This window comes from Somniosus microcephalus, chromosome 28, assembly GCF_052327205.1.
Source record: "Somniosus microcephalus isolate GS21.2 chromosome 28, FLI_Smic_1.0, whole genome shotgun sequence".
In the NCBI taxonomy this organism is placed as follows: domain Eukaryota; kingdom Metazoa; phylum Chordata; class Chondrichthyes; order Squaliformes; family Somniosidae; genus Somniosus; species Somniosus microcephalus.
Genome location: NC_141014.1, coordinates 13716034 through 13787549, shown reverse-complemented (window position 1 = coordinate 13787549; position 71516 = coordinate 13716034). Strand labels below are relative to the sequence as shown.

Here is a 71516-nt window from a genome sequence, read left to right as displayed (position 1 = left end):
ATCAGTCATGATCTTATTGAACAGCGGAGCAGGCTCGAAGGGCTGTATGGTCGACTCCTGCTCCTACTTCTTATGTTCTTATGGTGATGGACATTGAAGTCCACCTGATGGCATGAGAGTTCATGGGGTCAGGAGTCAGCGTTGAGGACTCCCAGGGCCACTCCCTCCTGTCTGTGTACCACTGGGCCGCCACCTCTGGTGGGTCTGTCCTGCTTGTGGGACGGGACATACCCAGGGATGGTGATGGAGGAGTCTGGCACCTCCGCTGATAGGTATGATCCTGTGTGGTTGCATTCTAGCCCAAGCTACAAGTTTAAAGTTACCTGGGCCCACAGCCCAACTGCCTCTTTGTTTACATCAGTCAGCCCTGGAAATTTCCACAGAAATACCTCCAGCATACCTCTTGGTCACTCAGATAAGCAGATATTAGGGCAGGAGTCCCAAACCTTGGTCAATGAGGTAGGATTTAAGGAGCATCTGAATGGAGGAGAGAGAAACTTTAGGACAGAGATGAGGAGGAATTTCTTCACCCAGAGTGGTGAACCTGTGGAATTCTCTACCAGAGAAGGCAGTAGAGGCCAATTCATTAAATATATTCAAGAAGGAGTTAGATATATTTCTTAAGGCTAATGGGATCAAGGGATATGGGGAGAAACCAGGGACAGGGTACTGAATTTGGATGATCAGCCATGATCTCATTGAATGGTGTAGCAGGCTCGAGGGGCCGAATGTCCTACTCCTGCTCCTATCTTCTATGTATCTATGTATCTATGAGAGAGGTAGTGAGGCGGAGATGTTTAGGGAGATATCGTGCCCACTGTTCATTCCCCGACCCTGCCGTCACTTTGGTTTCATCAGTGAGCCCTGGAACTTTGCTCAAATTTGATTCCCAATTCCTGGCCTTCTCTGCCATCAATACTACACTACTCCACTGGACTCCACTGGAATACACTGTAAGACTCAGCTGCTGTGACTCTGATCTTCTATTCAGTTGCTGCAGTTTGAAGGTAACTTTGTCCAGTTTACAGCCCATCCCCCATCACTGCTGTTACCTGCTGAGTCTGTGACTGTCCCACTGGTTTATTTTGCTGCTGTCTGGGTCCTGACCAGTAATTCCCTCTCCTGGGCCGACGTCCATTTCTCCACCGTTTCCGCATCTTATGGTGGCCTCCAACTTCACCAGTGCTTTCTGCCCCACGACAATTCTCCACATTTCCCGCTGTGATTATTTGCACGAACACGTTTGTGGCCTTCTGCGCACATGCGCCGTAGACCGGAGCCGTGCATGTGTGCCCGATCTCCGTCTGCGCAGGTGCGCTGTATCCCGGAGCCTCACCTGTGCAGCACCCAACGGTTGTGGCCTGCACCGTGGGCCCGGCGTCCCTCGGCTCCGTGCGGAGAAGACCACTCAGGGGGGCCGCTGGTGGCCGGGGAAGAGGGGGGTGGGGAAAATCGAGGATCCAAAGGGGAGAGAGAGCATCAACGGGGGGAGAGAGAGATGGGGTGGAGGGGCAAAGTGAGAGAGGATGGAAGGGGGAAGAGAGAGAAGAGATTGGAGAAGAAAGAGAGAGAGAAGGGAGGAGAGAGAGAGGGGAGATCGGATGGGGAAAGAGAGGAGAGGGAGAGAGGGAGAGGGGGCTGGAAAGAGAGAGAGATCAGAGAGAGAGAGGGGAGAAGAGAGGAGATTGGGGAGAGAGAGGAGATCAAATGGGGAAAGAAAGGAGGGGGAGAGAGAGAATGGGGAGTGAGAGAGAGGAGATTGGAGGGGGGAGAGAGGAGATCGGAAAGAGAGAAAGGAGGAGGAGATAGAGAGGAGAAGAGAGAGAGATCGGAGAGAGAGAGGAGATCAGATGGGGAAAGAGAGGAGGGGGAGAGAGAGAATGGGGAGTGAGAGAGAGGAGATTGGAGGGGGGAGAGAGGAGATCGGAGAGAGGGAGAGATCAGAGAGAGAGGAGGAGGAGAGAGAGGAGATCAGATGGGGAAAGAGAGGAGGGGGAGAGAGAGGACGGGGAGTGAGAGAGAGGAGATTGGAGGGGGGAGAGAGGAGATCGGAGAGAGGGAGAGATCAGAGAGAGAGGAGGAGGAGAGAGAGGACGGGGAGTGAGAGAGAAGAGATTGGAGGGGGGAGAGAGGAGATTGGAGAGAGGGAGAGATCAGAGAGAGAGGAGGAGGAGAGAGAGAGGAGATCAGATGAGGAAAGAGAGGAGGGGGAGAGAGCAGGGGGAGTGAGAGAGAGGAGGGGAGAGCAAGGAGATCGGTGGGGGAGAGAGAGGAGGGGAGAGAGAGAGGAGGGGGAGAGAGAGAGGAGATCGGAGGGGGGAGAGAGGAGGGGGAGAGAGAGAGGAGTTCGGAGGGAGAATGGGGAGGAGCTCAGAGGGGGAAGGAAGAGAGGAGATTGGAGGGGAGAGAGAGGAGATCGGAGGGGGGAGAGAGGAGATCGGAGGGAGGAGAGTGGGAGATCGGAGGGGGAGAGAGGAGATCGGAGGGGGGAGAGAGGAGATTGGAGGGGGAGAGAGGGAGATCGGAAGGGGAGAGGAGATCGGAGGGGGAGAGAGGTGATTGGAGTGGGGAGAGAGGGAGATCGGAAGGGGAGAGGAGATCGGAGGGGGAGTGAGGAGATTGGAGCGGGGAGAGAGGGAGATCGGAAGGGGAGAGGAGATCGGAGGGGGAGTGAGGAGATTGGAGCGGGGAGAGAGGGAGATCGGAAGGGGAGAGGAGATCGGAGGGGGAGTGAGGAGATTGGAGCGGGGAGAGAGGGAGATCGGAAGGGGAGAGGAGATCGGAGGGGGAGTGAGGAGATTGGAGGGGGGAGAGAGGAGATTGGAGGGGGGAGAGAGGGAGATCGGAAGGGGAGAGGAGATCGGAGGGGGAGTGAGGAGATTGGAGCGGGGAGAGAGGGAGAACGGAAGGGGAGAGGAGATCGGAGGGGGAGTGAGGAGATTGGAGCGGGGAGAGAGGGAGATCGGAAGGGGAGAGGAGATCGGAGGGGGAGTGAGGAGATTGGAGGGGGGAGAGAGGGAGATCGGAAGGTGAGAGGAGATCGGAGGGGGAGAGAGGAGCTTGGAGGGGGGAGAGAGGGAGATCGGAAGGGGAGAGGAGAGCGGAGGGGGAGTGAGGAGATTGGAGCGGGGAGAGAGGGAGATCGGAAGGGGAGAGGAGATCGGAGGGGGGAGTGAGGAGATTGGAGCGGGGAGAGAGGGAGATCGGAAGGGGAGAGGATCTAACGGGGGGAGAGAAGGTCAGGAACTCGGAGGGGGGTAAAGAGCATGGAGAGCACAGTGGGGATGGGGGAGGAACGTGATCCCGGTCTAAATCCGGAAGTCATGACACTGTCATTCCCTGAAATGAATATTTATTTGTACTGATACACAAATTAGCATTGATCCATTTGTTCTTTGTAACTTACCTCAAACTTTACTCTGGCTGTGCACAGTTTGGGTTTGATTGATTATCGACTGTGCTGTTCGGGCCACATGGGGAGAATGGGGTGAATCGATTCAGTCCCCACCCAACAATGTGCATTTTAAATCCTAATCAAAGATTTTCTGTCTGCGTTGGGAATAGTTTGCCAGGTAAATGTAAATGCCACGACTGGAGAATTTTAGCTGTGAGGAAAGATTGGATCGGCTGGGGTTGTTTCCTTTGGAACAGAGGAGGCTGAGGGGAGATTTAATTGAGGTGTATAAAATTATGAGGGGCCTAGATAGAGTGGATAGGAAGGATCTATTTCCCTTAGCAGAGAGGTCAATAACCAGGGGTCATAGATTTAAAGTAATTGGTAGAGGGGATTAGAGGAGATCTGAGGGGAAATGTCTTCACCCAGAGGGTGGTGGGGTCTGGAACTCACTGTCTGAAAGGGTGGTAGAGGCAGAAACCCTCATCACATTTAAAAAGTACTTGGATGTACACTTGAAGTGCCGTAACCTACAGGGCTACGGACCAAGAGCTGGAAAGTGGGATTAGGCTGGATAGCTCTTTGTTGGCCGGCGCGGACACGATGGGCCAAAATGGCCTCCTTCTTTGCTTTAAATTTCTATGATTCTAAATAATGATTTGGACGTCACAAAATGGCCCTTAAGTCTCACGATTTTCAGCAAGTTAATTGTAGCCCCAGTGGCCTAATGGATAAGGCATTGGCTTCCTAAATCAGGGATTGTGTGTTTGAATCCCATCTGGGGTGATGTGTTTTTAAAGATTGCCAGGGGCGAAAGGTGCAGCCAGGGGGGATTTTATCGGCACCTGTCAGCCAAGTTTCGGTCAATATCATAATATCAGTGTAATCGTCCAGAATAAGCTCGTAGATGGTAAGAGCCTAGTTTGCAAGTTGATGGGCGTTCCAAAGTGAGTGAGGATTTGGGAGGGCAGAGCAACCCAGAGTTACGCTGGAGCTATTACTGTGGAAATGTGGAGAATTGCCGTGGGGCAAGAAAGCACTGGTGAAGTTGGAGGCCACCATAAGACCCAGAAACAGTGGAGAAATGGATGTCGGCCCAGGAGAGTGAATTTCTGGCCAGGGCCCAGACAGCAGCAAAATAAACCAGTGGGACAGTCACAGACTCAGCAGGTAACAGCAGCGATGGGGGATGGGCTGTGAACTGGACAAAGTTACCTTCAAACTGCAGCAACTGAATAGAAGATCAGAGTCACAGCAGCTGAGTCTTACAGTGGAGTACTGATGGTGGAGAAGGACATGAATTGTGAATCAAATTTGAGCAAAGTTCCAGAGCTCACTGATGAAAACAAAGAGCGGGCAGGGTCGGGGAATGGGCAGTGGGCACGGTATCTCCCTAAACATCTCCGCCTCGCTACCTCTCTCTCCTTTAAATGTTCCTTAAAACCTACCCCTTTGACCAAGGTTTAGGACACCTGTCCTAATATCTCCTTATGTGGCTCGGTGTCAAATTCTGTTTGATAATCGCTCCTGTGAAGCACCTTGGGACATTTTACTATGTTAACGGTGCTATAGGTACTTGAGGGAAATAAACTTGCAGGGCTATGGGAATAGAGCGGAGGAATGGGACTGACTGGATTGCTCTAAAGAGAGCTGGCATTGACTCGATGGGCCGAATGGCCTCCCTCTGTGCCGTTATGACTCTATGACTCTACGATTCTATTCATGAAGCCCAGGATCCCGTAAGCTTTTTTAACTGCTTTCTCAAGCTGACCTGCCACCTTCAATGATTTGTGCACATACACCCCTCGTTCTGTCTGTTCATGCACCCCCTTTAGGATTGTACCCTTTAGTTTATATTTCCTCTCTTCATTCCTTCTACCAAAATGTATCAGTTTTCTGCGTTAAATTTCATCTGCCATGTGTCCGCCCATTCCACCAGCCTGTTTATGTCCTCTTGAAGTCTATCGCTATCCTCCTCACTGTTCACTGCACTTCCATGTTTTGTGTCATCTGCAAATTTTGAAATTGTGTCCTGTACAAACTTTACTCTGGCTGTGCAGTTTGGGTTTGATTGATTACCTACCGTAGTATTCGGGCCACATGGGGAGAATGGGGTGAATCGATTCATTAGCCACCCAACAATGTGCATTTTAAATCCTAATCAAAGATTTTCAGTCTGCAGTGAGAATAATTTGCCCTGTAAATAATGATTTGGCAGTCACAAACTGACCCTTAAGACTCATGATTTTCAGCATTTTCTGTACAGCCCCAGTGGCCTAATGGATAAGGCACTGGCTTCCTAAGCCAGGGATTGTGGGTTCAAATCCCATCTGGGGTGATGTGTTTTTAAAGATTGGCACTACGGTATAGCCGTCAAGGCCCAGAATGTCAATGCAACCATCCAGAATAAATTCGCAGTTGGTCAGGGCAGTGTTCGGAAGTTGTTGGGCATTCTAACGGGAGTGGATTCGGGAGAGCTGGAGGTCTGTCTGTGGAAATGCTGCAGAATTGCCGTGGGGCAGAAAGCACTGGTGAGGTTGGAGGCCACTGTAAAGTCTGTGTGTTATATGGCGAATTAATACACAGACTACAAGAGTAACTTTAACAGGACTTTACTATTCGAAGGTCAGGGCAAATCTGCCCAATAAATCCTTACACAGCACTTATATACCGGTGTGGTCACCACCGGTATTACAGTATACAGTAGCCAAGATAAAGTAGTGCAACCCTTAAAATAGTTCTCTTAAAGGTGGAACGTTACATACACTACAATCCTCCCTTTTTAGGTTAACAGTATATATATATTCCCATTAATATAACATCATAACATATATACAACTTTATGTAAAACAGTTCACAGATTCAGTCTCTCTGGAGGCTTCCTGACTCTGTCCGGATAACGCCTTGGTGGTGTAGTAGTTTTCGGTGGTGTAGTAGGTTCTTCTGGCAAGGTCGATTCTGCTTGAAGGACAGTGTCAGGTTCATCTGATTCCAGTATTACCGGATCGGAGGTAGATGCTCTGGGTATCTCTGCTTCAACATTAGGCGTATAGAGTTGTGGAGTAGGTTGGCCCTTTGTGGATGACTCTATGATCTGGTCAACATGGCGCCTTATTATGCTTTCACCAATGTCCACGGTATACATCAGCGGTCCTAGCCTTTTTCCAATAGTTCCAGGCTGCCATTTCTCGGTACGATAGTCCCGGGCCAAAACTTGTTGACCTATCTGGAAGGTTCTAGTTGGCCTTTCATTCATGCCTTGAAATTGCCAGTTCTCTACATCCCTTCTGACGTTTGGCTTAATCAAATCCAGCTGGCATCTTAGTCTTCTATTGAAAAACATCATGGCGGGAGTTTGGTTTGTGACCGCATGTGTTGCATTCCTGTACGCCAACAAGAAGTTATCTACCTTATGTTGTAGATTTATGTCTTCATTACCCATGGCCTTTATGTCCTTCTTGAAGGTCTGGACAAACCTTTCAGCTAATCCATTGGTGGCGGGATGGTATGGGGCGGACGTGTAGTGCTTAACCCCATTGCTTTTTAAGAACTTCCTGAATTCTTCGGACACAAATTGCAGTCCATTATCAGAACAGATCTGTTCCGGCAGCCCATTCCTGGCAAATATGGTCCTTAATACTGTGATGGTTTTTTCCGTGGTGGTGGAGGACATCTTTATTACCTCCGGCCACTTGGAGTGTGCATCCACCGCGATTAAAAACATTGAGTCCATAAATGGACCAGCAAAGTCGATATGTACCCTTTGCCATGGAGATGAGGGCCACTCCCATGGATGCAGAGGAGCTTGTGGTGGGGCGTTTTGGACCTTCTGGCATCCTAGACAGCTCTTGGTTATTTCTTCGATGTCTCCATCAATACCTGGCCACCACACAAACGCTCTGGCTAGGTTCTTCATTTTCACTCCACCCAGATGCCCCTCATGAAGCTCCTTTAGCACTTTATGCTGGAGTTTGGGTGGAATCACCACTCTAGATCCACACATCAAGGTTCCTCGGCACACTGACAGCTGTTCTCTTCTTTGCGAAAATGCTGGCAACATTGGTTCGCCATGTGCTGGCCATCCCTCCACCGTTAAATCGTAGACTCGTGAGAGAGTCGGGTCATTTCTTGTTTCCTTTTCGATCATAGAATTTGTTACTGGTAGACATTCCACTATGGTTGAGTGGAACATCTCCACTGGGTCCACTGTAGTCGCCTCTTAGAAACATAGAAACATAGAGATAGGAACAGGAGTAGGCCATTCGGCCCTTCGAGCCTGCTCCGCCATTCAATGAGATCATGGCTGATCTTCGTCTGAGATCATAGCTGATCTTACCAGTTCAGTACCCCGTCCCCGCCTTTTCTCCGTAACCCTTAATCCCCTTAGCCTTCAGAAATATATCCAATTCTCTCTTGAAAATATTTATTGAATTAGCCTTCGCAGCCCTCTGTGGCAGGGAATTCCACAGGCTCACCACTCTTTGAGTGAAGAAATTCTTCCTCATCTCTGTTTTAAATGATTTGCCCGCTATTTTTAGACTGTGGCCCCTGGTTCTGTGCTCCCCGGCCATTGGAAACATTCTCTCTGAATTCAGCCTGTCCAGGCCTGCCATAATTTTATATGTTTCGATGAGATCCCCTCTCAATCTTCTAAACTCCAGTGAGTACAAGCCCAAACTATTTAATCTCTCTTCGTAGGTCATTCCCACCATTCCAGGTATCAGCCTGGTGAATCGCCGTTGCACTCTTTCCATGGCAAGAACATCCTTCCGCAGATGGGGCGACCAAAACTGTACACAATATTCCAGATGCGGTCTCACCAGCACCTTGTACAGCTGTAGTAAGGTATCCCTATTCCTATACTCGAACCCCCTTGACATGAAGGCCAACATACCATTTGCCTTCTTAATCGCCTGTTGCACCTGCATGCTCTCCTTCAGTGACTGGTGCACAAGAACACCCAGGTCCCTCTGCACTTCCCCATCTCCCAATCTATTGCCATTTAGATAATAATCTACCCTCCTGTTTTTACCCCCAAAGTGGATAACCTCGCATTTATCCACATTATAGTGCATCTGCCACATATCCGCCCATTCCCCCAACCTGTCCAAATCGCACTGTAGCCTCCTGACATCCTCATCAGAGCCCACCCCTCCTCCTAGTTTAGTGTCGTCAGCGAATTTGGAAATATTGCATCCAATTCCCTGATCCAGATCATTTATATATATTGTGAACAGCTGGGGTCCCAGGACAGATCCTTGCGGCACCCCGCTGGTCACTGCCTGCCACTCCGAAAACGAGCCGTTTATTCCAACTCTCTGTTTTCTATCCGCCAGCCAGTTCTCTATCCACGTTAATACTTTGCCCCCAATCCCATGAGCCTTAATTTTGCATGATAATCTTTTGTGTGGAACCTTATCGAAGGCTTTCTGGAAGTCAAGGTACACCACATCCACTGGCTCTCCCCCATCTATTTTACCAGTTACTTCCTCAAAAAATTCCAGCAGATTAGTCAAACACGATTTACCCTTTGTAAATCCATGTTGACTCTGTCCGATCCTTTCCCCATTTGTCAAGTGCTCCGCTATTTTATCCTTAATAATGGACTCTAGCATTCTGCCCACAACCGATGTAAGGCTTACTGGTCTATAATTCCCTGCTTTCTCTCTACCCCCCTTTTTAAATATTGGGGTAACATTAGCTACCCTCCAATCCACGGGTACTGTTCCCGAGTCAATGGAGTTCCGGAAGATGATCCTTAGAGCATCTGCTATCTCCAGGGCCACCTCCTTAAGTACCCTAGGATGTAGTTTATCAGGCCCCGGGGATTTGTCGGCCTTCAGTCCCCTCAACTTACCCAGCACCATATCCCTAGATATACTAATTTCTGTCAGCTCCTCCCTCTCATTAGTCCCTATGTTTGCCGATATTCCTGGGAGGTTATTCGTGTCCTCCTTTGTGAATACAGAACCAAAGTATGAGTTTAATTGGTCTGCCATTTCCTTATTCTCCATTATATGTTCTCCTGAATCAGACTGCAAGGGACCGACTTGGGATTTTACCAGTCTTTTCCTCCTGATATACCGATAAAAGCTTTTGCAGTCTGTCTTTATGTTTGCTGCAAGTTTACTTTCGTATTCTATTTTCCCCTTCCTGATTAATCCCTTTGTCCTCTTTTGCTGTATCTTGTACTGCCCCCAATCTTCCGGTCTGGTGCTTTTTTTTGCCAGTTGATAGGCCCTTTTTTTTGATTTTATGCTGTCCCTAATTTCCCTCGTTATCCACGGTTGAGTCACCTTTTTAGGTTTATTTTTGTGCCAAACCGGTATAAACATGTTCTGGAATTCTTCCATTCTATCTTTGAATGCTTGCCATTGTCTATCCACTGTCAATCCCCCCAGAAACACCACCCAATCAATCTTACCCAATTCCCGTCTCATACCCTCGTAATTCCCTTTATTTAAGTTCTGGACCTTAGTCTCTGATTCAATTTCCTCACTCTCCATCTCGACTGAGAGCTCGATCATATTATGATCGCTCTGACCCAAGGGGCCTCGTACAAGAAGATTGCTGATAAGTCCCTTCTCATTGCACAATACCCAGTCTAAAATGGCCTGATCTCGAGTCGGCTCCTCGACATATTGGTCCAGATAACCGTCCCGAAAACATTCTACCACTGGCAACGGTAAGCGCGATAACCCATCAGCATTTCCATGCTGTTTGGACCTTTTGTATTCGATGTCATATTGGTGTGCCCCTAGTAACACGGACCACCTCTGTAGCCTTTGCGCTGTCATAGTGGAAACGGCCTTGTTAGGGTTGAATATGGATACCAACGGCTGGTGGTCTGTCAGCAATGTAAACTTCTTGCCCTGCAGGTAATGATTGAATTTCTTTACTCCCCACACAAGGCTGAGAACCTCCCTATCTATTTGAGCATAATTGCACTCAGCGGAGGTCAATGATCGGGATGCAAATGCGACTGGCCTTTCCGAGCCATTTGGCAACTTGTGTGAGAGTACTGCTCCAATACCATAAGGGGAAGCATCACAAGCTAGACGAAGAGGTAGCGTTGGATTGAAGTGAGCCAACACTTCCTCAGAGGTGATCAATGCCTTGCTTTTGCGAAAGGCCTTCTTACAGTCCTCGCTCCACTTCCATGGTACTTCTTTCCGCAACAGAGCATTCAGCGGGTGCAGCACCGTGGATAGATTTGGCAGAAACTTATGGTAATAGTTAATCAACCCCAGAAACGACTTCAACTGTGATACATTTTCCGGAGCGGGGGCCTTCACGACAGCTTCGATCTTTTCAGGTGACTTGTGCAGGCCCTCTTGGTCAATGACATGACCACAGTACGAGATCCGTTTCTGGAAGAACTCACATTTCTGGCGGTTAGCTCGAAGGCCATATTCCTTCAACCTGGTGAGCACCAGTTTCAAATTTGTGAGGTGTTCCTCCTCGTCCTCTCCCGTAATCAGGATATCGTCCAAGTAACACTGAGTGCTTGGAATACCCTGTAAGACCTGCTCCATGGCCCTCTGCCAAATTGCTGGAGCCGAAGCCACTCCAAAAACCAGTCTATTATATCGATACAAGCCTCTGTGCGTGTTGATTGTGAGATACTGGCGCGACTCTTCCTCGACTTCCATCTGTAAGTATGCTTGCGCCAGGTCTATCTTGGTGAAGTGTTTCCCACCAGACAATGAAGCAAAGATATCCTCAATCCGCGGAAGCGGGTATTGTACCGTGTGAAGCACCGGATTAACTGTGAGCTTGAAGTCTCCGCAGATGCGGACCTTTCCCGGTCCCCCTGGCTTGTTACTCGACGAAGGCTTCATGACGGGAACAATGGGCGTGGCCCACTCACTCCAGTCCACCTTAGACAGTACCCCTGAACGTTCAAGCTCTTCCAGTTCTGCCTCCACAGCAGGTCGTATCGCGTAAGGTACCGATCTAGCTTTGAAAAATTTTGGGCTTGCATGTTCTGCAATCTTGATTTTTGCCTTAATTCCTCTCAGTATTCCCAGTCCCTGCTGGAATACCTCTTTAGCCTCGTCCAATATTCTGGACAATCGTTCAGGTTTGACATCTTTCTTTCTGGAATCTACCGTCATTGTGTTTAGGGAGTGCCAGTCTACCTTTATTTTCCTGATCCACTCCCGCCCCAGAAGTGGTGGACCTCCCTCGGGTAGTACATATATGTCCATTCCTTGGTGTTCTTTGCCCTTGTGTCTCACCTTGACTTTTATCTTTCCGATGGGGTATACTTTATGCCCCGTGTATGTCTGCAATACTATCTCCGTATCCCGTAGGGGAATATGTTTGAATAACTTTTTGTAATCTTGCTTATTCATGACCGTCAACGCCGATCCAGTGTCCACTTCCATCTTCACTTGGACTTTGCAATCTGTAGTGTGACCCAGATAGTTTGTCGGTCAGTTTCCTTACTCACATTGTGAATTCTCAGACTACCCAGTTCCTTGCTGTTGGAGTCTGAATCCGAATTCTGTTCATCTGAACTCTTCACAGTCACCTTATGTACCTTTCTGTACTTCTTCTGCGGTGACTTATCGTTGCTGGTCTTCTTTCCTGACCGGCATACTTTAGCTATGTGACCAAGCTTGCCACATTTTCTACATTCCTGGTTTTTAAACCAGCATTGGTTCTGGTCGTGTGTTGTCTTCCCACAACGATAACATTTTGTTGTACCCGAAGTCATTTGATCCACGCTGAGTACCGCTGTCTTCAGCTGCATCTCCGCCGTGCCTCTCGCTGCGGCTTCGTGCGATGCTGCAATAAGGACAGCCTGATCAAATGTAAGATCGTTCTCGTCGAGCAGTCGCTTTTGTGTTCCTTCCTTCGACATCCCACACACGAACTTGTCTCTCAGTGCCTCTGTCAGATTTTCCCCAAACTGACAGTATTTTGCTAGCCTACGCAGTTCAACCAAGTACTCCGCGTTGCTTCCCTCTTTTAGTTGCGTTCTCACGTAAAATTTAGATCGTTCCGCTAACATCAGCGGTGTGGGGTTCAAATGATCCTTCAGGACAGCAACAATATTAGCGAAAGACTGATCCGCCGGTTTAGCTGGTGATAGAAGATGCTTCAATAGCCCGTATGTCTTCGCACCCATTGAGTTTAGTAAGGTTAGAGCTTTATCATAATTTGCTATCTTATTGACCTTACAATATATCTTGATGCGTTCTACATACGTGGCCCAATCTTCCACATCGGAATCGAAATCGTTGATGTTACCACACTCAGGCATCTTCACAATCTTTCTGAGAACAACAACAAAATTTTTCTTTACTTTTTAACATTTTTTTTTTCAAAAATGGCGGTTTCCCGCGCTTATCTTCTTCCCCGCCTCCGAGGATGGCGGTTTCCCGCGCTTGTCTTCCTCTGGCGGGGGGTAAGCTTTGCCATCGGGCGACGACCGCTGGCTTTCGGGTTTCGCAGCCTGTGCGCCGGCTTCAGTTTATTCTGAAGCTCTCCCGCTCGCTCGGGCTCTGTCTCTCCCTCAGCGGCTTTCAATCGCGCCTCCCCATCCCTCTCGCAGTCCGGTCCTTTCCTCCCCCGGCTGCGGCTGAGCTCTCCGCGGTTTTATTTATTTATTTCTTCCCGCGCCTTACGATCCTGGTCGCAGCGCCTCGCGGCCTCGGTAGCTGCCCGGCCTTTTTCGCCGGTCGCGGTCGAGCTGTCTCCCGACGCCGTTACGTCTCCCAGCCTGCTTGTAGCGCGGTCTCTCACAACGGCTGCGTTCCCACTTGTAGCCCGGTCTCTCACACCGGCTGCGTTCCCGCTTGTACCGCGGCTTCCGTGCCCTACGCTGCCCCAGTCTCAGCGTCACTGGCCCCGACTTCTGTCCGGCTCCTTTCCCCCGACCGTGGTCGAGTTCACCGCCCTTATCCTCCGTTTCTTTTTATTTCCCCCCTACTCACAGTCAACGTGGCCGACTTGCTTCTCGTGGCTGATCGGCTCACTCACCACCGTGACAGAAGGGACGATCACTGCCTGTTGCTGATGGAAGGCTACGTGTCTGAATTCTTCCTTCTTCCTTGCTCTGCAGACTCGAGTCTTCTCTCAGCAGAACGACGAGGGCGGATGCCTCTTCTCGACGCTCGTTAACTGCTTCGGATGTATCGCTGCCGCAGGGTAAGATCGAACTCGTCGCCACTGTAAAGTCTGTGTGTTATATGGCGAATTAATACACAGACTACAAGAGTAACTTTAACAGGACTTTACTATTCGAAGGTCAGGGCGAATCTGCCCAATAAATCCATACACAGCACTTTTATACCGGTGTGGTCACCACCGGTATTACAGTATACAGTAGCCAAGATAAAGTAGTGCAACCCTTAAAATAGTTCTCTTAAAGGTGGAACATTACATACACTACAGCCACCATAAGATCTGGAAACAGCCGAGAAATGGATGTCGGCCCAGGAGAGGGAATTTCTGGTCAGAACCCAGACAGCAGCAAAATAAACCAGTGGGACAGTCACAGACTCAGCAGGTAACAGCAGTGATGGGGGATGGGCTGTAAACTGGACAAAGTTACCTTCAAACTGCAGCAACTGAATAGAAGATCAGAGTCACAGCAGCTGAGTCTTACAGTGTATTCCAGTGGAGTCCAGTGGAGTAGTGTAGTATTGATGGCAGAGAAGGCCAGGAATTGGGAATCAAATTTGAGCAAAGTTCCAGGGCTCACTGATGAAAACAAAGAGCGGGCAGGGTCGGGGAATGGACAGTGGGCATGGTATCTCCCTAAACATCTCCGCCTCGCTGCCTCTCTCTCCTCCTTTAAATGTTCCTTAAAACCTACCTCTTTGACCAAGGTTTAGGACTCCTGTCCTAATATCTCCTTATGTGGCTCGGTGTCAAATTCTGTTTGATAATCGCTCCTGTGAAGCACCTTGGGATATTTTACTATGTTAACGGCGCTATATAAATGCAAGTTTTTGTTGTAGATGGCTCTGGTACGGCGCGAGCAGTGACAGATATGATGGGTGAAAATAGCTTCCATCTCTGCTGAACCTTCAAAGACTCTGAAAATGTGAGGCAGATGTCAAATTTCGGAGCGGTCAATTGTCCTCAGGCAGGTTACATTGTGTATTCAGCCCCAGTGGCCTAATGGCTAAAGCGCTGGCTTTCTAAACCAGGGAGTGTGGGTTTGAGTCCCATCTGAGGTGATGTGTTTTTAATGATTGACACAACGGCAGTTTAGGTGGGGCAAGTGGTGGAAGGTGCTGCCAGGCGGGGAGGCTGCATTAAGGAGGATTGTATTATCACCTGTAGCCAAGATTCCATCAAGGCCGTAAGGTCAATGCAATCATCCACAATAAGGAGGGAGAGAGAAGACAGGCCAGTTAGCCTGACATCAGTCATCGGGAAAATGTTGGAATCCATTATTGAGGAAGTGGTAACAATGCACTTAGAAAATCATATCATTCGGTTTTTGTGAAAGGGAAATTGTGTTTAACAAATTTATTGGAGTATTTTGAGGATGTAACTAGCAGGGTAGATAAATGGGAACCAGTGGATGTTGTATATTTGGATTTCCAAAAGGCATTCAATAAGGTGCCACGTAAAAGGTTTTATTTTTATTTGTTCCTCGGATGTGGGCGTCGCTGGCAAGGCCAGCATTTATTGCCCATCCCTAATTGCCCTTGAGAAGGTGGTGGTGAGCCGCTGCCCTGAGGAACTCCTGCAGCGATGTCCTGGGGCTGAGGTGATTGACCTCCAACAACCACAACGCTACGCAAGATAAGGTATCCTGGGGTTGGGGTAATATATTAGCATGGATAGAGGAGTGGCTAACAGACAGAAAACAGCGGGTAGGGATAAACGGGTCATTTTCCGGTTGGCAGGCTGTAACTAGTGGGGTGCTTGGGCCTCAGCTATTTACAATCTATATTAATGACTTAGATAAAGGGGCCGAGGACAATCTATCCAGATTTGCTGACGATACAAAGCTAGGTGGAAAAGTAAGCTGTGAGGAGGACACAAAGAGCCTGCAAAGGGATCTAGACAGATTATGTGAGTGGGCAATAAGGTGGCAAATAGAGAATAATGTGAGGAAAGGTGAGGTTATTCACTTTGTTAGGAAGTATAGAAAAGCAGAATATTTTTTAAATGGTAAGAAACTATTAAATGTTGGTGTTCAGAGAGATTTAGGTGTCCTCGTAAAGGAAACACAGACAGTTAGCATGCAGGTACAGCAAGCAATTAGAAATGGGAATAGCATTGTAATGAAATCTGTTTGTCTTGATCCTGTATTCGTTTTGCACTCATGTATATTACCCTCCCCCACTGTGTATAGTTTCACTTCCTCTTTCCCGACTAACCTGGGAGGTTCCAGGTCTTGGCTCTTGGCTCCGCCCCTGACTTCTCTTACATAAACATCCCAGGATCTGTATGACTCATTCCTGTGAACCAGTCGGCGTGTTGAGATGTTAGCTCTGATCTTAGTGATTAAAAGCCAACTTGTTTAAGTCTATAACTTCTTGTTTTGTGGTTATTGAAGGCTCATCAATTTTAATCACGAAGATAATCACCATGCTACTTCTGCGGCCAGGCCAAGCACCCCAGACAATGATGCCCAGCGAAGGACGCTACATGCTTCAAATGTAAGAAAAAGGGGCATTTTAGCAAAGTCTGCAGGGGGAATCCGATTTCCAACTCCGTCACCGCCTCATGCGTGCCATGCGGGCCGCCATCTTGGGATCCGCCATCTTTTCCCGACTCAACGGCTGCCCAGGGCCCAACAGTGGCTTCCATCACGGTGGATCAATCCAGGCCACACCCGTTGACAAAATCCATGATGGACATACAGGTAAACGGGAATTTAAGGAAATGTTTAATTGACTGTGGGAGTACCGAGAGTTTTATCCACCCTAGCCTGGTACAGCGGCACTCATTAACGGTAACCCCTACACGGAACAGAATTGCTATGGCTGCTAAGCCCCACACTTCGGACATTTTGGGCTACTGTGTGGTAACACTGACTGTAAAAGGCACGGACTACAAGGATTTTAAACTCCTCGTGATGCCAGAACTCTGTGTTAATGTAATCTTGGGCCTGGACTTCCAGTGCCACCATGAAAGTGTCACGCTAGCATATGGCGGGTCCCAGCCGCCACTCACAGTCTGTGGCCTATCAATCTTAAAAATCAGCCCGCCCTCTTTATTCGCTAATCTCACTCCGAACTGTAGGCCCATAGCGACCAAAAGTAGACGGTACAGTCTGGAAGACAGACACTTTATCAAGGCGGAAGTGGACAGACTCCTGCGGGAAGGCATTATTGAATGCAGTACCAGCCCGTGGCGTGCCCAAGTAGTCATAGTTAAAAATAGCGAAAAGAAACGGATGGTAATTGACTACAGCCAGACTGTTAATATTTATACCCAGCTGGACGCCTACCCTTTACCCCGCATATCAGAAGTGGTCAACCAGATTGCGCAATACCGAGTCTTCTCGACTATCGACCTCAAATCCGCGTATCACCAGCTCCCCATTAGAATGGAGGACAGCCCATACACCGCCTTCGAGGCGAACGGGCGCCTCTACCATTTTCTCAGAGTGCCCTTCGGGGTAACAAATGGGGTCTCGGTCTTCCAACGTGAGATGGACCGCATGGTTGACGAGAATAAACTACAAGCTACCTACCCCTATCTGGACAATGTCACTATCTGCGGGCACAACCAGCAAGACCACGATCTAAATCTTGCGAGATTTTTAGAAACTACCCTAAAGTTGAATCTAACCTACAACGAAGACAAATGTGTCTTCAACACAACCCGTCTCTGTATCCTCGGCTGTGTGGTGAAAGATGGGGTAATTGGACCGGACCCTGACCGATTACGCCCCCTAAAGGAACTGCCCCTGCCACACAATCCCAAAGCTTTAAAAAGGTGCCTGGGATTTTTTTCGTATTATGCCCAATGGGTGCCCAATTACTCTGATAAGGCCCGACCCCTCATTAAATCGATGTCCTTCCCACTATCAGCTGAAGCTCGGGAGGCTTTCACCAGTATTAAACAGGACATTGAAAGGGCTGCAGTGTGTGCAGTGGACGAATGCATTCCCTTTCAAGTCGAAAGCGATGCATCAGACTTTGCCTTAGCTGCGACCCTCAATCAGGCTGGGAGACCTGTGGCCTTCTTCTCCCGAACCCTTCAGGGACCTGAAATCAGGCACTCTTCTGTCGAGAAGGAGGCACAGGCTATAGTGGAGGCAGTGCGGCACTGGAGACACTACCTAGCCGGCAAACGTTTCACCCTGCTCACCGACCAGCGGTCGGTGGCTTTCATGTTTAATAACAAACAAAGGGGGAAAATCAAGAATGACAAAATACTCAGGTGGAGGATCGAACTATCCACGTTCGACTATGATACCATGTATAGGCCAGGAGCCCATAATGAACCCCCAGACGCCCTATCGCGGGGAATGTGTGCCAGCATTCATACGGACAAATTACAGGGTCTCCACAACGACCTCTGTCACCCAGGGGTCACCCGACTATACCATTTTATAAAGTCCCGCAATCTGCCCCACTCCATCGAGGAGGTCAGGGCAATGACCAGAACCTGCCGCATCTGTGCGGAATGCAAGCCTCGTTTCTACAGGCCTGACCGTGCACACCTTATCAAAGCCACACGGCCATTCGAGCGCCTAAGTCTGGACTTCAAGGGACCCCTTCCCTCTGCCGACCGTAACGTATACTTCCTCAATATCATTGATGAATATTCCCGCTTCCCCTTCGCCATTCCCTGCCCAGACATGACCAGTGCCACGGTCATCAAGTGTCTCTGTAATCTATTCTGCATGTTTGGCATGCCGAATTACATACACAGCGATAGGGGGACGTCATTCATGAGAGACGAGCTGCGCCAGTTCTTGCTCTCGAAGGGGATAGCCACTAGCAGAACCACGAGCTACAACCCCCGGGGTAATGGGCAAGTGGAAAGGGAGAATGCTACTGTTTGGAAGGCTGTCACGTTAGCCTTAAAGTCAAAAGGCCTTCCGACCTCCCGCTGGCAGGAAGTCCTCCCAGACGTGCTCCACTCCATAAGGTCTCTGTTATGTACTGCCACTAACGCTACCCCTCACGAAAAGATGTTCGTTTTCCCCCAGAAATCCACCTCGGGCATATCTCTACCCACGTGGCTGACGTCTCCGGGGACAGTACTATTGCGGAAGCACGTGAGAGGCCATAAAACGGACCCCCTTGTGGAAAAGGTACAGCTCCTCCATGCAAACCCTCAGTACGCCTATATCGAATACACTGACGGGCGAGAGGACACTGTTTCCATAAAAGACCTCGCTCCCTCGGGGAGCGGAGAGAACGATGGGAGACTACCCGATGAAGACCTACACTACAAAGAGACAGGACACCCAGAGGTATCAATACCCAACTTTAACCTGGAGGACACTGCAGATAACCTGGAAGACACTGCAGAGGCCCGGACAGCGGAGGAACCAGAATCCACTCCCCTAGAGGCACCCCAACCGGCTTTGCGCCGATCACTGAGAACTGCAAAACCTCCCGACAGACTCACTTATACCAACTTTTAAGAAACATCACCCCGATGGACTAAATCTATAGAAGGGGTGAATGTAATGAAATCTGTTTGTCTTGATCCTGTATTCATTTTGCACTCATATATATTACCCTCCCCCACTGTGTATAGTTTCACTTCCTCTTTCCCGACTAATCTGGGAGGTTCCAGGTCTTGGCTCTTGCCTCTGCCCCTGACTTTTCTTACATAAAGATCCCAGGATCTGTATGACTCATTCCTGTGAACCAGTCGGCGTGTTGAGATGTTAGCTCTGATCTTAGTGATTAAAAGCCAACTTGTTTAAGTCTATAACTTCTAGTTTTGTGGTTATTGAAGGCCCATCAATTATATGTTGCTCTTCGAAGAGATTTAGGTGTCCTCGTACAGGAAACACAGACAGTTAGCATGCAGGTACAGCAAGCAATTAGGAAGGGAAATGGCATGTTGGCCTTTATTGCAAGGGTGTTGGAGCACAAGAGTAAGGAAGTCTTACTACAATTGTACAGGGCTTTGGTGAGACCACACCTGGAGTACTGTGCACAGTTTTGGTCTCCTTACCTAAGGAAGGATATACTTGCCTTAGAGGCGGTGCAACGAAGGTTCACTAGGTTGATTCCTGGGATGAGAGGGCTGTCCTATGATGAGAGATTGAGTAGAATGGGCCTATACTCTCTGGAGTTTAGAAGAATGAGAGGTGGTCTCATTGAAACATATAAGATTCTGAGTGGGATTGACAGGGTAGATGCTGAGAGGTTGTTTCCCCTGGCTGGAGAGTCTAGAACTAGGGGTCACAATCTCAGGATAAGGGGTCGGCCATTTAAGACTGAGATGAGGAGGAATTTCTTCACTCAGAGGGTTGTGAATGTTTGGAATTCTCTGCCCCGAAAGATGCTGAGTTGTGGAGTATATTCAAGGCTGAGATTGATAGATATTTGGACTTTAGGGGGAACAAGGGATATCGGCTCGGGTGGGAAAGTGGAGTTGAGGTCGAAGATCAGTCATGATCTTATTGAATGGCGGAGCAGGCTCGAAGGGCTGTATGGTCGACTCCTGCTCCTACTTCTTATGTTCTTATGGTGATGGACATTGAAGTCCACCTGATGGCATGAGAGTTCATGGGGTCCGGAGTCAGCGTTGAGGACTCCCAGGGCCACTCCCTCCTGTCTGTGTACCACTGGGCCGCCACCTCTGGTGGGTCTGTCCTGCTTGTGGGACGGGACATACACAGGGATGGTGATGGAGGAGTCTGGGACCTTGGCTGATAGGTAAGATCCTGTGTGGTTGCATTCTAGCCCAAGCCACAAGTTTAAAGTTACCTGGGCCCACTGACCATCCACCTCTTTGTTTACATTAGTGAGCCCTGGAAACTTCCACGGAAATACCTCCATCAAACCTCTTGGTCACTCGGCCCTCCCAAATCCCTGCTCCCACTTCCTCGAATTGTCAATACACTTGTCCACAAGGCCCTTACCACCCTTGGGCTTATTGCGGATGATTGCATTGACATCACGGCCTTGACGGAAACTTGGCTCACAAGTTACGATTAATGCAGCCTCCCCGCCTGGCTGTACTTTCCATCACTTGCCCCGTCTAATCCGCCATAGTGTCATTCATTAAAAACACATCACCCCAGATTAGACTCAAACACACAATCCCTGGTTTAGGAGGCCAGTGCCTTATCCATTAGGCCACTGGGGTTGAATACAAATAGCACCCCACCTGAGGACAATTGACCGCTCTGAAATTCCTCACATTTCCCAAATCTTGGAAAGTTAAGCATAGAGGGAAGCTATTTTCACCCATCATATCCGCCGCTGCTCATGTGCCGTGCCAGAGCCATCTGCAGCAACAACTTGCATTTATATAACGTCTGTAAAGTAGTAAAACATCCCAAGGGGCTCACAGGAGCAATTATCAGACAGTATTTGACACCGAGCCACATAAGGAGATAGTAGGACAGGTGACCAAAAGCTTATCATAGAATGGTTACAGCACAGAAGGAGGCCATTCGGCCCGTCGAGCCCGTGCCGGTTCTCTGCAATACCACTTCAGCTAGTCCCACTGTTCCTGCCCCTTCCCCGTAGCCCTGCAAATGTTTGTCCTGCAGGTACTTATCCAATTCCCCTTTGAAAGCTGTGATTGAATCTGTCTCCACCAGCCTTCCAGGCAGTGCATTCCAGATCCTAACCACTCGCTGAGTGAACAAGTTATACCACACGTCGCCTTTGGTTCTTCCGCCAATCATCTTAAATCTGTGTCCTCTGGTTCTCGATTCTTCCGCCAATATGAACAGTTTCTCTCTATCTACTCTGTCCAGACCCATCATGATTTTGAATACCTCTATCAAATCTACTCTCAATCCTCTCTGCTCTATGGAGAACAACCCCAGCTTCTCCAGTGTATCCACGTAACTAAAGTCCCTCATCCCTGGAATCATTCTCGTAAATCTTTTCTGTACTCTCTCTAAGGCCTTCACATCCTTCCTAAAGTGCGGTGCTCATAATTGGACACAATACTCCAGTTGGGGTCGAACCAGTGTTTTATAAAGGTTCATCATAATTTCCACGATTTTCTACTCTATACCTCGGTGGCAGGACATATTGAGAGAGTGGTTAACAACGCATATGGGATCTTGGGCTTCATAAATAGAGGCTTTAGGTTTTGAGTACAAAAGTAGAGAAGTTATGCTGACCCTTTATAAAGCACTGGTTGGACCACAACTGGAGTATTGCATCCAGTTCTGGTCACCACAATTTAGGAAGGATGTGAAGGCCCTTGAGAGGGTGCAGAGGAGATTTACCAGAATGGTTCCGTGGATCGGGGATCTTAGCTATGAGGACAGGTTGGAGAAGCTGCATTTATTTTCATTAGAGCAAAGGAGGTTGAGGGGTGATTTGATAGAGGTGTACAAGATTATGATGGGTTTGGATAGGCTAGACGGGGAAAGGCTCTTCCCACTAGTTGATGGCACAAGGACCAGGGGACACAGATTGAAGGAATTGGGCAAGAGCTACAGGGGGGATGTGAGAAAAAACTTTTTTACACAGTGAATGGTGATGACCTGGAACTCGCTGCCGACGGAAGTGGCGGAAGTGGAGACACTCAATGTTTTCAAGGGGAGACTGGATAGGCACTTGAGGGAAATAAACTTGCAGGGCTATGGGAATAAAGCGGGGGAATGGGACTGACTGGATTGCTCTACAGAGAGCCGGCACGGACTGGATGGGCTGAATGGCCTCCCTCTGTGCCGTTATGACTCTATGACTCTACAACTCTATTCATGAAGCCCAGGATCCCGTAAGCTTTTTTAACTGCTTTCTCAACCTGCCCTGCCACCTTCAATGATTTGTGCACATACACCCCTAGTTCTCTCTGTTCATGCACCCCCTTTAGGATTGTACCCTTTAGTTTATATTTCCTCTCTTCATTCCTTCTACCAAAATGTATCAGTTTTCTGCGTTAAATTTCATTTGTCACGTGGCCGCCCATTCCACCAGCCTGTCTATGTCCTCTTGAAGTCTATCACTATCCTCCTCACTGTTCCCTGCACTTCCAAGTTTTGTAATTGTGTCCTGTACAAACTTTACTCTGGCTGTGCAGTTTGGGTTTGATTGATTACCTACCGTAGTGTTCGGGCCTCATGGGAAGAATGGGGTGAATTGATTTATTAGTCACCCAAAATTGTGCATTTTAACTCCTAATCAAAGATTTTCTGTGTGCTGTGAGAATAATTTGCCCTGTAAATAATGATTTGGCGGTCACAAACTGACCCTTAAGTCTCATGATTTTCATTGCTTTCTGTGCAACCCCAGTGGCCTAATGGATAAGGCACTGGCCTTCTAAGTCAGGGATCGTGGGTTCGAGTCCCATCTGGGGTGATGTATTTTTAAGATTGGCACTATGATATAGTCGTCAAGGCCCAGAATGTCAATGCAGCCGTCCAGAATAAACTCGTAAGTGGTCAGGGCAGTGTTCACAAGTTGATAGACATTCTGAAGGGATTTGGGAGGGCAGAGTAACCGAGAGGTACGCTGGAGATATTTCTGTGGAAATGTGTGGAGAAGTGTTGTGTGGCAGAAAGCACTGGTGAAGTTGGAGGCCACCATAAGATCCAGAAATGGACGTCGGCCCAGGAGAGTGAATTTCTGGTCAGGACCCAAACAGCAGCAAAATAAACCAGTGGGACAGTCAAAGACACAGCAGGAAACAGCAGCGATGGGGGATGGGCTGTAAACTAGACAAAGTTACCTTCAAACTGCAGCAACTGAATAGAAGATCAGAGTCACAGCAGCTGAGTCTTGCAGTGTATTCCAGTGGAGTTTCCTCATATTGATGGCAGAGAAGGCCAGGAATTGGGAATCAAATTTGAGCAAAGTTCCAGGGCTCTCTGGTGAAAACAAAGAGCGGTCGGGGAATGGACAGTGGGCACGGTATCTCCCTAAACATCGCTGCCTCTCTGTCCTCCTTTAAATGTTCCTTAAAACCTACCTCTTTGACCAAGGTTTAGGACACCTGGCCTAATATCTCCTTATGTGGCTCGGTGTCAAATTCTGTTTGATAATCGCTCCTGTGAAGCACCTTGGGACATTTTACTATGTTAACGGCGCTATATAAATGCAAGTTGTTGTTGTAGGTGGCTCTGGTATGGCGCGAGCAGTGACAGATATGATGGGTGAAAATAGCTCCCATCTTTGCTGAACTTTCAAAGACCCTGAAACTGTGAGGCAGATGTCACATTTCGGAGCGGTCAATTGCCCTCAGGCGGGTTACATTGCGTATTCAGCCCCAGTGGCCTAATGGATAAGGCACTGGCCTCCTAAGCCAGGGATTGTGTGTTCGAGTCCCATCTGGGGTGATGTGTTTTTAATGATTGACACAACAGTGGTTTAGGCGGGGCAAGTGGTGGAAGGTGCTGCCAGGCGGGGAGGCTGCATTAAGGAGGATTGTATTATCACCTGTAGCCAAGATTCCATCAAGGCCGTAAGGTCAATGCAATCATCCACAATAAGGAGGGAGAGAGAAGACAGGCCAGTTAGCCTGACATCAGTCATCGGGAAAATGTTGGAATCCATTATTAAGGGAGTGGTAACAATGCACTCAGGAAATCATATGATTAGGTTTTTGTGAAATGGAAATTGTGTTTAACAAATTTATTGGAGCATTTTGAGGATGTAACTAGCAGGGTAGATACATGGGAACCAGTGGATGTCGAATATTTGGATTTCCAAAAGGCATTCAATAAGGTGCTATGTAAAAGACTTTTAAAAATTTGTTCCTGGGATGTGGGCGTCGCTGGCAAGGCCAGCATTTATTGCCCATCCCTAGTTGCCCTTGAGAAGGTGGTGGTGAGCCGCCTTCTTGAACCGCTGCAGTCTGTGTGGTGAAGGTAGTCCCACAGTGCTGTTAGGGAGGGAGTTCCAGGATTTTGACCCAGCGATGATGAAGGAACGACGATATATTTCCAAGTCAGGATGGTGTATAACTTGGAGGGGAACTTGCAGGTGATGGTGCTCCCATGCGCCTGCTGCCCTTGTCCTTCTAGGTGGTAGAGATCGCGATTTTGGGAGGTGCTGCCGAAGAAGCCTTGGCGAGTTGCTGCAGTGCATCTTGTAGATGGTACACACTGCAGCCACGGTACGCTGGTGGTGGAGGGAGTGCATATTTAAGATGGTGGCTGGGGTGCCGATCAAGCGGGCTGCTTTGTCCTGGGTGGTGTCGAGCTTCTTGAGTGTTGTTGGAGCTGTACTCATCCAGGCAAGTGCCGAGTATTCCATCGCACTCCCTGACTTGTGCCTTGTAGATGGTGGAAAGGCTTTGGGGAGTCAGGAGGCGAGACACTCGCCGCAGAATTCGGCGATGGTAAGGCAATTGAATATCAAGGGGCGGTTGTTAGACTCTCGTAAGTTGGAGATAGTCGAGAATCAGAGGGCACCGATTTAAGGTGATTGGCAAAAGAACCAAAGGTGACGTAAGAAAAAACCTTTTTACGCAGTGAATGGTTAAGATCTGGAATGCGCTGCCTGAAAGGATGGTGGAGGCAGACTCAATCTTATCTTTCAAAAGGGAGTTGGATAAGTATCTGAAGGAAAAAAATTCCAGGGTTACAGGGAAAGGGCAGGGGAGTGGGACCAGCTGAGAGCTGGCACGGGCTCGACGGGACGAATGGCCTTCTTTCGTGCTGTAACCATTCTATGATGCTATGATAGTCATTGCCTGTTACTGTGCCTGGCGGGAACGTTACTTGCCGCTTATCAGCCCAAGCCTGACTGTCATCCAGGTCTTGCTGTATGCGGACATGGACTGCCTCATTATCTGAGGAGTTGCGAATGGAACTGAATACTGTGCAATCATCAGCGAACATCGCCACTTCTGACCTTATGATGGAGGGAAGGTCATTGATGAAGCAGCTGCAGATGGTTGGGCCTGGGACACTGCCCTGAGGAACTCCTGCAGCGATGTCCTGGGGCTGAGGTGATTGACCTCCGACAACCACAACACTACGCAAGGTAAGGTATCCTGGGGTTGGGGTAATACATTAGCATGGATAAAGGAGTGGTTAGCAGACAGAAAACCGAGAATAAGGAAAACGGATCATTTTCCGGTTGGCAGGCTGTAACTAGTGGGGTGCTTGGGCCTCAGCTATTTACAATCTATATTAATGACTTAGATGAAGGGACGGAGTACAATGTATCCAGATTTGCTGACGATACAAAGCTAGGTGGAAAAGTAAGCTGTGAGGAGGACACAAAGAGCCTGCAAAGTGATCTAGACAGATTAAGTGAGTGGGCAATAAGGTGGGAGATAGAGAATAATGTGAGGAAAGGTGAGGTTATTCACTTTGTTAGGAAGAATAGAAAAACAGAATATTTTTTAAATGGTGAGAAACTATTAAATGTTGGTGTTCAGAGAGATTTAGGTGTCCTCGTACAGGAAACACAGAGAGTTAGCATGCAGGTACAGCAAGCAATTAGGAAGGCAAATGGCATGTTGGCCTTTATTGCAAGGGTGTTGGAGCACAAGAGTAAGGAAGTCTTACTACAATTGTACAGGGCTTTGGTGAGACCACACCTGGAGTACTGCGCACAGTTCTGGTCTCCTTATCTAAGGAAGGATATACTTGCCTTAAAGGCGGTGCAACGAAGGTTCACTAGATTGATTCCTGGGATGAGAGGGCTGTCCTATGAGGAGAGATTGTGTAGAATGGGCCTATACTCTCTGGAGTTTAGAAGAATGAGAGGTGATCTCATTGAAACATATAAGATTCTGAGTGGGATTGACAGGCTGGATGCTGAGAGGTTGTTTCCCCTGGGTTGAGTGTCTAGAACCAGGGGTCACAATCTCAGGATAAGTGGCTGGTCATTTAAGCCTGAGATGAGGAGGAATTTCTTCACTCAGAGGGTTGTGAATCTTTGGAATTCTCCACCCCAAAGGGCTGTGGATGCTGAGTCATGGAGTATATTCAAGGCTGCGATAGATAGATATTTGGACTCTAGGGGGAACAAGGGATATGGGGTCGGGCGGGAACGTGGAGTTGAGGTCGAAGATCAATCATGATCTTATTGAATGGCGGAGCAGGCTCGAAGGGCTGTATGGTCGACTCCTGCTCCTACTTCTTATGTTCTTATGGCAATGGACATTGAAGTCCACCTGATGGTATGAGAGTTCATGGGGTCCGGAGTCAGCGTTGAGGACTCCCAGGGCCACTCCCTCCTGTCTGTGTACCACTGGGCCGCCACCTCTGGTGGGTCTGTCCTGCTTGTGGGACGGGACATACCCAGGGATGGTGATGGAGGAGTCTGGGACCTTGGCTGATAGGTATGCTCCTCTGTGGTTGCATTCTAGCCCAAGCTACAAGTTTAAAGTTACCTGGGCCCACTGACCATCCACCTCTTTGTTTACATCATTCAGCCCTGGAAATTTCCACAGAAATACCTCCAGCATACCTCTCGGCTACTCGGATAAGCAGATATTAGGACAGGTGCCCTAAACCTTGGTCAAAGAGGTAGGTTTTAAGGAACATTTAAAGGAGGAGAGAGAGGTAGCAAGGCGGAGATGTTTCGGGAGATACCGTGCCCACTGTCCATTCCCCGACACTCCCCGCTCTTTGTTTTCATCAGTGAGCCCTGGAACGTTGCTCAAATTTGACTTCCCAATTCCTGGCCTTCTCTGCCATCAATACTACACTACTCCACTGGACTCCACTGGAATACACTGTAAGACTCAGCTGCTGTGATTCTGACCTTCTATTCAGTTGCTGCAGTTTGAGGGTAACTTTGTCCAGTTTACAGCCCATTCCCCATCGCTGCTGTTACCTGCTGATTCTGTGACTGTCCCACTGGTTTCCTTCTTCTTAGGCAGTCCCTCGAAACCGAGGATGATTTGCTTCCACATTAAAAATGAGTTCTCAGGTGACTGATGAGTCCAATGCGGGACCTACACACTCTGTCACAGGTGGGGCAGACAGTGGTTGAAGGGGCGGGTGGGTGGGGTGCTTGGGTTGATGTGCGCTCCTTGTGCTGCCTGCGTTTCACTTCCGCTTGCTCCCGGCGACGAGACTCGAGGTGTTCGGCGCCTTCCTGGATGCTTCTCCTCCACTTTGTGCGGTCTTGGGCCAGGGATTCCCAGGTGTCGGTGGGGATGTTACACTTATTCAAGGAGGCTTTACGGGTGTCCTTGAAGCGTTTCCTCTGCCCACCTGGGGCTCTCTTGTCGTGCCGGAGCTCCGAGTAGAGCATTTGTTTTGGAAGTCTCGTATCGGGCATGCGGACAATGTGGCCCGTCCATCAAGGCTGATCGAGCGTGGTCAGAGCTTCGATGCTGGGGATGATGGCCTGAGCAAGAACACTGACGTTGGTGCGCCTATACTGCCAATGGATGTGCGGGTCCTTGCAGTTTATTATACCCCACTGGTTTATTTTGCTGCTGTCTGGGTCCTAACCAGTAATTCCCTCTCCTGGGCCGACATCCATTTCTCCACCGTTTCCGGATCTTATGGTGGACTCCAACTTCACCAGTGCTTTCTGCCCCACAACAATTCTCCACATTACCCGCTGTGATTATTTGCACGAACACCTTTGCACATGCGCAGTATACCGGAGCCGTGCAGGCGCGCCCGATCCACATCTGCGCAGGCGCGCTGTATCCTGGAGCCTCACCTGTGCAGCACCCAATGGTTGTGGCCTGCACTGTGGGCCCAGCGTTCCTCGGCTCCGTGCGGAGAAGATCACTCAGGGGAGCCGCTGGTGGCCGGGGAAGAGGGGGGCGGGGAAGATCGAGGTTCGAAAGGGGAGAGAGAGAATCGACAGGGGGGGAGAGAGAGGGGGTGGAGTGGCGAATTGAGAGAGGTTCGAAGGGAGAAGAGAGAGAGGAGATTGGAGTAGAGAGAGAGAGAAGGGAGGAGACAGAGGGAGGAGTTCGGATGAGGAAAGAAAGGGGAGAGAGAGGAGAGGGAGTGAGAGAGAGGAGACTGGAGAGAGAGGAGATCGGAGAGAGAGAGGAGAAGAGAGAGAGAGGAGATCGGAGAGAGAGAGGAGAAGAGAGAGAGAGAGAGAGAGAGGAGATCGGATGGGGATAGAGTGGAAAGGGAGAGAGAGCAGGGGGAGTCAGAGAGAGGAGACTGGTGGGGGAGAGAGAGGAGATCGGAGGGAGAAGTGGGGAGGAGATCGGAGGGGGGACTGAGGAGATTGGAGGGGGGAGAGAGGGAGATCGGAAGGGGAGAGGATCTAACGGGGGGAGAGAAGGTCAGGAACTCGGAGGGGGGTAAAGAGCACGGAGAGCAGAGTGGGGATGGGGGAGGAACGTGATCCCGGTCTAAATCCGGAAGTCATGACACTGTCATTCCCTGAAATGAATATTTATTTGTACTGATACACAAATTAGCATTGATCCATTTGTTCTTTGTACCTTACCTCAAACTTTACTCTGGCTGTGCACAGTTTGGGTTTGATTGATTATCTACTGTGCTGTTCGGGCCACATGGGGAGAATGGGGTGAATCGATTCAGTCCCCACCCAACAATGTGCATTTTAAATCCTAATCAAAGATTTTCTGTCTGCGTTGGGAATAGTTTGCCAGGTAAATGTAAATGCCACGACTGGAGAATTTTAGCTGTGAGGAAAGATTGGATCGGCTGGGGTTGTTTCCTTTGGAACAGAGGAGGCTGAGGGGAGATTTAATTGAGGTGTATAAAATTATGAGGGGCCTAGATAGCGTGGATAGGAAGGATCTATTTTCCTTAGCAGAGAGGTCAATAACCAGGGGTCATAGATTTAAAGTAATTGGTAGAGGGGATTAGAGGAGATCTGAGGGGAAATTTCTTCACCCAGAGGGTGGTGGGGTCTGGAACTCACTGTCTGAAAGGGTGGTAGAGGCAGAAACCCTCATCACATTTAAAAAGTACTTGGATGTACACTTGAAGTGCCGTAACCTACAGGGCTACGGACCAAGAGCTGGAAAGTGGGATTAGGCTGCATAGCTCTTTGTTGGCCGGCGCGGACACGATGGGCCAAAATGGCCTCCTTCCTTGCTGTAAATTTCTATGATTCTAAATAATGATTTAGACATCACAAAATGGCCCTTAAGTCTCACGATTTTCAGCAAGTTAATTGCAGCCCCAGTGGCCTAATGGATAAGGCACTGGCCTCTTATGCCAGGGATTGTGAGTTTGAGTCCCATCTGGGGTGATGTGTTTTTAAAGATTGATAGGTGCAGCCAGGCAGGGGGAGGCTCCATTCATTGGCACCTGTCAGCCAAGTTTCGGTCACGGCCATAATATCAGTGCAATTGTCCAGAATAAGCTCATAGATGGTAAGGGCCTTGTTTACAAGTTGATGGGCGTTCTAAAGTGAGTGAGGATTTGGGAGGGCAGAGTATCCCAGAGATACGCTGGAGCTATTACTGTGGAAATGTGGAGAATTGCCATGGGGCAGAAAGCACTGGTGAAGTTGGAGGCCACCACAAGACCCAGAAAGGGTGCAGAAATGGACGTCGGCCCAGGAGAGTGAATTTCTGGCCAGGACCCAGACAGCAGCAAAATAAACCAGTGGGACAGTCACAGACTCAGCAGGTAACAGCAGCGATGGGGGATGGGCTGTAAACTGGACAAAGTTACCTTCAAACTGCAGCAACTGAATAGAAGATCAGAGTCACAGCAGCTGAGTCTTACAGTGTATTCCAGTGGAGTTTCCTAGTATTGATGGCAGAGAAGGCCAGGAATTGGGAATCAAATTTGAGCAAAGTTCCAGAGCTCACTGATGAAAACAAAGAGCGGGCAGGGTTGGGGAATGGGCAGTGGGCACGGTATCTCCCTAAACATCTCCGCCTCGCTACCTCTTCTCCCCTCCTTTAAATGTTCCTTAAAACCTACCTCTTTGACCAAGGTTGAGGAGACCTGTCCTAATATCTCCTTATGTGGCTCGGTGTCAAATTCTGTTTGATAATCGCTCCTGTGAAGCACCTTGGGACATTTTACTATGTTAACGGTGCTATAGGTACTTGAGGGAAATAAACTTGCAGGGCTATGGGAATAGAGCGGAGCAATGGGACTGACTGGATTGCTCTAAAGAGAGCTGGCATTGACTCGATGGGCCGAATGGCCTCCATCTCTGCCGTTATGACTCGATGACTCTATGACGCTATTCATGAAGCCCAGGATCCCGTAAGCTTTTTTAACTGCTTTCTCAACCTGCTCTGCCAACTTCAATGATTTGTGCACATATACCCCCAGGTCTCTCTCTTCATGAACCCCCGTTAGAATTGTACCCTTTAGTTTATATTTCCTCTCCTCATTCCTTCGAACAAAATATGTCAGTTCGCTCTTTTCTGCGTTAAATTTCATCTGCCATGTGTCCGCCCATTCCACCAGCCTGTCTATGACCTCTGGAAGTCTAACAGTATCCTCCTCACTGTTCACTGCACTTCCAAGTTTTGTGTCAGCTGCAAATTTTGAAATTGTGTCCCGTACAAACTTTACTCTGGCTGTGCAGTTTGGGTTTGATTGATTACCTACCATAGTGTTCGGGCCACATGGGGAGAATGGGGTGAATCGATTCATTAGTCTCCCAACAATGTGCATTTTAAATCCTAATCAAAGATTTTCAGTCTGCGGTGAGAATAACTTGCCCTGTAAATAATGATTTGGCGGTCACAAACTGACCCTTAAGACTCATGATTTTCATCAATTTCTCTACAGCCCCAGTGGCCTAATGGATAAGGCACTGGCCTCCTAAGCCAGGGATTGTGGGTTCAAGTCCCATCTGGGGTGATGTATTTTTAAAGATTGGCACTACGGTATCGCCGTCAAGGCCCAGAACGTCAATGCAACCATCCAGAATAAACTCGTAGATGGTCAGGGCAGTGTTCGCAAGTTGATGGGCATTCTAACGGGAGTGGATTCGGGAGAGCTGGAGGTATTTCCGTGGAAATGCTGTAGAATTGCCGTGGGGCAGAAAGCATTGGTGAGGTTGGAGGCCACCATAAGATCTGGAAACGGCCGAGAAATGGACGTCGGCCCAGGAGAGGGAATTTCTGGTCAGGACCCAGACAGCAGCAAAATAAACCAGTGGGACAGTCACAGACTCAGCAGGTAACAGCAGCGATGGGGGATGGGCTGAAAACTGGACAAATTACCTTCAAACTGCAGCAACTGAATAGAAGATCAGAGTCACAGCAGCTGAGTCTTACAGTTTATTCCAGTGGAGCCCAGTGGAGCAGTGTAGTATTGATGGCAGAGAAGGCCAGGAATTGGGAATCAAATTTGAGCCAAGTTCCAGGGTTCACTGATGAAAACAAAGAGCGGGCAGGGTCGGGGAATGGACAGTGGGCACGGTATCTCCCTAAACATCTCCGCCTCGCTACCTCCCTCTCCTCCTTTAAATGTTCCTTAAAACCTCCCTCTTTGACCAAGGTTCAGGGCTCATGTCCTAATATCTCCTTATGTGGCTCGGTGTCAAATTTCGTTTGATAATCGCTCCTGTGAAGTGCCTTGGGTCATTTTACTAGGTTAAAGGCGCTATATAAATGCAAGTTGTTGTAGATGGCTCTGGTATGGCGCGAGCAGTGACAGATATGATGGGTGAAAATAGCTCCCATCTGTGCTTAGCATTCGAAGACTCTGAATCTGAGGCAGATGTCACATTTCTGAGCGGTCCATTGTCCTCAGGCGGGTTTCAATGTGTATTCAGCCCCAGTGGCCTAATGGATAAAGCACTGGCCTCCTAAGCCAGGGATTGTGGGTTTGTAGTCCCATCTGGGGTGCTGTGTTTTTAATGATTGACACAACGGTGGTTTAGGCGGGGCAAGTGGTGGAAGGTGCTGCCAGGCGGGGAGGCTGCATTAAGGAGGATTGTATTATCACCTGTAGCCAAGATTCCATCAAGGCCGTAAGGTCAATGCAATCATCCACAATAAGGAGGGAGAGAGAAGACAGGCCAGTTAGCCTGACATCAGTCATCGGACAAATGTTGGAATCCATTATTAAGGGAGTGATAACAATGCACTTAGAAAATCATATGATTAGGTCTTTGTCAAAGGGAAACTGTGTTTAACAAATTTATTGCAGTATTTTGAGGATGTAACTAGCAGGGTAGATAAATGGGAACCAGTGGATGTCGTATATTTGGATTTCCAAAAGGCATTCAATAAGGTGCCACGTAAAAGGTTTTATTTTTATTTGTTCCTGGGATGTGGGCGTCGTTGGCAAGGCCAGCATTTATTGCCCATCCCTAATTGCCCTTGAGAAGATGGTGGTGAGCCGCTGCCCTGAGGAACTCCTGCAGCGATGTCCTGGGGCTGAGGTGATTGACCTCCAACAACCACAACACTACGCAAGATAAGGTATCCTGGTGTTGGGGTAATACATTAGCATGGATAGAGGAGTGGCTAACAGACAGAAAACAGCGGGTAGGGATAAACGGGTCATTTTCCGGTTGGCAGGCTGTAACTAGTGGGGTGCTTGGGCCTCAGCTATTTACAATCTATATTAACGACTTAGATGAAGGGACCGAGTACAATGTATCCAGATTTGCTGACGATACAAAGCTAGGTGGAAAAGTAAGCTGTGAGGAGGACACAAAGAGCCTGCAAAGGGATCTAGACAGGTTAAGTGAGTGGGCAATAAGGAGGGAGATAGAGAATAATGTGAGGAAAGGTGAGGTTATTCACTTTGTTCGGAAGAATAGAAAAACAGAATATTTTTTAAATGGTGAGAAACTATTAAATGTTGGTGTTCAGAGAGATTTAGGTGTCCTCGTACAGGAAACACAGAGAGTTAGCATGCAGGTACAGCAAGCAATTAGGAAGGCAAATGGCATGTTGGCCTTTATTGCAAGGGTGTTGGAGCACAAGAGTAAGGAAGTCTTACTACAATTGTACAGGGCTTTGGTGAGACCACACCTGGAGTACTGGGCACAGTTTTGGTCTCCTTATCAGAGAAAGGACATACATGCCTTATGATGCAGTGCAATGAAGATTCACTAGATTGATTCCTGAGATGAGAGGACAGTCCTATAATGAGAGATTGTGTAGAATGGGCCTATACTCCCTGTACTGTTTATCTAAAAGGGGAGGAATTTTTGTGTATGTACCTTTAAGGGAATAACTGGTCTTAGACTGCAGTACCGGCAGTGACCACCCCTGTATAAAAGGCCCTAGCAGGCTTCTGTAGTTTCAGTTTCAAGCTGCCTCTTGTTCAGTAAAGTACCTGTTAAACTGTTCTCCTGAAGTCCGTGTATTATTGAGGCGCGGACTTTACAATTCTCGTAAATCTTTTCTGCAGCCTCTCTAAGGCCTTCACATCCTTCCTAAAGTGCGTTGACCAGAATTGGACACAATACTCCAGTTGGGGTCGAACCAGTGTTTTATAAAGGTTCATCATAATTTCCACGATTTTCTACTCTATACCTCGGTGGCAGGACATATTGAGAGAGTGGTAAACAAAGCATATGGGATCTTGGGCTTCATAAATAGAGGCTTTAAGTTTTGAGTACAAAAGTAGAGAAGTTATGCTGAACCTTTATAAAGCGCTGGTTGGACCACAACGGGAGTATTGCGTCCAGTTCTGGTCACCACACTTTAGGAAGGATGTGAAGGCCCTTGAGAGGGTGCAGAGGAGATTTACCAGAATGGTTCCGTGGATGGGGGATCTTAGCTACAAGGACAGGTTGGAGAAGCTGGATTTGTTTTCGTTAGAGCAAAGGAGGTTGAGGGGTGATTTGATAAAGGTGTACAAGATTATGACGGGTTTGGATAGGCTAGACGGGGAAAGGCTCTTCCCACTAGTTGATGGCACAAGGACTAGGGGACACAGATTTAAGGAATTGGGCAAGAGATACAGGGGGGATGTGAGAAAAAACTTTTTTACACAGTGAATGGTGATGACCTGGAACTCGCTGCCGACGGAAGTGGCGGAAGTGGAGACACTCAAGGTTTTCAAGGGGAGGCTGGATAGGTACTTGAGGGAAATAAACTTGCAGGGCTATGGGAATAAAGCCAGGAATGGGACTGACTGGATTGCTCTAAAGAGAGCCGGCACGGACTGGATGGGCTGAATGGCCTCCCTCTGTGCCGTTATGACTCGCTGACTCTACAACTCTATTCATGAAGCCCAGGATCCCATAAGCTTTTTTAACTGCTTTCTCAACCTGCCCTGCCACCTTCAATGATTTGTGAACATACACCCCAAGTTCTGTCTGTTCATGCACCCCCTTTAGGATTGTACCCTTTAGTTTATATTTCCTCTCTTCATTCCTTCTACCAAAATGTATCAGTTTTCTGCGTTAAATTTCATTTGTCACGTGGCCGCCCATTCCACCAGCCTGTCTATGTCCTCTTGAAGTCTATCACTATCCTCCTCACTGTTCACTGCACTTCCAAGTTTTGTGTCATTTGCAAAGTTTGAAATTGTGTCCTGTACAAACTTTACTAAGCTGTGTCTTTATGCATTTCTCCACTTCACCTGAAGAAGGAGCAGCGCTCCGAAAGCTTGTGATTTCAAATAAAGCTGTTGTGTGACTTCTTACATTTGTCCACCCCAGTCCAACTCCGGCACCTCCACACCAAACTTTACTCTGGCTGTGCAGTTTGGGTTTGATTGGTTACCTACCGTAGTATTCGGGCCACATGGGAAGAATGGGGTGAATCGATTCATTAGCCACCCAACAATGTGCATTTAAAATCCTAATCAAAGATTTTCTGTCTGCGGTGAGAATAATTTGCCCTGTAAATAATAATTTGGCGGTCACAAACTGACCCTTAAGTCTCATGATTTTCATTGCTTTATGTACAACCCCAGTGGCCTAATGGATAAGGCACTGGCCTTCTAAGTCAGGGATTGTGGGTTCGAGTCCCATCTGGGGTGATGTATTTTTAAGATTGGCACTATTGTAGTGTCCGTGTGTTGATAGAGACACTGAAGACAGGAGTTGGTTCATAGGTGTTTACTAAGCAAAGTCTGGGGGGGGGTTCTGACGGCTATACAGGCTTATATAGCCCGAGTAGCCATTACCGGCATTACAGCACACCTGGGGCTCTTAAAGGCACATACACTACAATTCCTCCCCTTTTAGTTAACCAGTACATCATATTTTAAGTAATTATTAATTACATGTTATAAGAAAAATAATCCACACATTGCTGCAGTTAATCAAATATAAGTCAATCTCTCAGGAGGCTTCGTGACTCGGTCCGGATAACGCCTCGGTGGTGTAGTAGTTTCTGGTGGTGTAGTAGGTTCTTTTGGCAAGGCTGATTCGGCTTGAATGCCAGTGTCGGGTTCATCGGGTTCCAGTATCACCGGATCGGAGGTAGATATGGGTATCTCTACTTCATCGTTAGACGTATAGAGTTGTGGTGTAGGTTGTCCCTTTTCGGATGAGTCTATGATTTGGTCAGCATGGCGCCTTATTATGCTTTCTCCGATGTCCACGGTATACATCAGTGGTCCTAGTCGTGTGCAGATAGTTCCAGGCTGCCATTTCTCGGTACGGTAGTCCCGGGCTAAAACTTGTTGACCTATCTGGAAGGTTCTAGTTGGCCTTTCATTCATGCCTTGAAACTGCCGGTTCTCCACGTCCCTTCTGATGTTGGGCTTGACCAAATCCAGCCGGCATCTTAGGTTTCTATCGAAGAACATCATGGCGGGAGTTTGGTTGGTAACCATATGTGTTGCATTCCTGTATGCGAATAAGAAGTTATCCACCTTGTGTTGAAGTTTTATGTCTTCATTACCCATGGCATTTATGGCCTTCTTGAAGGTCTGGACAAACCTTTCAGCCAATCCATTGGTGGCGGGATGGTATGGGGCGGACGTGTAGTGCTTAACCCCATTGTTTTTTAAGAACTTCCTGAATTCTTCGGACACAAATTGCGGTCCATTATCAGAACAGATCTGTTCCAGCAGCCCATTCCTGGCAAATATGGTCCTTAATACTGTGATGGTTTTTTCCGTGGTGGTGGAGGACATCTTTATTACCTCCGGCCACTTGGAGTGTGCATCAACCGCGATTAAGAACATTGAGTCCATAAATGGACCAGCAAAGTCGATGTGTACCCTTTGCCAGGGAGATGAGGGCCACGCCCATGGATGTAGAGGGGCTTGTGGCGGAGCGTTTTGGACCTTCTGGCATCCTAGGCAGCTCTTGGTCATTTCTTCGATGTCTCCATCGATACCTGGCCACCATACAAACGCCCTGGCTAGGTTCTTCATTTTCACTCCACCCAGATGCCCCTCGTGAAGCTCCTTTAGCACTTTATCCTGGAGTTTGGGTGGAATCACCACTCTGGATCCACACATCAAGGTTCCTCGGCACACTGACAGCTGTTCTCTTCTTTGCGAGAATGCTGGCAACAGTGGTTCGCCATGTGCCGGCCATCCCTTCACTGTTAAATCGTAGACCCGTGAGAGAGTCGGGTCATTTCTCGTCTCCCTTTCAATGGCAGAATTTGTTACTGGTAGACATTCCACTGGGTCTACTGTAGGTGCCTCTTCTACCGTTGGCAACGGTAGGCGCGATAAACCGTCAGCATTCCCATGCTGTTTTGATCCTTTGTATTCTATGTTGTATTGGTGTGCCCCTGGAAAAAGGGACCACCTCTGTAGCCTTTGCGCTGTCATAATGGGAACACCCTTTTTAGGGTTGAATATGGAGATGAGGGGTTGATGATCAGTCAACAAGGTAAATTTTTGTCCGTGTAAGTAATGGTTGAATTTCTTCACTCCCCATATCAGGCTGAGTGCCTCCCTGTCGATTTGGGCATAGTTACGCTCAGCTGAGTTTAATGAGCATGACGCAAAAGCTATCGGCCGTTCTGAGCCATCAGGGAATTTATGCGATAATACTGCTCCTATGCCGTAAGGGGATGCATCGCACGCCAGTCTGATTGGCAGTGATGGGTTGTAATGAGCCAAAACTTCTTCGGATGTGATTAAGTCTTTGCATTTATGGAAGGCACGTTTACAGTCTTTGTTCCATTTCCAAATCACTCCTGTTTGTAGCAGTTCATTAAGAGGGTGTAGAAGAGTTGATAAGTTCGGTAAAAATTTATGATAGTAATTTATTAATCCCAGGAACGACCTTAATTGTGAAACATTTTCAGGTGCTGGGGCTTTTATGACCGCTTCAATTTTTTCAGGTGACTTATGCAACCCTTCCTTATTAATTATGTGGACACAATATGATATTTGATTTTGGAAAAATTCGCACTTGGGGCGATTTGCTCGTAGGCCCCGTTCTCTCAGCCTAGTGAGCATTGTGTGTATTTATCGTGAGATATTTTTTAGAGGCCTCTTCAACCTCCATCTGTAGATATGCCTGTGCCAAGTCAATTTTGGTGAAACGTTTCCCTCCGGATAGTGAGGTGAAAATATCTTCTATCCTCGGAAGAGGATACTGTACTGTGTGAAGGACCGGGTTTACAGTCACCTTGAAGTCTCCACAGATGCGAATTTTTCTCTGTTCTTCAGATTTATCATTATTCAATGCTTTCTTCATGACTGGAACGATGGGTGTTGCCCACTCGCTCCAATCTATTTTGGATAATACGCCTGCCTTTTCCAAATTCCCCAGCTCTGCCTCGACTGCTGGACGAATTGCGTATGGCACCGGTCTTGCCTTAAAAAACTTGGGAATTGCTGCATCTTCCACTTTTATTGAGGCGGTGATGCCTTTCAAGGTTCCTAGTTTCTCTTGAAACACTTCTTTGGCGTTGGCCAAGATGTCTTTTAATCGTTCAGGTATGATGTCATCATCGTTTTTTTCCTTACTGGTCACCGTCAGTGCCTGAATGGAGTGCCAGTCTAAACGTATCTTTCTGATCCATTCACGTCCCAACAACGGTGGACCACCATCTTGTAGAATGTATAAATACAACTTTTGTATTTCTTTGCCGTTGTATACAACAGGCACCCTTATTTTTCCTTTGGGGTATACTTTCTGCCCCGTATATGTTTTTAAGATAATGGATGTGTCTTTTAAAGGTATATGCGGAAATAGCCTCTCGTAATCCTGTCGATTTATTATGGTTAGAGCTGATCCTGTATCTAGTTCCATTTTAACTGGGGACCCTGCTATCGTGAGGGTAACCCAAATGGTTTGGTAATCATCTTTGGCAAGTACATTATGTAATTTGAGACAGCTTAGTCTCTTGTTTTCGGAGTCGCTATCGCTTTTCTGGTCTTCGGAGCTACTGTCCGTCACATTTGTACCTTTCTGTACTTTTCTTTATTGATTTTTTTTTTCTGTCTGTGGATTTATTTTGTCCAGATCGGCATACCTGTGCAATGTGTCCAATCTTTCCGCATTGCCTGCATGCTTTGTCCTTGAACCAGCAGTCCCTCTGGTTATGGGTGGATCTGCCGCAGCGATAACATCTTTCGAAACCCTGTGTCATTTCATGGGTGCCGAAGTCCTGTGTCTTTTGTTGTATCTCTGCAGCTCCTCTTGCTGCTGCTTCGTATGATACAGCCATACTGAAAGCCTTGTCCAGTGTTAAATCTTTTTCACAAAGCAGCCTTTTTTGTGTTCCTTCACTTAAGAGACCGCAGACAAATTTGCCTCGAAGATAATCTGCTAGTCCTGCCTCGAATTGGCAGTACTTTGATAGCTTTCTTAATTCGGTGAGGTAATCAGCGTTACTTTCATTCTTGTGCTGATTTCTCTTGAAGAATTTGAATCGTTCCCTTATCAGCAGCGGTGTTGGGTTTAAGTGCTCCTGCAGGGTATCAACAATTTCTTTAAAATTCTTGTCCTTTGGTTTGGCTGGAGTGATTAAATTTCGTAACAGCCCGCATGCCTTTGCGCCCATTAGGTTCAGCAGTACTGAAGCTTTTTTTTTCATCTTCTATTCCATTTGCAGTGCAATATACCTCTACTCTTTCCACATATGTGGTCCAATCCTCTATTTTGCTATCAAAAGCATCAATATTGCCAGACTTAGGCATCTTAGAAAAGATATGGCGCTTCCCACGCTTTTCTTTCTGTTCTGCAGAAAAGATATGGCGCTTCCCGCGCTTTCCCGCCGCTGCTGCCGATGACAACGCTGTTTCCCGCGGTTTCCGTTCTTTTAAAAAATTTATTCACAGTTGGAGACTCGTTCCCGCCGGACTTTCTCTCTTGGTCTGAACGCCGACCTGCTTGCAGCGCTGGCCGTCTCCCGAGTGCTCCCTCCCAGTCTGTTATTGCTTGCCTCCGATTTCGCTGCCTGTCTTATCTGTAGAGCCAGCCGCTGGAGTCCCAGCCTGACGCCCAGGAAGGATTAGCGCAGTACCTGCCACCACTTTCTTGAGTCTTCTGGACGCCCGAGGAATCGATGTTCTTGAGGTGCTGCCGAATTGTAGGTAAGTCCGTTTCCACTTCGTCGCCACTGTAGTGTCCGTGTGTTGATAGAGACACTGAAGACAGGAGTTGGTTCATAGGTGTTTACTAAGCAAAGTCTGGGGGGGGGGTTCTAACGGATATACACAATATACAGGCTTATATAGCCCGAGTGGCCATTACCGGCATTACAGCACACCTGGGGCTCTTAAAGGCACATACACTACAAATATGATATAGCCGTCAAGGCCCAGAATGTCAATGCAGCCATCCAGAATAAACTGGTAGATGGTCAGGGCAGTGTTCGCAAGTTGATAGACATTCTGAAGGGATTTGGGAGGGCGGAGTAACCGAGAGGTACGCTGGAGGTATTTCTGTGGAAATGTGGAGAAATGCTGTGTGGCAGAAAGCACTGGTGAAGTTGGAGGCCACCATAAGATCCAGAAATGGACGTCGGCCCAGGAGAGTGAATTTCTGACCAGGAACCCAGACAGCAGCAAAATAAACCAGTGGGACAGTCACAGACTCAGCAGGTAACAGCAGCGATGGGGGATGGGCTGCAAACTAGACAAAGTTACCTTCAAACTGCAGCAACTGAATAGAAGATCAGAGTCACAGCAGCTGATGTGCATTTTAAATCCTAATCAAAGATTTTCTGTCTGCGGTGAGAATAATTTGCCCTGTAAATAATGATTGGGCGGTCACAAACTGACCCTTAAGTCTCATGATTTTCATTGCTTTGTATATAGCCCCAGTGGCCTAATGGATAAGGCACTGGCTTCCGAAGCCAGGGATTGTGGGTTCGAGTCCCATCTGGGGTGATGTACTTTTAAGATTGGCACTATGGTATTGCTGTCACGGCCCAGAATGTCAATGCAACCATCCAGAATAAACTTGCAGATGGTCAGGGCAGTGTTTGCAAGTTGATAGACATTCTGAAGGGATTTGGGAGGGCAGAGTAACCGAGAGGTATGCTGGAGGTGTTAATGTGGAGAAGTGTTGTGTGGCAGAAAGCACTGGTGAAGTTGGAGGCCACCATAAGATCCAGAAATGGACATCAGCCCAGGAGAGTGAACTTCTGACCAGGAACCCAGACAGCAGCAAAATAAACCAGTGGGACAGTCACAGACTCAGCAGGTGACAGCAGCGATGGGGGATGGGCTGTAAACCAGACAAAGTTACCGTCAAACTGCAGCAACTGAATAGAAGATCTGAGTAGTCCAGTGGAGCAGTGTTGTATTGATGGCAGAGAAGGCCAGGAATTGGGAATCAAATTTGAGCAAAGTTCCAGGGCTCACTGATGAAAGCAAAGACCAGGCCGGGTCGGGGAATGGACACTGGGCACGGTATCTCCCTAAACATCTCCGCCTCGCTACCTCTCACTGCTTCTTTAAATGTTCCTCCAAACCTACCTCTTTGACCAAGGTTTAGGGCACCTGACCTAATCTCTCCTTATGTGGCTCGGTGTCAAATTTTGTTTGATAATGGCTCCTGTGAAGCACCTTGGGATATTTTACTAGGTTAAAGGTGCTATATGTTATATTCATTAATAACTAGTCATTTTTATTAAGAACAGCTAGCTTTTGCTGGACACTTTATTGAGCACATGTGGACTAGGCACAGTATCTGTAGAGGCCTCCATCTTGACTGCTGCCTTGTGGGTAGCATCGTGGGTAGCCCACACTTATATACATACAGCACCACCTAGTGTACCATTCCAGAATGACAGGTTACTGATCATTACATCCCCCTTTCTTTGAGGTTAAACAAAATCAGTATCAATCAATATCAATCAATAACAACATAAACATCTTCAACAGTCAATGCATTTTCAATGTAGTTTTCTTTGTACTCAAAGATTAAGTCTATCAGGATTTTTTACTTTACGTGTGGATCTTCTCAGCACAGGTAAGTCTGATGTGTTTTCATGAGAGCCTGTATGTGTATTTGTGTTTGATTGTTCTGGTGGTGAGTGACAAGATTCAGTTGTGGCATTGTCATCGATTTGCTCTTCGATAGTCTCTTGTGTTTTTAGGAGGGAACGGCGGTTCCTCCTGAGAATCTGTCCTTCCTCAGTTCTAACAGTGTATGACCTTGGTCCTACTTCCTCAAGAACTGTAGCTTTCCTGTTCCATGCATCTGGATCCTCAATCCTGACAACATCATCCCTTGTCAATGGTTTCAGAGTTTTGAATGACTTTTCTTAGTGTGATTTCTGTTTCAGCTTTAACAGTTGAAGTCTCTGTCTCAGTTCCTTACTCTGCTTTTCTTTTGCACAGCAGGGTAGCATGGTACGCAACTTGCGACCCATTAGGAGTTCAGCAGGTGAAGAACCAGAGTCTAAAGATGAGGCTCGGTAGCTCAGCAGGGCGAGATAAGGATCAGACTTGCTTTCTGTCGCTTTCTTCAGTAGCTGCTTGAGAACTTGAACACCTTTCTCTGCCTTACCATTTGACTGAGCATACAAAGGACTGGATGTGATGTGTTGAAAGTCATAATGTGCTGCAAACTGTTGCCACTCTTACAGTTGAAGCACGGACCATTGTCGCTAACGGCAATCCTGGGAATTCCATTTCTGGCGAAGATGGATTTCACATGCATTATGACACTGCTTGCTGTGGTGCTTGAGAGCAGCGCCATCTCAGGATAGTTAGAATAGTAGTCAATCACTATTAGATAGTCTTTACCATTTAAATGAAAAAGGTCCATACCAACCTTTTGCCATGGTGCTGTTGGTATGTCAGCTACTATCATTGGTTCCTTTGCTTGTTTGTTTTGATGTTTCTGACATGTCTCACATTTGCCTATCATGTTCTCAATGTCCTTATTTATGCCAGGCCAATAAACAGTGTCTCTTGCTCTCCTTTTGCATTTTTCAATTCCGAGGTGTCCCTCATGAATCCTTTTGAGCATGTCTTGATATAGAGCCTGTGGAATGACTATTCTGTTCTGTTTTAGTAATAGTCCACTTGCGACACTCAATTCTGACCTTATGTGAAAATATTTGGGACAGGAACCTTTTGGCCAACCATGATGAATGTTCTCAGTTACTGTTTGTAATACTGTGGGCTAGATTTTCAGTAGCTTGCGCCAGCAGTTAGCGCCTTAAGAGAAGTGATTTCCGGGCGCTATGCGTGTAGCGCCCGGGTGCAGCGCAGTTTGCGCCCCGCCCCAAATTAAGTTGCCCGTTAGCGCCGGCGCAAAGTTTAGCGCCCGCCCGGATGCGCGCGCAGAAAATGACGTCACATCCTCGTGCAACGCCCTTTTGCCGCCCCGATTGCAAACTTCAGTCGGACCGCCCCATTGTGCGGCGGGCGGCCGGAGCGTTTGGAAAAAGGAACACAACACAACCAGCGCGGGCCCCGGGGGGCGCTAATTAAAGGGAACGTCCTCTCCAGTATAAAGGCCATCCTTTTTTCAGAAAACAGTCTTGTGCAACGCATTTCTGGAGACACAACAAGGAGGATAGCTAACTGGTTTCAAGCAGCAAGAGCCAGGTATTTTTGGACTCAGGCAATAGCGCTGCAAGTGGCCATTTGGAAATTAGACTGTTTGCCAGGATTTGATGGGGGCTGCATGGGGTGCCAACGCGCAGCTGCAGCGCCATATCCGTAGGGCTCGCAGACGCATTGTGAGAGGGGCAGCCCTGGCTAGAGGCAGAGGGGGCTACAGGCGTCGGCCACGTAGGCCTTACCCAGTCAGGCTATACCGCCAGCAGCGCTCCTATCTAAACATGAGTGCCGCGCGATGTGTTAGAAGGCTCCGATTCCGAAAGGAGGTGATTGCAGAGATCTGCCACCTGCTTCGCCGAGATCTGCGGCCAAAGCTCAGGTGCAGGACGTCTCTGTCGGTGGAAGTGAAGGTGACGGTGGCATTGAACTTCTATGCCACTGGCTCCTTCCAATACGCTGCTGGGGACATAGCAAACATCTCCCAGTATGGCGCGCATCGCTGCATCCGCCACGTGACCGAAGCACTGTTCAGAAGGAGAAGCCAATTCATCTCCTTCCCCATGGCCCTCGAGAGCCAGCATCAGCGCGCATTGGGATTTGCCAGACTCGGGGAATTGCCCTTGGTGCAGGGCGCCATTGACTGTACGCATGTGGCTTTGCGGGCCCCTCTGGAGCATGGCGAGCAGTATCGCAACAGGAAGGGCTACCATTCTCTGAATGTGCAGCTGGTCTGTGACCACAAGCAGCGCATCATGGCAGTCAATGCCAGCTTCCCAGGCAGCAGCCACGATGCCTTTATCCTGCGGCAGAGTACTGTGCATGACATGTTCCAGGCACAGCCTTCCCCAAGAGGATGGCTCATCGGGGACAAAAGCTATCCTTTGTGCACCTGGCTCATGACCCCGCTCCGCGCGCCCAGGACCGCTGCTGAAGAGGCCTACAACGAGAGCCATCAAACCACCCGCAACATCATCGAGCTAACTATTGGGGTCCTCAAGCAGCGGTTCCGCTGCCTTGATCGCTCCGGAGGAGCTCTCCAGTATTCGCCGGACCGGGTCTCCCAATTTGTGGTGGTTTGCTGCATGCTACACAACCTGGCTATCCGCAGGACTCAGGCACTGCCACCTGACGTTGGACCAGCACCTCAGGAGGAGGAGCAGGAGGAGCATGAGGAGGAGGAGGAGGAGCAGGAGTACGTTCCCAGGAGGGAGCGACCAGGGCCAAGGGCCGCACGACGCCACCTTATTACACGGTACTTCTAAGCCCCCTGTCAGGGAATGGCCAGGGGCCATGAGGGAAGATGAATGCAGCCGCTCCGCAAGCCCTCAGCCGGCGAAGCCAACAAACACTAAGAAGAACAACCATGGAGACTGCATGAATAAAGATAATTTTTTATTGCACAAAAATGAAAAGCCCTTCCCACATGAATCCCCAAAAACAATAAACGGGCCCCACAAAAACCCCAACAAACGACTCACTCGCACAAACTGGGGAGGAGCCACTCCACCTTTATTGAAACCGGGCCTCAACGTCGGCCTAATGCAAAAAATAAGCCCTCCAAAAGCACAACCATGGGCAAAATAAAGATGGCCACCGCCATATTAAAGGAAAGCTGCCCACACCCTCTACTGAGTGGCCCGCGAGGGCGAGACCTTGGCCAGCATTTTGCCTCCCCTGCCCTGCCTGCTGCTCCTTCGCAAGCTCTGCCCAGTGGCTGCTGCGAGGCTGGGGGAAGGCGCCTGAGGCTCAGATGCCCTTCCGCCAGATGCCGCTGGGGGGCGGCCTACACGGCGTTTGGGCCTCGAGGGGCCGTCTGCTGAGTGGCGCACCTGAGCCTGGCCACCATCAGCTGCAGCCGCTTGCCGTTGACGCCCCAGAGGGGGAATGGCGGCGACGGATGGCGCAATGTGGGCCAGCTGGCGTCTGGGATGCGCTGGCTGGTGCTGTGGCGCGGTGGCACTCGGCTGGGCCCGCACTGCAGGATCCGCAGCAATCAGCCGACGGGCGGCTTGCTGGGATGGTCCAGCGCGGCGCCTGCCCTGGCGATGCCTGCCTGAGACAGCGCGTGTGGCAGCAGTGAGTGGCCCTGTGGTCCTGGTGTGCGCGCGCATCACATCCGCCAGGGTCTTGACGGCATCAGTCAGCATGCGGCCAGTCGCGGCAGTTGCTGCCCCGAACTCGCGCACACTGGTCGCCAGCGACTCGATGGCCTCAGGCATGCGCCCCACCACGCTCATGAGCTCCGTGTGGCGCTGGTCCGAGTCGTCGGCCATCTTATCCAGCTTCCGCACCTCCTCCAAAGTGAAGGTGTCCGGACTGGAGTCGCGACTCTCCCGCTGGGGAGGAGGGGGCCGAACTAGGGGACCCTTGCCGCGTTGGTGACGGCGAGTGTGCTGAGCAGCAGCACTCCCCTCTGATCCTTCCCCCCTTTGGGGGGAAGGCCGCGGGCCACGCGCACGGCTGCTGGGTGGCTGGACGCCACTGGTCCCAGAAGCTGCATTGCCCTGCGACAGTTCCTCCAGGCACTCGTCCAGTGAGGAGGTGTCAAGCATTTCCTCCTCTCCTGCGGGACGTGACTGTTCCCCCGAAGGTCCGGCTTGCTCCTCCTCCTCCTCCTGGTCGGAGGTGCTGTAACTGGCAGCTTCAGGGTCCTGGTCGTCACCAGCTGAAAGCAGGAATGCACAAGAGTAGCTTCAGAGTGAGGAGACGGCGTCAGCGAGGGAGTTAGGACTGGTGGGATTCAGCGCATTGGTGGGACAGTGGCAAAGGAGGTAGCTCGGATGGGCCAGTGCGACGCGAGAGGGCCAAAAGGCGAGGTCCTTACCATTGCCGGGCAGTGGAGGGTCGGATACACCGCACGCTGTGGGGACAATCACACGGGCTCCCATGAGCACACACACGCGCTCCTTCAGCCGAGTGAGCTTCTGCAGCTTGGCGCGGCCACCCCTGGCACGGGCCTGGCGATTAAACGCTACTTTAGCCTGCAAGAGAAAGGACGGGCTGTAAGTGCGCAGTGAAGCCCTGATGTAGTGTGCACTGCCTCCCATGGTGGAATAGCTTGGCCAAAGTGTAGCCCTGATGTAGTGTGCACTGCCTCCCATGGTGGAATAGCTTGGACAGAGTGAAGCCCTGATGTAGTGTGCACTGCCTCCCATGGTGGAATAGCTTGGACAGAGTGAAGCCCTGATGTTGTGTGCACTGCTTCCCATGGTGGAATAGCTTGGACAGAGTGAAGCCCTGATGTACTGTGCACTGCCTCCCATGGTGGAATAGCTTGGCCAAAGTGTAGAGTGCCGAATGGCCATTTGATGCTCATGACTGTCCCAATGCTGCTGGCTGAGGGCTGGCCAATAGGACTTTCAGGTCCCTTTGCCCATCATGTCAGGTGTACATGCAAGAATGAGGAGGAGACTGGAAAGGCTACTCACCTTCACAATCCTGGTCAGATCGTTGTATTTCTTACGGCATTGTTTGTGGGTCCTGGGGGCCTCGCCGGTGAACGTCACCCTCTGGGCGATCTGCTTCCAGGCTTTGGTGTAGTCATGGTGGGTTGGATTCCTCCCACTCTCTGGAAACAAGATCTTGCGCCTCACCTCCAGAGCTGTGACCATTATGTCCAGATCACCCTCTGAGAAGCGCAGGGCACGCTGACGGGCCTTCTCTGGCGTTGCCATGACTCCCTGGGGCTGAGCAGCAGTGTTGAGGCCTCTTTGCAAGGCTGCAGTGTGCAGGGCGTGGCAGCAGACCAATTCGTCCCTTCCCCCTTTAAGAGCTGGTCGGCACCACGGGGTCTGCTGTCAGTGCAAAAATGACCGCACCCGTGCTGCGCCCCGCCTGGGCGCGATCCCTCTGGACCGCCGGCTTAGCGCCTAAAGGTAGGAGTGCAACGCCTCTTTTAGCACTCCACCACTCTCTTAGGGCGAAGCCACTGAATTTCCGGCAACGGGGCGCTACTTTGGGGCGGGCGCTAACTTCGGGCGGGCGCTAAGGTTAGCGCCCCAAAACTGCCTATACTGAAAATCTAGCCCTGTATCTTTTACTGTTTCTTCTGCTATTTGCTTTGATTTTGTGTCTGACACGGGCAGCGCAGCAGTGACCATACTCACATGAACATCCACGTCTTCTTCAATACAGCTCACATGACTCATTGTGGGTGCTCGGGATAGTGCATCTGCTAACACTATGTATTTGCCTGGTGTGTAGATCAGTTCAAAGTCATATCTTTGCAGCTTCATCATGAGTCGTTGAATCCTTGGAGACATCTCATTCAGGTTCTTTTTTATGATGGCAACCAGTGGGCTGTGGTCTGTCTCAACTGTGAAGGTGGGAAGTCCATATATGTAGCCATGAAACTTTTCTAGTCCAACTACCAAGCCTAGACATTCCTTTTCAATCTGGGCGTATCGACACTCAGTATCAGTCATAGACCTGGAGGCATAGGCAACAGGCTTCCAATCTTCACCCTCTGCTTGTAGCAAGACCGCACCTAGGCCATCTTTTGATGCATCCGTTGACACTTTGATTCTTTTTGTTGGGTCAAAGAAGGTGAGTACAGGTGTGGTTGTCAGCACTGTTTTGAGGTTTATCCACTCTTGTTCATGTCTTTCTGTCCATGCGAACTCATTTGTTTTACGTAGCAGGTCTCGCAGACAGGCTGTCTTGGCTGACAAGTTAGGAATGAACTTTCCAATGAAGTTTATCATCCCCATGATGCGTAGCACTCCTTTTTCGTCAGTGGGTCGGGCATTTTGAGTATGGCGTTTACTTTTTCCATATCTGGCTCTATTCCTTTACCAGATAGATTATCTCCTAGGAAAGTGACTTCCTGGACGCCAAACTGACACTTGGCTTTGTTGAGCTTCAGTCCATTCCGGCGTATGCTCTGTAGCACTTTATTCAGTCTCTCATTGTGTTCTTTCAGTGTGGAGCCCCAGATGATGATATCATCAACATAGACCCGAACTCCTTCCAGACCTTCAATTATGTGTTCCATCGCTCTATGAAAGATTTCAGATGCAGATATTACCCCGAAAGTCATTCTGAGGAAACAATACCTGCCAAATGGTGTGTTGAAGGTACAGTATTTGGTGCTCTCTTCATCCAGTTTTAGTTGCCAAAATCCTTGTGATGCATCGAGCTTTGTAAAGTATCTGGCACCTGACATTTCACTGGTGATTTCTTCTCGCTTGGGAATCTGGTAGTGTTCACGTTTTATGTTTGCATTTAAGTCCTTTGGATCCATGCATATTCTGAGATCATTGTTCTTTTTCTTTACACATACCATGGAGTTAACCCAGTCTGTTGGCTCTTCGACTTTCCTGATGACTCCTAGTGTGGTCATTCTGTCCAGTTCATTCTTGAGCCGGTCACGCAGGGGTGCTGGAACTCTTCATGGAGCATGTACCACTGGCTGAGCATCCTCCTTTAGCTGGATCTTGTAAGTGAATGGTAGAACTCCAAATCCTTTGAACACATCCTGGAAATTATTTACTACAGAATCCACTGAGTCATCTGGTCTGCTTATGGCACAGTTTATACGGTATACTCTCTTGACCAGTTCTAAGTCCTCACAAGCTTTGTCACCCAGTAGTGAATCAAGTCCGTCAGCCACAACAGAAAACATGAGATGATGCACTTTGTCTTTGACTGTCACTTTAAGTCTGCATACACCTAAGCTATCTATTTTCTGTCCATTATACTCCTTCAGTAGTACTGACTTTTTCTGTATTTTGTGCTTTTCTTTCATGTTTTTAATGTCACTCATACTGATTAAATTTGCTCTTTGCCCCAGTGTCCAGTTTCAATGTAACTAATGCTCCATTTATCTGCAGTGGGATCATCCATTTGTCCTCTTTTACTGCCTTAATTTTATGTTCAGCATTGTCCATGTCTGAGGGCTGCACATTTTATGTATCATTTTTGACATTGTCACATGACACCACTCATACAAAAAATGTCTCACTTAAATCAGTGTCCTCAATCACATTAACTCGTTGCCCTTTCTTTGTTTTTACTTTTGAAAAGCATTGTTTGGCAAAGTGATTCTTTCCATTACACTTTGTGCACATTTTTCCAAACGCTGGGCATTTTCTTAACTGGTGTTTGTAACCACAGCCTTTACATTTAAAAATTTCATCCTCCGATTGCTTTTCATTTCTGTTCTGCCCACGTTTCTTCCCCTTGTAGGGCACAGCACCGACAGCAGCATTATCACTCATTATAATTGCATCATTATTGATTTCACTGAAAGTCTTCGCGTGCTTTCGAGCTAGCTCACTGGCTTGGCATATTTTCACAGCAATTTCCAATGTTGGTTCGGTTTCTCTCAACAGACGTTCCCTGACTTTTTTTTATCATGAATACCAAACACAATCTGGTCACAAATCATGGATGCTTTCAGCTAAGAGAAATTACAAGTCTGTGCTTTCAGTTTCAGATCAGTTATAAAGCTATCAAAAGTCTCATTTTGCTGCTGTGTCTGAGAACGGAAGATGTACCTCTCACAGGTTTCATTCTTTTTGGGAGAACAATGTGTATCAAACTTCTTTAGCACATCGTCTAATTTTCCTCTGTTCTCCTCTGGATTAAATACAAATGTATTAAATATCTCTATCGCCTGTGGACCTGCAACCGTGAGCAGCAACGCTATTTTCCTTGCGTCTTGCTTTGTACCGAATCCAATGGCAGCAATGTAGAGTTCGAATTGTTGTTTAAAAGTCTGCCAATTGTAGTCGATATTTCCTGTGAGTTTCAAACGCACTGGTGGCTTCAAATTCTCCATGTCGCGTTGCACAATGTTCAGCAGATCTTACCAATCCTGGTACCATGTTATGTTCATTAATAACTGGTCGTTTTTATTAAGAACAGCTAGCTTTTGCTAGACACTTTATTGAGCACATGTGGACTAGGCACAGTATCTGTAGATGCCTCCATCTTGAGTGCTGCCTTGTGGGTAGCCTAGTGAATCATGGGTAGCCCACTCTTCTATACATACAGCACCACCTAGTGTACCATTCCAGAATGAGAGGTTACTGATCATTACACTATATAAATGCAAGTTGTCGTTGTAGAGGGCTCTGGTATGGCATGAGCAGTTACAGATATGATGGGTGAAAATAGCTCCTATCTGTGCTTAACTTTCGAAGACTCTGAAACTGTGAGGGAGATGTCACATTTCGGAGTGGTCAATTGTCCTCAGGCGGGTTACATTGTGTATTCAGCCCCAGTGTCCTAATGGATAAGGCACTGGCCTCTTAAGCCGGGGATTGTGGGTTCGATCCCTATCTGCGGTGATGTGTTTTCTAATGATTGATAAAACGGTGGTTTAGGAGGGGCGAGTGGTGGAAGGTGCTGCCAGGCGGGGAGGCTGCATTAAGGAGGATTGTATTATCACCTGTCAGCCAAGAATCCATTACAGCCATAAGGTCAATGTAATCATCCACAATAAGGAGGGGGAGAGAAGACGGGCCAGTTAGCCTGACATCAGTCCTGGTTTTGGGAGATGCTGCCGAAGAAGCCTTGGCAAGTTATTGCTGTGCACCTTGTAGATGGCACACGGTGTGCCGGTGGCGGAGGGAGTGAATGTTCAAGATGGTGGGTGGGGTGCCAATCAAGCGGGCTGCTTTGTCCTGGGTGGTGTCAATCTTCTTGAGTGTTGTTGGAGCTGTACTCATCCAGGCCAGTGCAGAGTATTCCATCACACTCCTGACTTGTAGATGGTGGAAAGGCTTTGGGGAGTCAGGAGGTGAGACACTCACCGCAGAATTCGGCGATGGTAATGCTGTTGAATATCAAGGGGTGGTGGTTAGACTCTCGTAAGTTGGAGATATTCGAGAATCAGAGGGCACAGATTTAAGGTGATTGGCAAAAGGTCAATGCAATCATCCACAATAAGGAGGGAGAGAGAAGACAGGCCAGTTAGCCTGACATCAGTCATCGGGAAAATGTTGGAATCCATTATTAAGGGAGTGGTAACAATGCACTCAGAAAATCATATGATTAGGTTTTTGTGAAAAGGAAATTGTGTTTAACACATTTATTGGAGTATTTTGAGGATGTAACTAGCAGGGTAGATGAATGGGAACCAGTGGATGTCGTATATTTGAATTTCCAAAAGGCATTCAATCAGGTGCCATGTAAAAGGTTTTATTTTTATTTGTTCCTGGGATGTGGGCGTCGTTGGCAAGGCCAGCATTTATTGCCCATCCCTAATTGCCCTTGAGAAGGTGGTGGTGATACGCTGCCCTGAGGAACTCCTGTAGCGATGTCCTGGGGCTGAGGTGATTGACCTCCAACAACCACAACACTACGCAAGATAAGGTACCCTGGGGTTGGGGTAATATATTAGCATGGATAGAGGAGTGGCTAACAGACAGAAAACAGCGGGTAGGGATAAACGGGTCATTTTCCGGTTGGCAGGCTGTAACTAGTGGGGTGCTTGGGCCTCAGCTATTTACAATCTATATTAATGACTTAGATGAAGGGACCGAGGACAATGTATCCAGATTTGCTGACGATACAAAGCTAGGTGGAAAAGTAAGCTGTGAGGAGGACACAAAGAGCCTGCAAAGGGATCTAGACAGATTAAGTGAGTGGGCAATAAGGAGGGAGATAGAGAATAATGTGAAGAAATGCGAGGTTATTCACTTTGGTAGGAAGAATAGAAAAACAGAATATTTTTTAAGTGGTGAGAAACTATTAAATGTTGGTGTTCAGAGAGATTTAGGTGTCCTCGTTGTAAGCGGTTTTTGATCCTTGCCCAATTGCTAGATGGACGGTTCGAATCGCCCCCGCCTTACGAAAGTTCTATACCCGGGAATTATTATTCAGAGTGTAAATGGAATAAGTCACGGACAGGAATGCTTCGGTGAAAAATCAAACTTATATTTATTTGGTCTAACATACATTGGATAAAACATGCACTACTAAATGAAATCACTATCTCTGTGGAGAATAAAATCCAGATTACAAACAACATACATACAGTACACAACTGGGGCCTATAACAAGCAATAATTCCCTTGTTGCCATGGTGGACTCTAACTCCACCCCTACCAACGAATTACCCAGTCGCATAAACCCCTTCGCCTGGCTGAACTAAACGAAGCTCCCATCCTTGGAATAGCCCAAAAGCTTCACTTCTGAGGTAAACCCTGAGCCCCTTTCACCTCACCCAGCTTGCCTGGGATATCTGGTTACCGGCTTGGGTCACTCGAGACTATGCTTACCACCACACACAGTTGGTCTCGATCGCTTCGCTCAGTGGCTTCTTCCTCTGGTACTTCTTGTTAGGTCGATCTTGGTGGAGCGAGGAAGCGAGAGAGAGAGAGAAAGAATGGTGGAAAAGGATCTATCTTTATAGGAGTCTTGCTACCCCTATCTTTCCCGCCAATCTTTAAAATCCTTTTGTTTCTAAGCACTCCGGTGCTTAATCAGTGATGGGTCATCATCGGACCCATGAGTATTCTGTGATTGGATTAATGGCCCTAAATCTGGGACATATCTTTCGGTCTTTGTGTTGGGAAAAACAGGCTCCTCTTCAGCTGGCTGAGGCCAGTGGGTTCATTGTTCTGCTTCTCTTCTGAGATGGAGGTGAGAAGTGCTTTTGCATATTAGAGTGGCTTTCGAATAAGTTTGATATACCTATCAATTCATCCAATGAAAAGCGACGAGTTAAGAAAGTAACTATAGGTTTTTATTGGCTAAATAACAGAGCCCACCCTCGTGGGTGATCGGATCCAACAAGGAGGAATACCAGCCAGTCGACCACCTTTATACCTGGGCAGGTAGGTGGAGCCATGGGCGGAGTCAGCAGTGGTCAGCCCAGGTATAACAGCATGACAAGAGGCGACCTCGTATAGTGATACAACAGTGTGAACAGTGATAACGATATAACAGTGATAACTATAGTGTAACGATAGTGAACGATAAAAGTGGTTTACCACATTCACCCCTTGTTTAGATTTGAGTCTGGCGGGGTGAAGTGTACTACCAGTTCTGGTATGTCAGTCTGTCCGGAGGCCTCGTAAGCCTTTCTGATCGTCGCAGCGGCGGTGTTGCATTCTCCGGTGTTGATGCTGGTGTCTGCGTGGTCGGCGAAGGCTCGTGGGGTTCCGGCATGCCGTCTACCTGAGCTGGAATTGGGGGGCGGTGGGGGGGGGTAAAGGTGGTGTCTCCAGAATGCCCGAGGGTGCGAGGTCTCGCAAGGAGACTGTGTCCTCCCGTCCGTCCGGGTAAGCCACATAGGCGTACTGGGGGTTGGCGTGCAGGAGGTTCACCTTCTCGACCAGGGGGTCCGTTTTATGGGTCCTCACGTGCTTTCGCAGCAGGACGGTCCCCGGGGAGGTCAGCCAGGTTGGTAGTGTGGTTCCCGTAGTCGACTTCCTGGGGAAAACAAACATTCGTTCATGGGGGGTGGCATTAATGGCAGTGCAAAGTAGTGACCGGATGGAGTGCAGCGCTGTCGGGAGGACTTCCTGCCAGTGGGAGGTTGGGAGGCCCTTAGACTTTAGGGCTAAGAGGACGGCCTTCCATACCGTCGCGTTCTCTCTTTCTACCTGGCCGTTCCCTCGGGGGTTGTAGCTGGTGGTCCTGCTTGCAGCAATGCCTCTCGCTAGTAGGAACTGACGGAGTTCCTCGCTCATGAAGGAGGAGCCCCGGTCACTATGTATATAGTTTGGGAACCCGAACAAGGCGAAGAGGTCGTTCAGGCATTTGATGACCGTGGTACTGGTCATGTCTGGGCAGGGGAAGGCAAAGGGGAAACGGGAGTACTCATCAACGATGTTGAGGAAATACACATTACGGTCAGAGGACGGGAGGGGCCCCTTAAAGTCGATGCTCAGGCGCTCGAAGGGGCGGGTGGCCTTGATCAGGCTTGCTCTGTCCGGCCTAAAGAAGTGCGGTTTGCACTCGGCACAGGTCTGGCAGTTCCTGGTCATGGTCCTGACCTCCTCGATGGAGTATGGCAGGTTGCGGGCCTTAATGAAGTGGTAAAGTCTGGTGACCCCGGGGTGGCAGAGGTCGTTGTGGAGGGTCTGAAGTCCATCACTTTGCGCGCTGGCGCATGTAATTTGTGACAGAGCATCAGGGGGATCGTTCAGCTTACCTGGCCGGTACAAGATATCATAATCATAGGTGGATAGTTTGATTCTCCACCTCAATATCTTGTCATTCTTGATTTTGCCCCTCAGCTTGTTATTAAACATAAACGCGACCGAACGCTGGTCGGTGAGGAGGGTAAATCGTTTGCCTGCCAGGTAGTGCCTCCAGCGTCGTACCGCCTCCACAATCGCTTGGGCCTCCTTCTCGACCGACGAGTGTCGGATCTCAGGGCCTTGTAGGGTCCTTGAGAAGAAGGCCACTGGTCTCCCCTCCTGGTTAAGGGTAGCGGCTAGGGCGAAGTCGGATGCATCGCTCTCCACTTGGAAGGGGATGGACTCGTCCACTGCGTGCATTGTGGCCTTGGCGATGTCTCCCTTAATGAGGGAGAAGGCTGCGCACGCTTCCTCCGTAAGGGGGAAGGATGTGGACTTCATGAGGGGTCTGGCTTTGTCTGCATAATTGGGCACCCATTGGGCATAGTAGGCGAAGAGCCCCAGGGTTCTCTTCAGAGCCTTTGGACAGTGGGGGAGGGGTAGCTCCATGAGGGGACGCATTCTTTCGGGGTCGGGGCCGATGACTCCGTTCTCTACTACACAGCCGAGGATGGCAAGGCGCGAGGTGTTAAACACACATTTCTCCTTATTGTAGGTGAGGTTCAGCCGTTGGGCCGTACGGAGGAATCTCTCCAGATTAACGTCATGGTCCTGCCGGTCGCGGCCGCAGATGGTGACGTTATCTAGGTAGGGGAACGTGGCATGCAGCCCGTTCTGGTCAACCATCCGGTCCATCTCCCTTTGGAAGACCGAAACCCCGTTGGTGACGCCGAAGGGAACCCTACGGAAGTGGTAGAGGTGGCCGTTCGCCTCGAAGGCTGTATACTGGCGGTCCTCAGGGCGGATAGGGAGTTGGTGATAGGCCGACTTAAGGTCGATGGTGGAGAATACCCGGTACTGCGCAATCTGATTGACCATATCAGATATGCGGGGAAGGGGGTATGCGTCCAGCTGGGTGTACCTGTTTATGGTCTGGCTGTAGTCGATGACCAGGCAGTTTTTATTGCCGGTCTTAACGACCACGACCTGGGCACGCCAGGGGCTGGTGCTCCCCTCGATGATGCCCTCCTTCAGGAGACGCTGCACCTCAGAGCTAATGAAAGCTCTGTCCCCGGCGCTGTACCGCCTGCTCTTGGTCGCGACGGGTTTGCAGTCGGGGGTGAGGTTAGCGAACAGGGAAGGTGGCGGGACCTTGAGGGTGGATAGGCCGCAGGTGTTACGCGGTGGGCGGTTTAAAATCTGTTGGTTGTCGACTGTGAGTGGGGGGAGGGGTCCGCCGTATGCTAGCGTGACGCTTTGGAGGTGGGATTGGAAGTCTAGCCCTAGTAGGACGGCGGCGCATAGCTGGGGGAGGACGAGGAGTTTAAAATTTTTATACTCCGTACCCTTAACCGATAGGGTCACAACACAGTAGCCGCTGATGTCTGTGGCGTGGGATCTCGATGCCATCGAGATCCGGTTGCGCGTTGGCAGGACAGGGAGGGAATAGTGGCTCACCGTGTCTGGGTGGATGAAACTCTCCGTGCTTCCGCTGTCGAACAGGCAGGTCGTGGCGTGGCCGTTTACTCTGATGTCCATCATTGACTTGGACAGGTGATGCGGGCGGGCTTGGTCCAGTGAGACGGAGGCTAGTGTATAGCTAAGCGAGTCATTGTAGTCTGCGGGTGAGGCAGTAGTCGGGTCTAGAGGCACGGTGGCGGTCGAGCGTGGTGGGTAAAATGGCGTCTCCCACGAGGTTGGACAAAATGGCGGGGAAGATGGCTGCCCCCGTAACTCACATGAGGCACTGCTGGTGTCGGTTGCCTGTATCAAAGATGGCCGCCCCATGACTCACATGTGGGGATGCTGGCCTCTGTTGCCTTGAAGGAAGATGGCCGCCCCCACAGCTCGCATGAGGCACTGCTGGCCTCTGATGATCCACCTCTGCAGGCCTTAGCGAAGTGGCCTTTCTTCAAACAGTTTGAGCAGGTAGAGTTCTTGGCTGGGCAGCGCGACCTCGGGTGTTTCGCCTGGCCACAGAAGAAGCAGCCGGCGGCCCGATCGCGGGGGTCCGATGTCGGAGCCGGTACCGGGGGTGGCGGTCTCGATCGGGTCCGGGACGCCGACGCTGAGGTAGGTCCCAGAGGGGTTGCTGCGGGGGGTATCGCGGTCGGGGTCGGTCCCAAGTCCCAGGGTCGCGAGTTACAGTACCTTGAGTATGCCTCGAGGTCCCGATGGGCCACCTCTAGAGAGAGAGCGAGGGCTGCAGCTTTGTCCAGGTCGAGGTCCCTTGCTTCCAGTAGTCTTTGCCGTGAGTAGTCGGACCGCAGGCCTTTCACGAAGGCATCGCGGACATTGTCTTCGGTATTTTCTGCAGCCGTTACCACTTTAAAGTTACAGTCTCTGTCGAGTGCTTGTAGCACCCGTAAAAATTCCTCCACGGGCTCTCCTGGCTGTTGCGGACGGGATCTTAGGAGGTGTCTGGCATACATGGAATTTACCGGGGTTTGGTACTGTCTTTTCAGCCGGTTGATGGCGTCCTCGTATGTTTTGAGGTCTCGGATGAGTGCGAATACTTTAGGGCTCACTTGGGCGTTCAGAACTCTTAGCATAGATTTCTGAGGCACGCCGGATTCTCCCAGGTAGGCTTCGAAGCAGCTCAGCCAGTGTTCAAAGTCGAGGGCTGAGTTTGCTGCCTGTGGATTTAGGTCCAGGTACGGTGGTCTGAGGGCTCGCAGCCAGGCAGGCTGCTGTGGCTGTTGTAGCTGGGCGTCTGGCTGGTCGCTTGGCTGGTCGTTTGACTGCTCAAGTGTCGACATTTTAAAATTTAGCCAATAAAATTGATATACCTATCAATTCATCCAATGAAAAGCGATGAGTTAAGAAAGTAACTATAGGTTTTTATTGGCTAAATAACAGAGCCCACCCTCGTGGGTGATCGGATCCAACAAGGAGGAATACCAGCCAGTCGACCACCTTTATACCTGGGCAGGTAGGTGGAGCCATGGGCGGAGTCAGCAGTGGTCAGCCCAGGTATAACAGCGTGACAAGAGGCGACCTCGTATAGTGATACAACAGTGTGAACAGTGATAACGATATAACAGTGATAACTATAGTGTAACGATAGTGAACGATAAAAGTGGTTTACCACAAAGTTCAAGTTCAATGGCCCCCTTCCTTTTTCCAGGACTGTCGGGCGAACCCATACATTCTGGATGACTGACAGTTCTTTTGTCACAGCCAACTGCCATGCGTTCTCTGGAGTTTTAACAAACCAGTTCCCCACGCATCTGCACAGGGCGATCCCACCACAGGGAAAACAACCTCAGCCCATGAAGTCCACAAAAATATTCTCGACTGAGTCCATTCTTCAAACAGAGACTTTGCGATCTCGTCATCGTACAGGAAACACAGACAGTTAGCATGCAGGTACAGCAAGCAATTAGGAAGGCAAATGGCATGTTGGCCTTTATTGCAAGGGGGTTGGAGCTCAAGAGTAAGGAAGTCTTACTACAATTGTACAGGGCTTTGGTGAGACCACACCTGGAGTGCTGTGCACAATTTTGGTCTCCTTATCAGAGAAAGGACATACATGCCTTGGATGCAGTGCAATCAAAGTTCACTAGATTGATTCTTGGGATGAGAGGACTGTCCTATGGTGAGAGATTGTGTAGAATGGGCCTATACTCCCTGGAGTTCAGAAGAATGAAACATATAAGATTCAGAGTGGGATTGACAGGGTAGATGCTGAGAGGTTGTTTCCCCTGGCTGGAGTGTCTAGAACTAGGGGACATAGTCTCAGGATAAGGGGTCGGCTATTTAAGACTGAGATGAGGAGGAATTTCTTCACTCAGACGGTTGTGAATCTTTGGAATTCTCCACCCCAAAGGGCTGTGGATGCTGAGTCGTGGAGTATATTCAAGGCTGAGATTGATAGATATTTGGACTCTAGGGGGAACAAGGGACATGGGGTCGGGCTGGAAAGTGGAGTTGAGGTCGAAGATCAGTTATGAACTTATTGAATGGCGGAGCAGGCTCGAAGGGCTGTATGGCCAACTCCTGCTCCTACTTCTCATGTTCGTATGGTGATGGACATTGAAGTCCACCTGATGGCATGAGAGTTCATGGGGTCAGGAGTCAGCGTTGAGGACTCCCAGGGCCACTCCCTCCTGTCTGTGGACCATTGGCCGCCACCTCTGGTGGGTCTGTCCTGCTTGTGGGACGGGGTTGGGGGTAATATATTAGCATGGATAGAGGAGTGGCTAACAGACAGAAAACAGCGGGTAGGGATAAACGGGTCATTTTCCGGTTGGCAGGCTGTAACTAGTGGGGTGCTTGGGCCTCAGCTATTTACAATCTATATTAATGACTTAGATGAAGGGACCGAGTCAATGTGTCCAAATTTGCTGACGATACAAAGCTAGGTGGAAAGGTAAGCTGTGAGGAGGACACAAAGAGCCTGCAAAGTGATCTAGACAGATTAAGTGAGTGGGCAATAAGGAGGGAGATAGAGAATAATGTGAGGAAAGGTGAGGTTATTCACTTTGGTAGGAAGAATAGAAAAACAGAATATTTTTTAAATGGTGAGAAACTATTAAATGTTGGTGTTCAGAGAGATTTAGGTGTCCTCGTACAGGAAACACAGAGAGTTAGCATGCAGGTACAGCAAGCAATTAGGAAGGCAAATGGCATGTTGGCCTTTATTGCAAGGGAGTTGGAGCTCAAGAGTAAGGAAGTCTTACTACAATTGTACAGGGCTTTGGTGAGACCACACCTGGAGTGCTGTGTACAGTTCTGGTCTCCTTATCAGAGAAAGGACATACATGCCTTAGATGCAGTGCAACGAAGGTTCACTAGATTGATTCCTGGGATGAGAGGACTGTCCTATGGTGAGAGATTGTGTAGAATGGGCCTATACTCCCTGGAGTTCAGAAGAATGAAACATATAAGATTCAGAGCGGGATTGACAGGGTAGATGCTGAGAGGTTGTTTCCCCTGGCTGGAGTGTCTAGAACTAGGGGATATAGTCTCAGGATAAGGGGTCGGCCATTTAAGACTGAGATGAGGAGGAATTTCTTCACTCAGACGGTTGTGAATCTTTGGAATTCTCCACCCCAAAGGGCTGTGGATGCTGAGTCGTGGAGTATATTCAAGGCTGCGATAGACAGATATTTGGACTCTAAGGGGAACAAGGAATATGGGGTCAGGCAGGAAAGTGGAGTTGAGGTCAAAGATCAGTCATGATCTTATTGAATGGCGGAGCAGGCTCGAAGGGCTGTATGGCCAACTCCTGCTCCTACTTCTTATGTTCTGATTGTGATGGACATTGAAGTCCTCCTGATGGCATGAGAGTTCATGGGGTCAGGAGTCAGCGTTGAGGACTCCCAGGGCCACTCCCTCCTGTCTGTGGACCATTGGCCGCCACCTCTGGTGGGTCTGTCCTGCTTGTGGGACGGGACATACCCAGGGATGGTGATGGAGGAGTCTGGGACCTTGGCTGATAGGTATGATCCTGTGTGGTTGCATTCTAGCCCAAGCTACAAGTTTAAAGTTACCTGGTCCCACTGACCATCCACCTCTTTGTTTACATCAGTCAGCCCTGGAAATTTCCACAGAAATACCTCCAGCAAACCTCTTGTTCACTCGGCCCTCCCAAATCCCTACTCCCACTTCCTCGAATTGTCAATTCACTTGTCCACAAAGTCCTTACCACCCTTGAGCTTATTGCGGATGGTTGCATTGACATCACAGCCTTGACGGAAACTTGGCTCAACAAGTTACGATTAATGCAGCCTCCCCGCCTGGCTGTCCTTTCCACCACTTGCCCCGTCTAATCCGCCATAGTGTCAATCATAAAGAACACATCACCCCAGATGAGGCTCAAACACACAATCCCTGGTTTAGGAGGTCAGTGCCTTATCCATTAGGCCACTGGGGCTGAATACTAACAGCACCCCACCTGAGGACAATTGACCGCTATGAAATTCCTCACATTTCCCAAATCTTGGACAGTTAAGCACTGAGGGAGGCTATTTTCACCTATCATATCTACCGCTGCTCATGTGCCGTGCCAGAGCCATCTACAGCAACAACTTGCATTTATATAGCGTCTGTAAAGTAGTAAAACGTCCCAACGGGCTCACAGGAGCGATTATCAAACAGAATTTGACACCGAGCCACATAAGGAGATACTAGGACAGGTGACCAAAAGCTTACCATAGAATGGTTACAGCACAGAAGGAGGCCATTCGGCCTGTCGAGCCCGTGCCGGCTCTCTGCAATACCACTTCAGCTAGTCCCACTGTCCCTGCCCCTTCCCCGTAGCCCTGCAAATGTTTTTCCTGCAGGTACTTATCCAATTCCCCTTTGAAAGCCGTGATTGAATCTGCCTCCACCAGCCTTCCAGGCAGTGCATTCCAGATCCTAACCACTTGCTGAGTGAAAAAGTTATTCCACATGTCACCTTTGGTTGTTCCACCAATCACCTTAAATCTGTGTCCTCTGGTTCTCGACCCTTCTGCCAATAGGAACAGTTTCTCTCTATCTACTCTGTCCAGACCCCTCATGATTTTGAACACCTCTCTCAAATCTACTCTCAATCCTCTCTGCTCGAAGGAGAACAACCCCAGCTTCTCCAGTCTATCCACATAACTGAAGTCCCTCATCCCTGGTATCATTCTCGTAAATCTTTTCTGCACCCTCTCTAAGGACTTCACATCCTTCCTAAAGTGCGGTGCTCAGAATTGGACACAATACTGCAGTTGAGGTCGAACCAGTGTTTTATACAATTTGAGCATAATTTCCACGCTTTTCTGCTCTATACCTCAGTGACAGGACATATTGAGAGAGTGGTTAACAAAGCATATGGGATGTTGGGCTTCATAAATAGAGGTATTGAGTAGAAAAATTAGAGAAGTTATATTGAACCTTTATAAAGCGCTGGTTTTTCATCCTGGATATATTGCATCCAGTCCTGGTTGTAATGTATGTACCTTTAAGGGGAGAACTACTTTTTACAGCTCCTGTATACTTTAGTACCGGCAGTGACCACACCTGTATATAAACCCTGAGTAGTGATCTGTACTGTTAGTTCTAGAGTAACCCTCATTCAGTAAACACCTGTTGAATCGTTCCTGCAGTCTGTTGTCTGATTATTGAAGGACACAACATCAAGATACACGGATCTAACATTGGCGACGAGCAGATTCAAACCTGCCTGCAACTCTGCATCACCTCCCAGGGATTCGCTCCTGGAGAACAGTGGAAGAAGGCCGAGTCCAGAAGCACGGGCGTCGACCACGGGAAACCCCCCAGTTATCCAGCGGAGGTTTGAGCATCGCAGGGGAGGCTGTCGAGAGCCACGCTTGGCTTTCCAGTCATGGTGGTCCAGCGAAACGGGCTGGCAACAGGTACTGCGCAGGCCCTTCCCGGACAGCGGCGTCTAGAGGCGACCGACGGCACAGAAAAAGGCCGAGCAGCGTCGATGGGGGAGAGAGAGAGGGTAGAGCGCACAGGGCACAGCCGGTGTTCAGGGCCAAGCAGCGTCAACGGGGGAGAGAGGCACGCAGGAAAACGCGCAGAGCGCAGCCGGTGTTCAAGGGCCGAGCAGCGTCAGCGGGGAAGAAAGGAAAGTGCAGGAGACGCCATTTTAAGCCGCAGCGGGGAAGAAAGGAAAGCGCGGGAGACGCCATTTTAAGCCAGTCTAACCACACCTAAAAATGCCGAAGAGTGGCAGTATCACAGCGTTCGACAATGAAGTCAAAGATTGGACGACATATGTCGAACGCATAGAAGTATACTGCAAGGCGAATGAAGTGCCAGATGACAAGAAAGTGCTGGTATTGTTGAATTCAATGGGTGCAAAAACGTATGGCTTACTACGAAACCTCGTAACCCCAGAGAAGCCAGTAGAAAAGGATTTTGAAAACATAGTGTCAATCCTACAGGACCACTTAAACCCCACAGCGCTGCTGATAGCAGAAAGATTTAAGTTTCACAAAAGGAACCAGCATAAAGATGAAAGTAATGCTGAGTATTTAACGGAACTGCGCAAGCTATCAAAACACTGCCAGTTTGGAACGGGACTAGCAGATACTTTAAGGGACAAGTTTGTGTGTGGGCTTCAAAGTGAAGGAACCCAGAAACGGCTTCTATCAGAATAGGATCTTACGTTGGACAAGGCTTTCAGCATTGCAGTATCACACGAAGCAGCAGCACGGGGCACGGCAGAGATACAACGGAGACCGCAAGAATATGGCACAAATGAAATGTCATACGGAACAGTGAAGTGCTATCGCTGCGGCAGAACAACACACGACCATAAGGATTGCTGGTTCAAGGACAAAGTGTGCAGACAGTGTGGAAAAGTAGGACACATAGCAAGTGTCTGCAGGTCGGGAAAGAAAACCAGCAGCAAGAAATCTCCACAGGAGAAGTACAAGATGACGGAGAGTAGTTCAGACGAACAGATAATTGATACAGACTCCGGAAGCAAGGAGCTGGGTTGTCTGAAACTACATAATGTGATCAAAACAGAGGATCACCAAACTATCTGGGTCACGCTCAAGATAGCAGGAGTCCAAGTGAAAATGGAATTGGACACAGGATCAGCCCTAACAGTCATAAACCGAAGGGACTACAAGCGGCTATTCTCACATATATCCTTGAGAGATACAAAGATTGTCTTGAAGACGTACACGGGGCAAAAAGTCTACCCCAAAGGAAAAATAAGGGTGAATGTTATATATAACGGCAAGGAAACACCAAAAATGGACCTATATGTATTGTCAGATGGAGGACCACCACTACTAGGACGTGAATGGATCTGGAAGATACAGCTAGATTGGCATTCCATACAAGCACTGACTGTAGATGCCAAAAAGGATGACGACGTCACACCTGGACGACTGTCAAAAATGCTAACTGACGCACAAGAAGTGTTCCAGCAGGGACTCGGAACACTAAAAGGCGTAACAGCAACGATCAAAATAGAGGAAAATGCAAGCCCAAAGTTTTTTAAGGCCAGACCGGTACCTTATGCGATCCGCCCAGCCGTCGAAGCAGAGCTGGAAGGTTTGGAACGTTCAGGAGTACTGTCCAAAGTGGACTGGAGCGAGTGGGCTACACCCATCGTTCCTGTAATGAAGAGGTCATTGAGTAATACGCCTGGGGAACCAAAGTAGGTTCACATCTGTGGGGTCTTTAAGGTGACAGTGAACCCAGTCCTTCACATTGTACAATATCAGCTTCCGCAGATTGAAGATATTTTCGCCTCGCTATCGGGAGGGAAACACTTCACTAAGATTGATCTGGCCCAGGCGTACCTGCAAATGGAGGTAGAAGAAGCCTCGAAACAGTACCTCACGATCAACACTCATAAAGGTCTCTACCAATACAACCGGCTGGTGTTCGGGGTAGCATCAGCTCCGGCTATTTGGCAAAGGGCAATGGAGCAAGTCCTGCAAGGGATTCCAGGGACCCAGTGTTATTTGGATGACATCTTGCTCACGGGCGAAAATGACAGTGATCACCTCGCCAACCTGGAGCAGGTGCTCACTAGATTGAAGGAATATGGGCTCCGAGCTAATTGCCACAGATGCGAGTTTTTCCAGAAGCAGATCTCGTATTGTGGCCACGTTATTGATAAAGAGGGGTTACATAAGTCCCCTGAAAAGATTGAGGCAGTAGTCAAGGCTCCAGCACTGGAAAATGTGTCACAACTGAGGTCGTGCCTCGGGCTGGTGAACTACTACTGTTAAGTCTGTGTGTTATAGTGAGAATTACTACACAGACCACAAGAGTAAACTCAACAGGTCTTTACTGGTTGGAGGTCGGACTATACTGAATACAATATTATTACACTGTGCTTATATACCGGTGTGGTCACCACCGGTATTACGTATACAGCAGCCAAAGAAAGTAGTACCTTTCTTAAGGTGGACCAGGCTTAAGTTCTCTTAAGGTGGAACAGGTTACATACACCACAATCCTCCCTTTTTAGCTTAACAGTCATATCCCCAAATAAACATAACATATATACATATATAACTTCAGGTATAACAGTTCAAAGGTTCAGTCTCTCAGGAGGCTTTCTGATTCGGCTTGGATAACGCCTTTCAGTGGTCTCTGATTCTTGTTGTTGAGGTGCCTCCTCTAGTTGGCTGCCAATGTATTGGGTGTCATCATCATCAAATACATTCTCGGCCGAGGTAGATGCTTCAGGTTCATGAACGTCTTCCACAGCTGTCTCTGTCACAACCATGGGTTCGACCCTTGCTCTCGACTCTACCAGTTGATCCGCATGACGCCTTATCACATTATGACCAATATCTACGGTGTACATCAGAGGTCCTTGTCTGGCCCGGATTGTTCCGGACTGCCATTTTTCGTTTCCATAGCCCCTTGCCATCACTGGTTGTCCTACGTCGAAAGTTCGAGTGGTCTTGCTGTTAATATGCCAAAACTGTTTGTTTTCCACTTCCCTCCGCACATTTGGTTTTAACAAGTCCAACTTGGACTGCAACCTCCTGTTATAAAACATCATAGCAGGACTTTGGTTAGTCACGGCATGATCGGCGTTTCTAGATGACATCAGGAACTTATCGACCTTGTGTTGCAGCGGAATCTGATCATCATTCATGGCCTTAATAGCCTTTTTGAATGTCTGGACAAATCTTTCAGCCAACCCGTTTGTCGCCGGATGATATGGGGCAGAGGTATAATGTTTAACTCCATTCTTCTTTAAGAATTGTTGGAATTCTTCCGATACAAACTGTGCTCCGTTGTCCGAACAGATCTGTTCTGGCAATCCGTTCCTTGCGAATATTGTTCTTAACACCGCAATTGTCTTTTCTGAAGTAGTGGTATTCATCTTGATGACTTCTGGCCATTTGGAATGTGCGTCCACCGCGATTAGGAACATGGAGTCCATGAATGGACCAGCAAAGTCAATGTGTACGCGTTGCCATGGGGCTGAAGGCCATTCCCATGGGTGTAGCGGTGCTATCGGAGGTGCATTTTGCACTTTTTGACACCCAGCGCAGCTTTTCGTTAACTCCTCAATCTGTTGGTCAATACCCGGCCACCATACGTAAGCCCTAGCAAGACTTTTCATTTTAACTCCCCCCAGATGACCTTCATGTAGTTCTTTTAAAACTCTTTCCCTTAACTTGGGAGGAATAATCACTCTTGTCCCGTACATCAAAGTACCATGGCAGACGAACAGCTGGTCTCGCCTTGCCGAGAATGCCGGTAACAGAGGATCACCCCGCGTTGGCCATCCTTTCACTGTCACCTCGTAGACTCTGGACAGTGTCAGGTCGTTCCTGGTTTCTCTTTCAATACTTGCGTTGGTGACAGGTAAACATTCGATAATGGTCGAATGAAATAACTCAACAGGGTCAACTTCTGTCGTGTCTTCATCTTCAGGTAGTGGCAGGCGCGACAGGCCATCAGCATTGCCATGCTGTTTCGTACCTTTGAATTCTATCTGATATTGATGTGCCCCTAAGAAAAGAGACCATCTCTGGAGACGCTGTGCTGTCATCACCGAAACACCCTTCTTAGGGTTAAAAATGGACACCAACGGTTGATGGTCCGTCAGAAGTGTGAATTTTTGGCCCTGTAGGTAATGATTAAACTTCTTCACTCCCCATACAAGGCTAAGGGCCTCCCTATCGATCTGCGCATAGTTGCGCTCAGCGGAGGTCAATGATCTGGATGCAAACGCGACTGGCCTTTCCGTGCCATTTGGCAATTTATGTGAGAGTACTGCCCCAATACCATATGGAGAAGCATCACAAGCCAACCGAATAGGCAGTGTCGGGTTGAAGTGAGCCAACACTTCCTCTGAGGTGATCAATTCTTTGCTTTTGCAAAATGCCTTCTTACAGTTTTCGCCCCAGTCCCATGGTACCCCCTTCTGTAAAAGAGCGTTCAACGGATGCAGCACCGTGGATAGATTTGGCAGAAATTTATGGTAATAGTTAATTAATCCTAGAAACTGTAAAGTCTGTGGGTTGTATAGCGAAGTAATACACAGACTACAAGAGTAACTTTAACAGGACTTTACTATTCGAAGGTCAGGGCGAATCTGCCCAATAAATTCTGCCACAGCACTTATATACCGGTGTGGTCACCGTCGGTATTACAGTATACAGCAGCCAGGATAAAGTAGTGCCACACCTAAAATAGTTCTCTTAAAGGTGGACTGTTACATACAATAGTTCTCTTAAAGGTAGAACAGTTACATATACTACAATCCTCCCTTTTTAGCTTACAACATACTTATTCCCCATTAACATAACATCATAACATATCCAACTTCATGTTACAACAGTTCACAGAGGTAGTCTCTGCGGAAACAGTTCACAGATTCAGTCTCTGCGGGAAACAGTTCACAGATTCAGTCTCTGATCTTCTTGACTTGGTCCAGACCACGCCTCCGTGGTGTAGTCGGGTCACCTTGCTAGAGGGACTCATCCCATAGTCCTTCCCTAGACTTAACAGCTTTACTTCCATCACTTCTGAACCAGCATTGCTGACTTTTTTTTAAAACGAACAAAAAACAGTTGGATTGCCTTGGGAAATTTTCCTACTTTCCAACTGATTTGGCTCCGTTCGGGGGACCACATGTGTGATCGGGTAGAGGTAATAATGGTTCAGATGGTTATCATCTTCTGCTTCGTCTTTTCCTTTTTTGCTTCTTGGAGACTCTCGGGGCTCCATTGTCAGCTGCCAGCTGTAACGCCACCATCTCCCTATGTTCCTTAGACTTTAAGTGATTCATCCTGATTTCGGCACTTTGGGAGTTCTCGGCACAAGCTGGGCAGACCAGGTCCTCGTAATATTCAGTGTCACTCAACAGATCATGGTAATATTCGGTGTCGTCCTGAGCTAGGCCAGCGAGAGGGTCTTCTATTTCCTCCTTACCCAGCTGGACGTTAGCCGACTTTTGTTCCAAATCCCGACATCTGTCCTGAAGAGACTTCATCATGCGTTCAGATTCATCCCGCTTTTTCTGGGCTTCCTGCAAGTCTTTTACTAATGACCTCATTTGTGATTTCAATACTTCAACTTCATTCGGAGATTGATTGATCGGGCTATTCAATCCCTCTACTGAAGTAGCTGTTTCAGTCTTCTGTTGTTCTACATTGCCGTGCGTCAGCGTACTTTTGGCATCCAAGGGCTGTTCTGCTGCAGACTTCTCAGTCTGGGTTGCCACCTCAGCTCTTCCAATGGCTTTTGAGAGCTCCCTTCCCTTTGAAGATTGAGGCTCGTATTTAAGTGTTTCCCATTTTAGAGTTTTATCCCTCAGCATATGAATGAGTTGGCTGACTGTTAACTCTTCTGCCATCATCCCTTTTCCATTAACTACAGGGCTGTTTATAACCTTGCCCTGGAGGAGTTGGCTGACTGTTAACTCTTCTGTCCTCATCCCTTTTCCATTAGCTGCAGGGCTGTTTAGAACCTTGTCCTGGGGCTCCTTTGCTGCTTCTACTTCGCCATCATCCGCAGCCCCCATCATTCGAATTTCCACAAATGAATCGTCCGGTGATGCTGCACCCAACTTCAGTAGGAGCTCGGAAGTCATGTCGACCAACTCAGCTTTTTCTGCCTGCAACCTGCTAACCAGCGCCTTCAGTTGCGGCACATCTTGTTCCACCGGATTGGAGCACGCCCCTTCAGAAGCCGAATCAGCTTTGATTCGTTTGGCCTCCTCGTGCAGACGGTTTGTGTGCTCCTGCTCCCTTTTCTTCCCCAGCTGCTTCTGTTGTCTTTCCAGATTCTCCCATTCGGTATCATAGAACCTTTTCATTGCTTTCATCTCTTGCTCGAGATGGCAATTCAATTGTTCTAATTGCTGTCGTAATCTGAAATAAGTTTGCGTTCGAGCTCGATGTTCCTCAGTAATATATATGTCTGTAACTTGAACAGACTCAGAATTCTCTGTCAAGCTATGTTGTTGTTGTTCAGAGGAATTCTGTTCTGAAGCTTTGTTCTCCTCTGGAGCATAAGCCTTTATGCCCACATTCGTTCTACCAACCTTAGTCAGCAAGTTCATTTTAGACTTGTCTTTCATGCTTGGGCTGGTCTTATCGTCATCCGTTTCAGAGTCTGAGCTGATTGTCTGCCCCGAGTCCTCACTCGTTATTGCTTTGAGGTAGTGCCATTCCATGTCTATTTTCTTGATCCACTCCCGTCCTAGAAGTGGTGGTCCTCCCTCAGGTAGTACGTATAAGTCCATAAGGGTGTTCTTTGCCCCTGTCTCTCACCTTGACTCTTATCTTTCCCATGGGGTATACTTTATGCCCCGTGTATGTCTGCAATACGAACTTGGTATCTCTCAAGGGTATATGTGAGAATAGCTGGTTGTAATCCCTTCGATTTATGACTGATAGGGCTGATCCAGTGTCCAATTCCATTCTCACTTGGACTCCGGCTATTTTTAGCATGACCCAGATAGTTTGTAGGTCAGCTTCCTTACTCACATTATGAATTCTCAGACTACCCAGTTCCTGGCCGCTTGGGTCTGAATCCGAATTCTGTTCATCTGAACTCTTCTCAACCACCTTGTGTACTTTGTTGTACTTTTCCTGTGATGGCTTTTTTTTTTGGTTGTTGGTCTTCTTCCCTGACCGGCATACTTTGGCTATGTGACCCAGTTTGCCACATTTCCTACAGTCCTGGTTTTTAAACCAGCATTGGTTCTGGTCGTGTGTTGTCTTCCCACAACGATAACATTTCGTTGCACCCGAAGTAATTTGATCCACACTGAGGACCGCTGCCTTCAGCTGCATTTCCGCAGTTCCTTTCGCTGCGGCTTCGTGTGATGCTGCAATAAGGACAGCCCTATCCAGTGTAAGGTCGTTCTCTTCGAGCAGTCGCTTTTGCGTTCCTTCCTTTGACAACCCGCACACGAACTTGTCTCGCAATGCCTCTGTCAGATTTCCTCCAAACTGGCAGTATTTCGCTAGCCTACGCAGTTCGACCAAGTATTCCGCGTTGCTTTCCTCTTTCCGTTGCGTTCTCGCATAAAATTTGAATCGTTCCGCCAACATCAGCGGTGTGGGGTTCAAGTGATCCTTCAGAACAGCAACAATATTATCGAAGGTTTGATCCGCCGGTTTAACGGGTGCTAGAAGATGCTTCAATGGCCCGTATGTCTTCGCCCCCATCAAGTTTAGCAAGGTTATAGTTTTATCATCATCCTCTATTTTATTGGCCTCACAATATATCTCAATGCGTTCTACATACGTGGCCCAATCTTCTACCTCAGAATCGAAATCGTTGATGTTACCACGCTTAGGCATCTTCACCTCCCTGATAAACAACAACAAAATATTTCTTTAACTCTTTTTTTTTCAAGATGGCGGTTTCCCCACGCTTATCTTCTTTCCCCCGCCCCTTTCAAAATGGCGGTTCCCGCTTCTGTCTTTTTCTCCACCTACTGGCGGCTTCCCGCGGTTTCCCGCACTTCTCTTCTTTCCCCGCCCACTTTCAAGATGGCGGTTCCCGCTTTTCTTCCCCTGGCGGGAGGGGTAAGCTTTTCCCTCGGGCGACGGCCGCTGGCTTTCGGGGTTCGCAGCCTGCGCTTCGGCTTCAGCGCGTTCCCTTCTCTCGGCCGGGCAACCGGCTCTGGGTACAACCCGTTGACGGCGAACAATTTCAGCCGCTGGGCTGGATCTCGCTCAGTCTTCCTCGGGCTCTGTCTCTCCCGCTCGCACGGCTCTCGCTCGCTCTCTCTCGGGCTCTGTCTCTCCCGTTCGCGCGGCTCTCGCTCGGGCTCTGTCTCTCCCACTCGCGCGGCTCTCAATCGCGCCTCCCAGCCCTCTCGCAGTCCGGTGCTTCCCTCCCCGGCTGCGGCTGAGTTCTCTGCGATTTATTTATTTTATCTCTTCCCGCGCCTTACGATCCCGGTCGCAGCGCTTCGTGGCCTCGGTCACTGTCCAACCTTTTTCACCCAATCGCTCCTCCCAGCCTCTCGCAGTCCGGTGCTTCCTCCCCGGCTGCGGCTGCGTTCTCCGCGGTTTATTTATTTTTATCTCTTCCCGCGCCTTATGATCCGGTCGCAGCGCTTCGTGGCCTCAGTCACTGTCTGGCCTTTTTCACCCCAATCGCGCCTCCCAGCTTCTCGCAGTCCGGTGCTTTCCTCCCCGGCTGTGGCTGAGTTCTCCGTGGCTTATTTATGTTTATATCTTCCCGCGCCTTACGATCCCGGTCGCAGCGCCTCGTGGTCGCGGTATATGTCCGGCCTTTTTCGCCGTCGCGGTCTAGTCGTCTCACGACGCTCCCCAGCCCGCTTGTACCGCGACTTCTGCTCCACGCTGCCCCAGTCTCAGCGCCTCTGGGCCCGACTTCTGTCCGGCTCCTTTCCCCCTCGACCGTGGTCGAGTGCACCGCCCTTATCCTCCGTTTATTTGTTTCTATTTTCCCTTTACTCACAGTCACCGTGGCCGACTTGCTTCTCGTGTTGATCGGCTCACTCACCACCGTGGCAGAAGGGACAATCCGTGCCTGTTGCTGATGGAAGACTTCGTGTTTGAAATCTTCCTCCTTTCTTGGTCTGCAGACTCGAGTTTTCTCTCAGCAAAACGACGAGGGCGGGTGCCTCTTTTCGACGCTCGTTTACTTCTTCAGAAGTATTGTTGCCGCAGGGTAAGATCGAACTCGTCGCCACTGTAAAGTCTGTGGGTTGTATAGCGAAGTAATACACAGACTACAAGAGTAACTTTAACAGGACTTTACTATTCGAAGGTCAGGGCGAATCTGCCCAATAAATTCTGCCACAGCACTTATATACCGGTGTGGTCACCGTCGGTCTTACAGTATACAGCAGCCAGGATAAAGTAGTGCCACACCTAAAATAGTTCTCTTAAAGGTGGACGGTTACATACAATAGTTCTCTTAAAGGTAGAACAGTTACATACACTACAGAAACGACCTCAACTGAGAGACATCCTCCAGAGCGGGAGCCTTTACAACTGCCGCTATCTTGTCAGGAGACTTATGAAGCCCCTCCCGGTCAATGACATGACCACAGTACGAGATCCGCTTCTGGAAGAACTCACATTTCTGCCGATTTACTCTAAGTCCATACTCTTTCAGTCTGTTGAGCACCAGTTCCAAGTTAGCGAGATGCTGTTCATTACCATCACCTGTGATC

General features: G+C 48.8%; 6 non-coding genes across 6 annotated transcripts; all 6 read left to right on the top strand.

The window, feature by feature from the left end:
- Nucleotides 1-5659: 5659 nt before the first annotated feature.
- Nucleotides 5660-5732, top strand: trnar-ccu (transfer RNA arginine (anticodon CCU)). The gene has a single exon. It is a non-coding gene; the product is annotated as a tRNA-Arg (tRNA).
- Nucleotides 5733-22763: 17031 nt separating this feature from the next.
- On the top strand, nucleotides 22764-22836 carry trnar-ucu (transfer RNA arginine (anticodon UCU)). The gene has a single exon. It is a non-coding gene; the product is annotated as a tRNA-Arg (tRNA).
- A 904-nt stretch (nucleotides 22837-23740) lies between these two features.
- trnar-ccu (transfer RNA arginine (anticodon CCU)) lies at nucleotides 23741-23813 on the top strand. Its single transcript has one exon. It is a non-coding gene; the product is annotated as a tRNA-Arg (tRNA).
- Nucleotides 23814-31147: 7334 nt separating this feature from the next.
- On the top strand, nucleotides 31148-31220 carry trnar-ccu (transfer RNA arginine (anticodon CCU)). Its single transcript has one exon. It is a non-coding gene; the product is annotated as a tRNA-Arg (tRNA).
- Nucleotides 31221-35239: 4019 nt separating this feature from the next.
- Nucleotides 35240-35312, top strand: trnar-ucu (transfer RNA arginine (anticodon UCU)). The gene has a single exon. It is a non-coding gene; the product is annotated as a tRNA-Arg (tRNA).
- Nucleotides 35313-40513: 5201 nt separating this feature from the next.
- Nucleotides 40514-40586, top strand: trnar-ccg (transfer RNA arginine (anticodon CCG)). The gene has a single exon. It is a non-coding gene; the product is annotated as a tRNA-Arg (tRNA).
- The last annotated feature ends 30930 nt before the right edge of the window (nucleotides 40587-71516 follow it).